This window comes from Trichechus manatus, unplaced genomic scaffold (assembly GCF_000243295.1).
Source record: "Trichechus manatus latirostris isolate Lorelei unplaced genomic scaffold, TriManLat1.0 scaffold00133, whole genome shotgun sequence".
In the NCBI taxonomy this organism is placed as follows: Eukaryota; Metazoa; Chordata; class Mammalia; order Sirenia; family Trichechidae; genus Trichechus; species Trichechus manatus.
In genome coordinates this window covers 7,483,168-7,552,284 of record NW_004444069.1, presented here as the reverse complement: position 1 = coordinate 7,552,284, position 69,117 = coordinate 7,483,168, and the positions used below count along the sequence as shown (strand labels likewise).

General features: G+C 47.8%; 1 protein-coding gene across 1 annotated transcript; it reads left to right on the top strand.

Annotated features, from left to right (window-relative positions):
- Nucleotides 1-24,556: 24,556 nt before the first annotated feature.
- On the top strand, nucleotides 24,557-49,760 carry CUNH1orf127 (chromosome unknown C1orf127 homolog). The gene is given in 13 exon segments (XM_023739416.1): nucleotides 24,557-24,644; nucleotides 27,975-28,099; nucleotides 30,218-30,361; nucleotides 35,494-35,532; nucleotides 36,674-36,811; nucleotides 37,351-37,435; nucleotides 38,622-38,818; nucleotides 39,044-39,167; nucleotides 42,566-42,676; nucleotides 43,218-43,328; nucleotides 43,331-43,961; nucleotides 44,263-44,354; nucleotides 49,588-49,760. Coding segments are annotated over 13 exon segments (2,043 nt in total). The 5' UTR covers nucleotides 24,557-24,571.
- The last annotated feature ends 19,357 nt before the right edge of the window (nucleotides 49,761-69,117 follow it).

Below are 69,117 nucleotides of genomic sequence, written 5' to 3'. Positions count from 1 at the left end.
TTGACCTAGATGTCCCCTGAAAGCATGGTCCCCACACCTCCACCCCTGCTCCTCTGTCCCTTAAAGTGTTTGAGTGTATTCAGGAAGCTTCTTAGCTTTGGTTTAGTCCAGTTGTTCTGACTTCTCCTGTAGTATGTACTGTCCTTCCCTTCACCTAAGATAATTCTTGTCTACTATGTAGTTAGTGACTAACCCTCCCTCTCCCTTCCCACACTCATAACCATCAAAGAATGTTTTCTTCTGTATTTAAACCTTTTCTTTCATTATTTTCTTACGGTATTATTTAGCTAATTCCTCTATCCCCTATTGTTCCTGCATAGTGGATGTTAGGTTTAAAGAAATGAATGGGTTAAACGTCATGGCCAGAAGACTTCACGTGCGTCTCATTGCACCCCTCCAGGAGACGCATAATATCTGGCTGCCTTACTTTCAGCGATGCTAAGTTTGGTCTCTTGGTTAAGATGGTAACAGCCAGATCTCTCCACAGAAAATGTATATTTCCCCTCTTTGCAATTTTCAAGTAATCGCTGGATGATACATTGACCCAGAGCAAACATCCATTTCCCTACCACCTAATGGCTTTAGAATCCATGGATGATCCTGGCCTGGTTCAATTATTTCACTGGGGGTTGCAACGTGGTGATTTTAAAAAATACTATCATTCTCTCCACGTTGTTTAGCGGGCATTCTTTTGTAAAGAACTTTCCTTCATCAACTGGGGATGACTACATCTTCTCCTAAAAAGACAAGGTAAATGCTGAAACCTTTATTTATGAATTTTCAGAATAAAAAACAGTTAAGCGCTTGACTACTAGCCAAAAGTTTGGCAGTTCAAACCCATCCAGAGGCACCTTGGAAGACAGGCCTGGCAATCTAATTCCAAAAGGTCACAGCCTTGACCCCATGGAGAAGTTCTACTCTGCACACGTGGGGTCGCCGTGAGTTGGAATTCCCTCGACGCCAACTGACAACAACAATGCAGAAAAAGAATACACCATACCTGTCGTTGCCTCCAACCTCTGTGATGCAGGTGACCTAAGGATAAGCTAGTCCCCCCAGCCCCACCATGGAGTGGAACATGCACCTGCTCCAGGATTTGGAGAAGCCAAAGGAGCAGCTGTACCACGCAGAACTATATTGGCGCTTGAAGTGAAAGGAAAAATATATATTCCCTCTATACACTTATCAAAATAGCCTCCCTTTCTGAATACAAAATTTTTTGGACAATTACATTTTTTTATTGTGTTAAATATGTATGTAACAAAGGAGCCCTGGTGGTGCAATGTTTAAAGCACTTGGCTGCTAACAGAAAGATTGGCGGTTTGAACCCACCAGCCGCTTCGCAGGAGAAAAGACCTGGTGATCTGCTCCCATAAAGATTATAGCCTAGGAAACGCCATGGGGCAGTTCTACTCTGTCCTATAGGGTAACTAAAGTGTCGGAATCGACTCGACGGCACACAACAACATGTATGTAACAAAACGTGCCGTTTCAACATTCCCCACATGTACAATTCAGTGACATTGTGTTCGTCTTGTTGTGCAACCAGCACCATAATCTGTTTCCAGATTTTTCCATCACCCTTAACAGAAGCCCTGGCGCAAGTGGTTAATGCACTCTGCTGTCAACCAAGCATAATGCTAGCATAATGTTGCCAAGGTTCATCCAGTTTGTAGCACCTCTGAAAAAGCCTCTGAAAAAAGACCTGGTGATTTACTTTCAAAAAATCAGCCATTGAAAACCCTATGGAGCACAGTTCTACTCTGACACACATGGGGTTGCATGAGTTGGAATCAACTCAATGGCAACTGGTTTGGTTTTTTTTTTTATATTAACAGAAGCTCAGTGCCCCCTTAGCAATGAGTGCCCCCTTCCGCCCTCCCTCCTGCTCCTACCTTATTTTGAAACAAGTAGAAAATGTTAATAAATCTCTACAATCATAAAACATGACTACATATAAATCTTCATGTTGCCCAATCTATCCACATGCCGTTGTCAACCCTCATAAATCCACTTGGCTGGGGACATGATGGCCTTGTGACTCTGAGAACCACTGGTCAATTGGATACGGCTGATCCTGTTGCACAATCATGTAGGCTCACAAAGCAAACAAACATCAACGGCCTGCCTTTATTTAAAATTTTGTATTTTGTACATCATGAATTTTTGGCATTCATTTTGGTTTTTTAAATAGTGCACTAAAATATTATTTATCTGGATCACTTTTTGGTAGCCCCTTGCATTTTGTTACCGAGGCAAGTGCCTCACTTGCCTCACCCCAGTCAGTCCTGGCCCTGAGGAGGAGACTCAGTGGGAGCTGGAAGAACTGCAGGCCCAGCTGCTGCCCCAGGCCAGCAAGGTGAGTGTCTTAATTTCCTAGTGCTGCTGTAACAGAAATACCACAAGTGGATGGCTTTAAAGAACAGAAATTTATTTTCTCACTGTTCAGGAGGCTAGAGGTCCCAATTCAGGGCACCAGCTCTAGGGGAAGGCTCTCTCGCTCTCTGTCGACTCTGGGGGAAGATCCTTGTCTCTTCCAGCTTCTGTGGCCGCTGCGTTCCTCCCTCCTTGGCAGTCTTCACGTGGCATCTATCTTCCCCTCTTCGTGCTTCGGTCTGTGTCTAATCTGCTATTTCTATAACTCAGAAGTGATGAGGTTTAAGACACACCCTATATTGTTATGGCCTCATTAGAATAACAAAGACAACACTATTCCTAAAGGGATTACATCCACAGGTATAGGGGTTAGGATTCCAAGACATATTTTGGGGGGACACAATTCAGTTCATAATAGTGAGCCCACGGATAAGTGAAGATACATGTAAGTGTACCTACCCTACACCGTCTTTCTGAGTTTTAAGACAGCTGCTCCTTTATTTCCAACTTCCAAATCTCATACAATTTTCTCTTGTGGCAATCTGTAACCCAGAATCATACAGGGAAGGGAATTTGGGGGAACATAGCTGATATGGTACAAATCTACCACAGGAGATCAGCCAAATTTTGTGGGGGGCCTTTCAACATCAGTATCTGATCTGTAGATATTTTTTCTAAGGCAGTTCAGTATCTTCTGAGAAAGATCTTCTAGTTTCCTGCCTTGTCATTGATTCTAGAAGTGGATAGGGAGTTTCTGTCCATTCAGTGTACAGTCCTTCATTAACTAAAAAAAAAAAACCCTTTCACAGTTTAGGAAGCTAGAAGTCTGAATTCAGGGTACAAGCTCTAGGGGAAGGCCTTCTGTCTCTGTCAGCTCTGGAGGAAGGTCATTGTCATCAATCTTCCCCTGGTCTAGGAATTTCTCAGCACAGGGACCCCGGGGTCCAAAGGATGTGCTCCTCTCCTGGCTCTTCTTTCTTGATGGTAGGAGGTCCCTCCCTTTCTGCTCACTTCTCTCTCTTTTTATGGCTTGTAAGATAAAAGGTGATGCAGACCACACCCAGGGAAACTCCCCTTACATTGGATCAGGGCTGTGACCCGAGTAAGGGTGTTGTATCCCACTCTAATCCTCTTTAACATAACCTAATCTTGCCTCATTAACCACAGGCATAGATTAGGATTTTCAACATATAGGACAATTACAGAGATCACAACCACGCAATACTGGGAATCATGGCCTAGCCAAGTTGACGTATATTTTTGGAGGACACGGTTCAATCCATGACATACGCATAGCATAAAATTTACCATTTTCATCATTTCAAAGTGGAAAATTTAGTTGCTTTTGGTATATTCACAATGTTGTGCAACCATCACCACTGTCTAGTTCCGGAACATTTTCTTCACCCCAAAAGGAAAAGTGCTCGGCTGCTAACCAAAGTTAGCAATTTGAATCTACCAGCAGCTCCGTGGAATAAAAGACCTGGCAATCTGCTCCGGTAAAGATTACAGTTTAGGAAACCCTATGGGGCAGTTCTACTCTGTCATATAGTGTTGCTATGAGTCAGATCAACTCAATGGCACGCACACAACAACAATAGCAGCAAAAGGAAACACCATATCCATTAAGCAGTCACTCCCTATTCTCCTTTCTCCCCAGCCTCTGGCAACCACTAATCTGCTTTCTGTCTCTATGGATTTGCCTACTCTGGACATTTCATATAAATGGAATCGTACAATATGTGCCCTTTTGTGTCTGGCTTCTTTCATTTAGCATGATGTTGCCAAGGTTCGTCCAGGTTGTAGCATGTATCAGTACACCATCCTTTTTTATGGCTGAGTAAGATTCCATTGCATTCCATTCCATTTTCCATATGGCACCTCTCCTCATCTCTGGGCCCGGCTCTCTAACACTGGATCTTTTCTGGTTGAGTTTCTCAAGAGAGTCAGCCTTTATTTGCCTGCTGGTGTCTGGAGGTGGGTACCTGGGGATCTAACTGCCCCTTAAACAGACTTTCAGGCAAGCCCTAAGTTTTTATTTTAATTGTATTTTTGATGAAGGTTTATAGAACAAATAGTTTCTCATTAAACAGTTAGTACACATATTGTTTTATGACAATGGTTAACAACCCCACAATATGTCAACACTGTCCCTTCTCAAGCTTGGGTTCCCTATGACCAGCTTTCCTGTCCCCTCCTGCCTTCTAGTCCTTGTCCTTGGACTGTTGTGCCCCATTAGTCTCGTTTTGTTTTATGGGGCTGTCTGATCTTTGGCTGAACAGTGAACCTCGAGAGTGACTTTATTACTGAGCTAGAAGGGTGTCCAGGGGCCATACTCTTGGGGTTTCTCCAGTCTCTGTCAGGCCAGTAAGTCTGGTCTTCTTTTGTGAGTTAGAATTTTGTTCTACATTTTTCTCCACCTCTGTCTGGGACCCTCTGTTGTGATCCTGGTCAGAGCAGTCAGTGGTGGTAGCCGGGCACCATCTAATTGTACTGGACTCAGTCTGGTGGAGGCCGCGGTAGTTATGGTCCATTTGTCCTTTGGACTAATCTTTTCCTTGTATCTTGTTCTCTTCATTCTCCCTTGCTCCCAAAGGGGTGAGACCAGTGGAGTATCTTAGATGGCTACTCACAGGCTTTTAAGACCCCAGACGCTACTCACCAGGGTAGAATGTAGAACATTTTCTTTATAAACTGTGTTATGCCAATTGATTCAAGACCTAAGTTTTAAGCCCTGAATTAATGCCTCTTTCTTCTGCACCTGGTCCTTTTTATTCCTGAGCCTTTCTGGGGTTCTGCTAAGTAAATTGGCTTGCTTCTCATGGGTATCCCTTCCCAGTGAATTAAATTTGACTTCCTCCTCACTATCCAGTCAGTTACCATTCTTCTCTCAGCTTTCCTTCTTCCTAAATTTGACTCAGGGCCATAGCTGTCTTCTATTTTTCCTGAAGATGGTGTTGGTATCTGTCGTAGTTATCTAGTGCTGCTGTAACACAAATACCACAAGTGAGTGGCTTTAAAGAACAGAAATTTATTTTCTTACAGTTCTGGAGGCTAAAAGTCCAAATCACAGTCATTACAGTGTCAATTGCTTCATTTTCTCACAGTTCAGGAGGCTCGTTGTTGTTGTTAGGTGCCCTCGAGTTGATTCTGACTCATAGCGACCCATGCACAACAGAATGAAACCCTGCCCGGTCCTGTACCATGCTTACAACCATTGTTATGCTTGAGACCCTTGTTGCAGCCACTGTGTCAATCCATCTCGTTGACCGTTTTCCTCTTTTTCCCTGACCCTCTACTTTACCAAGCATAATGTCCTTCTTTAGGGACAGGTTCCTCCTGATAACATGTCCAAAGTAAGTGAAATGAAATCTCACTATCCTTGCTTCTAAAGGGCATTCTGGCTGTACTTCTTCCAAGGCAGACTTGGTCATTCTTCTGGAAGTCCATGGTATATTCAATATTCTTCACCAATATCATAATTCATAATTTTTTCTTCGGTCTGCCTTATTCATTGTCTAGCTTTCGCATGCGCGTGAGGTAATTGAAGATAACATGGCTTGGGTCAGGCGCACCGTAGTTCTCAAAGTGACATCTTTGCTTTTTAATACTTTAAAGAGGTTTTTTTGCAGCAGATTTGCCCAGTGCAATATGTCATTAGACTTCTTGACTGCTGCTTCCGTGGGTGTTGATTGTGGATCCAAGTAAAATAAAATCCTTGACAACTTCAATATTTTTTCCATTTATCATGATGTTGCTTATTTGTCTAGTTGTGAGAATTTTGCTTTTCTTTATGTTAAGGTGTAATCCATATTGAAGGCTGTAGTCTTTGAGTCTTTAGGAGGCTAGGAGTGTAAATTCAGGGTGCTGGCTCTTGGGGAAGTCTTTCTCTCTCTGTTGGCTCTGGAGGAAGGTCCTTGTCTCTTTTGAGCTTCTGCTCCTTGGCAGTCTTTATGTGGCTTGGTATCTCTCTTCTCTCATCTCTACTATGCTCATTTGTTTAATTAATCTCTTTTATATTTCAAAAGAGATGGACTCAAGATACACCCTACACTAATCCTGCCTCAGTAATATAACAAACACGATCCATTCCCAAATGGGATTATAACCATAGGCATAGAGTTAGGATTTATAACACATATTTTGGGGAGAAACAATTCAATCCATAACAGGGGTGTAACGGGGTGCACACTCCACACTGTTCCATACCTGGAGGCTCAGGTATGCTACAGGAGAGGGGCACCAAGGAGCTCCTGTCACCACTTTATAGTGTCCAGGGGTCCCCCTGGCCCTCACAGTTGTCCTCAGGTCCACACAAGGGCACCTGAGAGAAGCAGAGCAAAGACCCAGACACAGGGTGCCACATGAGGGATGGGTAGGAGGCTGTTGTCATGGTCCCTCCTCCTACAGACACTGGCTCGGTTTCCTGGGCTTGGGCGTTGGAGGTGAGATGTCTTTGTCCCCCTTGCAAGGTTCCTGAAGGGTCCATCTGGAAAAATCCCAAATGCCCATTAAAACTAGGGAAGTCACCCTGTGCAGGTGGGCTCTGGACTCTGACTGAGCTGGGCTTGAATCCCCACTGGGTGACACCAGGCAAGTGTCTTAACTTTTTGGAGACTGTCTCCTAATGTGGATCTCACTACATACAGGCCCTTCTGGTGGTCTGGTGAAGCCTATGGAACTTGTGCTGGGTTGGATAGAGTTCCCACAAAATTCATGTCCTTGCTGGAACCTCAGAATGTGACCTTATTTAGAAAAAGGGTCATGACAGGTGTAATTGTAATTGTAACACCACTCAGAAGTGGTTAGGTTTAGGACTCACCTTACTGTGGCGTGACCTCATTAACATAACAAAAGAAAACCCCTGTTTCCAGACAGGGTTGTATTTACAGGTACAAGGGTTAGGACTTCCACATTTATTTTGAGGGACACAATTTAATCCATAACAATAGTGATGAACATAGAAGATATTTGTAGTAGCTGTCATGTTATATGAGAATACCTGTGATTTCTATTGAGGACAGAGTCATAGAGTGGCAATAATGCTGGGGCTCATGGAGTACATTCATAATGGAAGCAAATGCTAAATTTCAGTTAGAAGTTAGTGAAAATAAAGATGTCTTTTCTCCCCCCACATTCAGGTTTAAGAACCCCCTGAATTCTATACATGAACCCTAGGGGGTGGATGAACCCCAGGTAAAAAACCAGTTGCCATTGAGTCCATTTCCACTCATGGCAACTTATGTGTGTTAGAGCAGAACTATACTCCATAGGGTTTTCAATGACTAACTTCTCAGGAGAAGATCACCAGGCCTTTCTTACGAGGTGCCTCTGGGTGGACTCGAACCTTCAGCTTTTCAGTTAGCAGCTGAGCGTGTTAACTGTTTGCACTGCCTAGGGACTCTGGACCCCAAGTAAGAGCCTCTGAATGAGATGCTCCTCGTCAAGTACTTAGAACTGTGCATGACTCAGAGAAAACCTGTGGCCATCGAGCCGATTCCGACTCATAGTGGGCAAGGTAGAACTGCCCCACGGGGTTTCCAAGGCTGTAAATCTTTACAGAAGCAGATTGCCCAAGAGTGGGTGTGTGTTCAAACCGCCAACATTTTAGTTAGCAGCCAAGCGCTTTAACCACTGTGCTACCACGGCTCCTTAAGGCACTCAATGAATGATAGTTCTGAGGAGGAGGAAAACTGGTTCCCCTACTTGGAGGGCAAGGATAGTTAAAGATTTACATTCTGCTCTGGGGGAAGGAACTTCCTCCCGGGAATGGATGAAATCACTCCTTCTAATAGAGCAAGGAAGAAAGTTGTGTTTCTATATCACAACTCACTGACCATTCATTTCCTGCTTCCCAGGCAAAGAAGTGTCTAGTTGCCTTGTGCAACTGACTAATCAGGTAGACCTTCAGCAAGCCTGGGAATAGTCTATTAAATTTTGACTCCCTCATCTACAAAGCGGTTATACCCATTGCCATCAAGTCAATTCCAACTCATAGCAACCCTATAGGACAGAGTAGAACTGCCTCATTGGTTTTCCAAGGAGCGGCTGGTGGATTTGAACTGCCGACCTTTTGGTTAGCAGCTGTAGCTCTTAACCACTGCACCACCAGGGCTCCAAAGTGGCAATAATAGTGCCAAATCTCACAGAGATGGGCGGATTTAAAATGCCTAGGAAGCTTGGCAATTGGAGTTAGTATTCTTGATTAATCTTTGATCTCTAAGTATGAAAGGAAACTAGTGAGTGTGTCAGTGGTTGCTGCGTTGGAAAAACTGGCTTAGTGGATACAAGAGCCCTTAGTTTAAAAAGGATGTCACAATTTCTCATTTGCGAGAGAGGAAGGGTGTGATTAGACCGACCGCCAGGGCTTTGAATCTACTGAGTAAAAGCAGTTTTGAAAATGTGATTTTCCCAAATGCAGAAGTGAAATCTGAGCTCAGCTGAAAAGGCCCCAGTGCAGCTGCCTTCTCTAAGAATACGCAAGGCCAGAGCCCCCACTGTGTTTAGGGGTGCATGTGTATAAGGGTGTATGTACAGATATAGGTGTAAGAGTGTGTATAGAGTCATATGTATTTAAGGATGTGTGTGTGTAAGGGTCTATAGGGGTATATATGTTTAAGGGTGTGTGTGTAAGCATGTCTGTAGGGGTATGTGGGTATGTGTGTAGGGGTGTGTGTGTGTCTGTGTGTATAGGAGGTATGGGTTTTGTTGTTGTCGTTGTTAGCCGTCATCAAGTCCTCCCCTGATTCTTGGCGACCCCACGCACAACGGAACAAAGTGCTTCCCGGCCCTATACCATCTCCATGATCAGTTGAGGATCGGACTGTTGTGATCCATAGGGTTTTCATTGACTGATTCTCAGTAGATCACCAGGCCTTTCTTCCTAGTTCATCTTAGTCTGAAAGCTCTGCTGAAACAGGGTCAGCATGGTAACAACACGCAGGCCTCCACTAACAGATGGGTTGTGGCTGTGCATGAGCTACATTGACCGGGAATTGAACCTGGTTCTCCTGTATGGAAGGTGAGAATTCTGTCGCTGGAAACCTACTTTTCAATTCCTGCTTCCTCGTCTCCTTATAAGGTTTAAACAAGAGCTCAGGGTGGTCCTCACAGGATCTCTTGAGTAAGTCGTGCACCAAGCATGTTTGCACTGGCCTTAGCATTCCGGTGTGAGGCCTTAGAAGAAGGACAGAGCATCCAGGCCCCCTTCCGGCACTCTTTTGAGAGTCCCTGTGAAGGTTTTATCAGCTGTGTGTTCCACTCTTGTTGCTTCTGTTTGGTGTGACGAGGGCCTCCAACCTGTGCCCATATAGACCCTGGTGACAACCAGCCTCCACACACCACCTGGGTCATGAATTCCAACTTCATGTCTTCTCAGGTGGCTCATGATAAATCCAGACAAATGTGGGAATACAGGAAAAGTGGATCAACAGAGGGATGAGTTAAAAAGGGAAACAATCTAAAACAAACGTAGCAATAGATTAATAATGTATGTAGAATCTAGGCAGTGGGTATATGAGTGTTCACTGGTCATGTCTAACTTTTCTACATGTCTGAAAATTTTCATAATAAAATGTTGGGTGTTCCACTGAATTCTACATGTAAAAAATGTTGACATGGCAAATGTTTTGTTACATACATATTTACCACAAAAAAAAAAAAGTGGGATGAGAGAGAAGAGATGCAATCAAAGAAAGGGATGTTGTCCCAAGACCCCAAAATTTTTATGCAGCTAGGATGATTTTATTCTAGCTCAGTTTTTTTTATTAAAGTAAAAAATGATTAACAGAATTAACTGGATTCTAAAAATGGAGTGGAGAGATATATTCCTGATCTTTAAATCCTGCCACAATCTTGCTTGCTTTGAGTGGGCAAAACAAGATGGTGGCCAATTTTGGGCCACAGCTGGAACAGAGGAGAATGGCCTTGTTGATGATTAGGGCAGCTCCTGGCATGCAGTAGATGTTTAATAAGTAGTTAGGGCCAACTGACTAGCAATATTGCATAATTTACTTACTTGTGTGATTATGGTCTGTTTCTCCTACTCGATCCAAACCCCATGCTAGAATGTCACCTTCATGAGGTCAGGGATCGTTCTTGTTCACCTCTGTGTCTGATTTGGCACATAGTGAGTGCTTAATGAACACTTGTTGACTGAATGAATGTCTACTAAATTTCATACTACTAAGCATATTCCCTACTACTCCGAGAGACCCCATCTGCCCTGCAGTTCGTTTATTCATTCCTTAAGCATTTTTGGAGAGCTGCTGTTTCCCAGTATTCTGCTGGCATTTTGAAGTTCCTTGACCTTCAGTGGGAGCCCTGGTGGCGCAGTGGTTGAGTGCTCGGCTGCTAAATGAAGGGTCAGCAGTTCTAAACCACCAGCTGCTCTACGGGAGAAAGATGTGGCAATCTGCTTCCGTAAAGATTACAGGCTTGGAAACCCTATGGGGCAGTTCTACTCTGTCCTGTAGGGTTGCTGTGAGTTGGAGTTGACTCAACGGCAATGGGTTTTTTTTTGGTCTGACTTTCAATGGGGGGAAACTCTGTGGGGGGGAAACAGGCACACATATAGATAAAGCAGAACAGCTAGAACCAAGACATACACTTTTTTAATATTTACTTTTTATTGTACTTTAGATGAAGTTTTACAGAGCAAACTAGTTTCTCATTAAACGATTAGTACATATATTGTTTTGTGACATTGATTACCAAGCCCATGACATGTCAACACTCTCCCCTTTAAGACCTTGGGTTCCCCATTACCAGCTTTCCTGTCCCCTCTTGCCTTCTCATCCTTGACCCTGGGCTCGTGTGCCATTTAGTCTCGTTCTGTTTTATGGGCCTGTCTAATCTTTGGCTGAAGGGTGAACCTCAGGAGTTAAAACCTATTGAGTTAAAAGGGTGTCTGGGGGCCATACTCTTGGGGTTTTTCCAGTCTCTGTCAGACCAGTAAGTCTGGTCTTTTTTTGTGAGTTAGAATTTTGTCCTACATTTCTGTCCAGCTCTGTCCGGGACCCTCTGTTGTGATCCCTGTCAGAACATTTGGTGGTGGTAGCCGAGCACCATCTAGTTGTGCTGAACTCAGTCTGGTGGAGGCTGTGGTAACTGTGGTCCATTAGTCCTTTGGACTGATCTTCCCCTTGTGTCTTTGGTTTCCTTCATTCTCCCTTGCTCCAGATGGGGTGGGATCAGTGATGGCTACTCCCAAACTTTTAAGACCCCAGATGCTACTCACCAAAGTAGGATGTAGCACATTTTTTTTAATAAACTGTGTTAGGTCAGTTGAGCTAGATGGCCCCGGAGACCATGGTCCCCAGCACTCAAACCAGTAATTCAGGCCCTCCGGGAGTTCGGATGTGTCCATGAAGTTTCTATGACCTTGCCTTGTAGAATCAAGACAAATTTCCCACCTGGAAGGGCATTAGTTGCCATCTGGTCCTAAGTCCTCATTTTGAGGACGCGGAAACAAAAGCACAGGGAAGCGAGGTGATTTCCCTAGATGGTTAAGTGGTTAACGGCAGAACTGGGGCCAGGATGAGGCTTCTGACTTCTGGTTTGGCTCCCTCTCCCCTCTTATTTGTAGCCTTGCTTTGTGGCACTTAAGCATTAAATACTTCTTTAAAAATATCTAAAGACAAAATATGAGGCAGTGGTGGCTCAGTGGGAGAATTCTCATCTTCCATGCAGGAGACCTGGGTTCGAGTCCCAACCAATGCACCTCATGCGCAGCTACCACCCATCTGTCAGTGGAAACTTGTGTTGCTCTGATGCCGGACAGGTTTCAGCAGAGCTTCCAGTCCAAGACAGACTAGGAAGAAAGGTCTGGCAAGCTACTCCTGAGAATCAGCCAATGAAAACCCTATGGATCACAACAGTTCGATCCACAACCGCTCATGGGAATGGCGCACGAATGGGGAGTGTTTCGTCCCACTGTGCATGGGCTCACCATGGTGGGGGCTGACTCCATGGCAGCTAACAACAAGAAAGACAGGATACAGGAGTGCAGTGTAAGTCTAGAAAGCTTGCAGAAAGATAGCTGAGCATCTCAGGGAGTGTAGGAACAAGGTTGGTGGGAGAGTGGGGTACAGTTTCTATGAAAAGGCAAGTTTAGGGGCTGGAAGAAGCAGGGTATGTGTGAGGGAAGACAGTTATATCTCTTGAAGGGATGGTGGTAGTAGGTTCTCCGCTGGTCTCCCTGCGTCTTCCCTCACTCCTTGTTGTGGATTGCATTGTCCCCCAAAAAAGACATGTTCAAGTCCTAACCTCCATCACCTGTGAATGTGAATATTTGGAAATAGGTTCTTGCAGATGTAATCAAGTTAAGATGAGGCCATACTGGATTAACTCATGGTTGTCAGGTCGATTCCGACTCAAAGCGACTCTATAGGACAGAGTAGAACTGCCTCATAGGGTTTCCAAGCCTGTAATCTTTACAGAAGCAGATTGTCACATCTTTCTCCCATGGAGCAGCTGGTGGTTTCGAACCGCTGACCTTTCAGTTAGCAGCTGAGCACTTAACCACTGGACCACCAGGGCTCCAATTAGGGCCTACTATAATCCAATGACCGGTATCCTTACAAGAAGAGGGAAATTTGGTCATAGGGAAGGAGGCTATGTGATGATGGAAGCAGAGACTGGAGGGATGCAGCTATAAACCAAGGAATGCCAATGATTTCTGGCAACCACCAGAAGCTGGAAGAGGCAAGGAAGCATTCTTCCTGGGAGCCTTCAGAGGGAGCATGGCCCTGACAACACCTTAATTTTAGACTTCTAGTCTCCAGAACCATTAGACAGTAAAGTTCTGTTGTTTGAAGCCACCTGGTCTCCAGTACTTTGTTACGGCAGCCACAGAAAACTCATACAACTGTTTCAGGCCATTCTAACACAGCAGCCAGAGTGGGCCTTTAAAAATCACAAGTTGCTTATTTCCCTCCCCTATTCATGATTTCTCTTGCCTCCAGTGCTTTGTTCAGGAATTCTCCATCCATTCTCTCAGAAACTCACCAAGCCGTAGCACACTGGTATGGCTGCTCTCAGACTCCTCTGGACTCTGCCTGGACGGGGGTCAGAGTAGGTTTCTGGGAACCCCAGCTAAGAGAGCAGGACTGCTCCTCAAGTTAAAGTAAGCTTCTCAGCTTCTTTCCTTCATTTGGTCCAGAGACAGCCTTCTACAAGCTGAGGTCATGGTCCCAGAGTCCAGCTTGACCTTTTACTTCGCAAAGGTGGGTGACTCAGCAGATCAATCTATTTTCATCCTCCGATCATCGTTCTGATCTACTGTCATCCTCCGATCACCGTTCTGATCTACCGTCATCCTCCGATCGCCGTTCTGATCTACTGTCATCCTCCGATTGCCGTTCCGATCTACTGTCATCCTCCGATCGCCGTTCTGATCTACTGTCATCCTCCGATCGCCGTTCCGATCTACTTGTCATCCTCTGATCGCCGTTCTGATCTACTGTCTTCTGATCATTATTCTGATCTCCAGCTCCCAGGGCTAAACTAATTAATCTCACTAAGGGGAGGGAGTGCTGAGAGGTGTTGACGCCTATCTGTGCTTTCTGGCACCTGGGTGACCCTTGAGCCTACACTGAAGGGAAGGTGGGAGCCGACTTTTATTTATGCTGTTAGAACTGCTTCTGGATCCATTCTTATCAGGGCAGGAGCAAGCTACAGAGTCAAGGATGGGGGGACCCCCAGCGGTGGTCTGGTAAGTGCGCTTTAGCCAGGTCAACTGGAAAGGGTGATGGTGATCATCGTGGTCATCATGGCATTGGGAAAGGGGAGCACAGTGCTGAGAAGCCCCACACCCCTTGGAGCAGAAACCAAATATTCTCCAACAGAATCCTGAAGCCCTCAGTCCAAGAGGGAAGAGGGGCCAAATGCATGAGAGTCGGCCGGGTCTGTGGGTGCTTGGGGAGGTGGAGGTTGGCCGGTGGGAATGGCCCCCCTGCGTGTTTATTCCCACCCTCCTCAGTTTCCACATCATCCCTTATCCCAGAGTTGGAGTCATCCCAGCTTGTGAAAGATTTCCAGGGTGTGGGGAGAAGAAGGAGCATTCCTTGTTTTTCTTGGAGGGGGTCCTTAAAACAACTTAGGGTTCAAGTTGACCAGGTGATGTTTGATTTCAAGGAGCTTTCATATGACAGAGGCCCTGGTCACAAACTATTGAATTGCAAGGAGAAAGATAAGAGCTGCCTCCCTCCCCAGTTGAGATCCACTTTAAAGAGATTCTTTGAAAAGCTCCTGTGAGTGGGAAGTGAGGCCTCCAAAGGGAGCTCGAATGTCAATGTTAACAATAGTTGGCTGTTGGCTGGTTCACTGCAGGGTTTTTGTTTTGGAAAGTGAGGTTTGAAAGTCTGAAGACTGAGTAGAGGCAATGGAGAAGCTGAGTGGGGGAGGAAGGGAGGAGGAGGCTTGGGCACTGTCCCCAGCACAGTCCCCACAGTCCCTGGGATCCACCTGCTTCTTACAATGCCCACCAAAGGACTCAGCTTTGGGGAATAAAGACCCAGGTCTGCCCAAGGCTGGGAGGGCAAGTTCAGGGGGCTGCCACATCTGGGCTACAGAAGTGAGGGGGCAAAACCTGAACCCACATCTTCCTCCTAATCATTTGTCAATTTTCAGCTGCTAACCAAAAGATAGGGAGCCCTGGTGGTGCAGTGGTTAAGTACTTGGAAGCTAACAGAAAGGTGGTGGTTCAAGCCCACCAGCCGCTGCTGGGGAGAAAGATGTGGCAGTCTGCTTCCATTAAGATTACAGGCTTGGAAACCCTATGGGGCAGTTCAACTCTGTCCTACAGGGTCGCTATGAGTCAGAACCAACTCGACAGCAACGGGTTTGGTTTGGTTGGTTTAGGAAGGTCTGGGCCTCTTGCAAGCGTTTTTGGACAGCTTTACTGACTTATAACTGCAGAGATGGGAATTCCCCCCAGGAATGGTGCTAAATGTCAGAGACAGCTGCTTCTCTTTTCTCCTGGTTGATTCCTCTGCTCTAGTTTCAGATTTACTCGCCCTTGGAGAACCTTACTTCAAGCCCAATTGCCCCACGCAAGTCTTTGTTTTGTGAATTAATCAAGTAATAATAGCACTCCCCCGCCACCGGGAACCAGAGGAAGCTGGAAGCAGCTTTGGCTGCCAGAGAGTTGGGAGGGCCTGGGACCAGGCTGCCTCCTAGGTGAGGGCTGCCGCACTTGTTTTTGAATCCAGTGAATGAAGTCAGCTAGTTGAAGGTTTCGTTTGCCTTCGCTGGCCCTCCACTTGACCAAATATGATGTCCTTTTCCAGCAAGTGGTCCCTCCGGTTGATACGTCCAAAGTAAGTGAGTCGAAGTCATGGACAGAGTTGTAAAATAGCACAAAGAAAGGTAAAGACCCATAGAATCAGATGGGTCCGTTTTCCCTTGAAGAAACCTAGTAATTTTGGGGGTCTGTTTCAACATCTTTCATAATTTTTCTCATCACCTTAAGTGTACAGCTCAATTCATTGTTCCAAAGCAAACACACCCCGATAACTACCACTCAGGGTAAGAAACACAACATCACTGGCACTTCAGAAGGCCTTCTTGGGCCTCTTTTCAATCATCCGTTATCCCTTGCCTTCCTCCTCAAAGAATTTCCAAATCTCAGGGCTAGTTTTGTCTATTCTTGAACTTTCTATAACTATAATCAAAGAGTATTTCTTCTTTTATGACTGGCTTCTTTCACTCAGCAAAATGTTTTTGAGATTCGTGTCCGTTGTTGCACAAATCAGTAGTTTTTATTGCAGTACAGTCTTCCGTTGGGTGAATAGACCACCGTGTATCTATTCTACTGTTGTGGGGCATTTGGGCAGTTCCCAGTTTTGGGAACTAACTGATAGTTTTGCTATGAACAATCTTGTACATGACTTTTGGTGTACCTGTGCTTGCATTTCTGCTGGAGTAGAATTACTGGGTCATAGGGTGGAGCAGCTTTGGTGGTACAATGGTTGACTGCTTGGTTACTAACTGAAAGGTTGGTGGTTTGATCCCACCCAGTGGTCTGCTCCCATAAAGATTACAGCCTAGAAAACCCTATGGGCTCCTAGGAATATATCCTAGAGAAATAAAAGCCATCACATGAAGAGAGAGACATATGCACACCCACGTTCATTGCAGCATTATTCACAATAGCAAAAAGATGGAAACAACCTAAGTGCCCATCAACAGATGAATGGATAACAAATTATGGTATATATGCACAATGGAATACTACTCAACGATAAAGAACAATGATGAATCCGTGAAATATCTCACAACATAGATGAATCCAGACAGTGTTACGCTGAGCAAAATAAGCCAATCACAAAAGGACAAATATTGTGTGAGACCACTATTATAAAAACTCCAGAAAAGATTTACACAGAGAAAGAAACAATCTTTGATGGTTAAGAGGGAGGGGAGGGGTAGGGAGGGGAAATCACTAGCTAGACAGTAGACAAGTGCTCACTTGGATGAAGGGAAAGACAATACATAATATAGGGAAAGTCAGCACAACTTGACCAAGGCAAAGGAAGACACTTAGAGGAACAGGAGGAAAAAAAAGAGGCAACCACAGTAAATACTATAGCATATACCACCCTACAACAACAGTAAAAACCAATAATAACTTATAAGCAGATACACAGGCAGATACGTATGCTGAATAGGGTAAGGAGGGCATATAGGAGTATACCCATGTACATATACAGGTTAGACTGTGGATATTTTTACAGACATATTTGCATGTACAGCATGTATATTCATATATATAATAGAGCACAAAGGGGGCACAGTCATAGAAGCTTCCTAGACACATTCAGACACCTGAAGGGACTGAGTTACTGGGGCTGAGGCCTGGGGACCATGGTCTTGGGGACGTCTAGGTCAACTGGCATAACATAGTTTGTAAAGAAAATGTTCTACATCTTACTTTGGTGAGTAGCGTCTGGGGTGTTAAAAGCTTGTGAGTGGCCATCTAAGGTATATTTATTGGTCCCATGCTGTCTGGAGCAAAGGAGAATGAAGAAAACCAAAGACACAAGGAAAATATTAGTCCAAAGGACTAATGAACCACAGCCTCCACCAGCCTGAGCCCAGAAGAACTAGATGGTGAGCGGCTACCACCACTGACCACTCCGATGGGGATCATAATAGAGGGCCCCGGCACAGCAGGAGCAAATTGTAGAACAAAATTCAAATTCACAAAAAAGACCATACTTTTTGGTTTGACAGAAACTAGAGAAACCCCTGAGACTATGCCCTCCTGGACAGCCTTCTAACTGGGAATTAAAGCCACTCCTGAAGTTTACCTTTTAGCCAAAGTGGTGCGGTAGTTAAGAGCTCGGCTGCCAACCAAAAGGTCAGCGGTTCGAATCCAGCCACTCCTTAAACGGGGCAGTTCTGCTCTGTCCTATAGGGTCACTATGAGTTGAAATTGACTCCATAGCAATGGGATAAAACAAACAGCAACAAACGTGAGGAACGTGCTTCTCAGTTCAATCAAGTATACGAAAACAAATGGGCACAGCTGCCCAAAAGCAAAGACGAGAAGGCAGGAAGGGACAGGAAAACTGGATGAATGAACACGGGGAACCCAGGGTGGAAAGAGGGAGAGTGCTGACACGTTGTAGGGATTGCAACCAATGTCACAAAACAATTTGTATATAAATTTTTGAATGAGAACCTAATTTGCTCTGTAAACTGTCACCTAAAATACAATAAAAAAATGTTGTTTTTTTTTTAAAAAAAACAAATCCTATAGTCACTTCTACTTGTTACATGGGGTCCCTATGAGTCGAAATCGACTTCATGGCACCCGACAACAACCAAGGGTGGGCGTATGTTCAGTTTTGGTAGATTCTTCCAGACAATTTCCCATTGTTGTTAAACCACTCGGCGCTCCCTCCAGGAGGCAGGTGCTTTCTCCCTGCTCCATGTCCTGCCATCTCTCCCTATTTCTGTCTGTCCTTCTTTCCAGCTGCTGGCTCCAGGATTGTTATCTAAGTTCCTGCAAGGAAAACCTCCTCCCCAGGTAGTTTAGATTCTTGCCTACAGTGGTTTTTAAACAGCTACCGTCTCAGAAGGCAGAGGGATTCTTTTAAAACATGTGAGGTCCTGGCGCTTTCCTGCTCAGGGTCCTCCAATGTCGCCCATCATTCTTAGGATAAAATACCAGTATGCACCTCAACTCCTGGATTGTTCTGTTCCCTGACTGCCCCTCTCACCTCATGCCCATCACTTGCCCCCTTGTCACTGTGCTGTAGCCACACCAACCTTCCTTCATTCCCTAAACACACTAAACTCATTCCCTACTTCAGGACATTTGCACCTGCCGTTCCCTGTGCTGGGAATGTCGCTCCCCAGACCTTTGCATGGGACTCCTTGGCACACCATCTCAGCTCAGATGTCACCTCTCAGCAATGTCTTGTTGTGAGCCATCGAGTCTATTCCAACTCATAGTGACCCTATAGGACAGAGTAGAACTGCCCCATAGGGTTTCCAAGGCTGTAATCTTTTGTGGAAGCAGACTGCCACATCTTTCTCCCATGGAGCAGCTGGTGGGTTCCAACCACCGACCTTTCAGTTAGAAGTCAAGCTCCTAACCACTGCGCCACCAGAGTTTCTCAACAATGTCTTACCTGACAGGAAATTTGGAATAAGCAAAAAAAGATTACTGGGTGTCTCCAGTGGAAGTTATGCATTGTCTAGAACACACCCACCCTTCTGGCCATCTGATTCTTCTCTTTCTTGCCTTTGAGCTATTTGACAGTTGTGGAGAACTGATGGCAGTGCAAACAATTCTTGTCTCTGGACACGCATGTCAACTGCATCAAGAGAGGTTCAATGGATTTCGCGCCTCCACTGCGGAAGAAGCCAGTTTTGTGGCTATTTGCAAATGAATTTCAACATTCCTGATCTATAAAAGTGTCTGTTCTTTGATTTCTCTTTCGAACTGGTTATAACATCTGCCCGATTCCCTCACTAATCATGAGCTAAAATCTTTAACAACAGGTTTATTTTTTATCTGAAAGTCAGGATGTTAGATGTTTTGAAAATTATCTTTTTTTAAAAATAGACTTTATTTTGTAGAAAAGCTTTAGGTTTAGCGAAAAGCCGCACAGAAAGCACAGAGAGCTCCCACCTACTCTCTCTCCCCCTCCACACAGTTTCTCCTGTTATTCACCTCTTCATTCCTGCGGTACATTTGCTATAATTGAACCAATATTCATGATTATTATTGATGGAAGTCCATAGTTTACATCAGGGTTCATTCTTTTTTTCTATTGTTTTATCGTGGTAAAACAATACGTAACAAAACATTTGCCAATTCAACGTTTTTTACAGTGACATTGATTATGTTCATGGTGTGCAACCGTCGCCACTCTCCATTTCCAAATTATTCCACCACCATTGACAGAAACTCAGTGCCTCCTAAGCTAAGACTCTCTCTTCCTTTTTCCCTCCCACCCCTGCTAACCACTAATAAACTTTGGTCTCTATACATTTGCCTGTTTCCTATAAGTGGGATCATACAATGTTTGTCCTTTTGTGGCTGACTTATCACTCAGCATAAAGTTTTTGAGGTTTTCCATGTTGTAGCACGTATCAGGACTTTATTTCTCTTTAGGGCTGAATAATATTCAATTGTATGTATGTGCCACATCTTGTTTACCCGTTCACCTATTGATGGACACTTAGGTTGTTCCCACCTTTTGGCTATTGTGAAAAGTGCTGCAGTGAACATTGCTGTACAGGTTTCTGTTTGCGTTTCTGCTTTCAATTTTTCTAGATCTATACCTAGGATTGGGATTGCTGGGTCAGATGGTAGCTCTATGTTTAACTTTTTGAGAAATCGCCAAACTGTTTTCCACAGCCTCTGTACCATTTTGGATTCCCACTAGCAATGGGTGAGGGTTTCGGGTTACCCTTTGAGCTGTACATTCCTATGGGTTTTGACCAATGCTCAATGTCACGTGTCATTTCACACTGACCTCCCCACCTGAAGTAGTCTCCAGCCAGGCTCTCAGTTTTTATTCTCTTCAGAACTTGATCATCATGTGACGGTACTTTGCTCATGTCTTTCTTTACTTGATTATGGTTGGTCTTTCCCTGTTTTGGTCTCTGCATGTGGGAGGCACTCAAATACAATAAACCCTGCGAAAGCCGGAACCCGTGTAAGGCGGAAACCTGTCAGAGAAGGAAAACTCAAATATTTTCCACTAATAGAGAGGGATAGAAAAGTGGTAAGACTGTATCTTGTCAAAGGCAGAAAACTTGCAAGACTCAGAAAAACAAGGCAGTCCCATTGTTTTCCGGCTCTCACAGGTTTCACTGGATAATTGATGGAACAAGTAAAGGCAAAGCAGGCAGCAGCGGCATGTCCTACCACACCCTTCTGTCCTCTCCTGCAGGGCTGTCTGTCTTGCCTGTGCTCTACCTGCGGTGTTCCCATGGACCCTGCCCTTCAAGTCAAACAGGGACAGACCCAGCTCAGCACTTGAAGTTTTGACAGGTAAAGAAATTACTTTTTTATAGTTTCCCTTAGGCTCCGGGCGTTTCCCCACTGAGCTGACTGATCACCAACCTGTGCGTGACATTTGGGTAACTTCGGAAGTGAGAAAGCCTTTGCAGAAGTGTGGATTTTAGCTTCTCGTTCTCTAGTGAGGAAACAGGATTCCAGGGAGGCCAAGTGCTGGAGGTCATGTGCTGGATGGTGACAGAATTAGGATGTCCTGATTCACAGGTCAGAGCTTGTTTCAATAATAAAAACCAGAACACAGAGCTCTTGTCATGCGCCAGGCCTATCTTCAGGGCACTGTGTCTATTAACTCATCCTTACCACAGCACAACTTGTAGATGAAGAGAATGAGGCCCAGAGAAGCGAATGGCTTGTCTAAGATCCCACAGCAACAAGGGGTAGTAGTCAAGCGCCAGAGTCTCCACACACAGCCACTATACCAAATAGAAGGCCCTACAGGAATAGCACATATTGTTGAAGGATTATTCCAGGCCTGGCCCCGTGCTAAGGGTTTGACATGAATCATTTCATTTTATCTTCTTGATACCAAATGTTCTTGTGGTTGTTGTTAGATGCCGTTGAGTTGGCCTCTGACTCATGGCGACCCCATGCATAATGGGATGAAATGCTGCTCATTCCCGCGTCATCCCCATGCTCGGTTGTGGTTCAGACCACTGTGATCCATAGGGTTTTCATTGGCTGATTTTTGGAAGTAGATCACCAAGCGTTTCTTTCTAGTCCATCTTAGTCTAGAAGCTCTGCTGAAATCTGTTCAGCATCACAGCAACAAACAAGCCTTCACTGACAGATAGTGGCTATGCGTGAGGTGCATTGGCCAGGAATCAAACCCAAATCTCCCTTATGGATGGTGAGAAGTCTACCACTGAACCACCTGTGCCTCATAATATACAATGAGGGAGGTGTTGTTACTGTGTCCATTTTGTAGAAGAGGAAATGGAGTCTTGGAGACGTTAAATGACTTACCCCAGGTCTCATCCAGGATCTGAACCCCAGAACTTGGTGTTCTTCCTGGCAGCTTAAATATCTCTTTTGAAAGAGGAATTAACCCAATAGATAAGATTTTTTTCAACTTCCCGTTTCTCCAGTTGTCAGATTACTCATGTCTAGAGTAGGTTTGATCTAAGTGCCCTATCAACTCTACCCTGTTCGGGAGGCCTGGGCAGGGCTCTCTTTGGGAAATACATCACATCCAACAAGATTCCACTTAATGTAGCCAGACTATCTCACTTGATACTATTGTTCCATGTGATTACAGAAAACTCCAGTATACCTGGAATGAAAACAAGAATTTTCATATATATTACATATTCACCATTTTATTGATCATAAACATATTTATCATGTGTCTATAGATGCCAGGCACTGGGTAAGGTGTTGAGGTACTGTGTTAAACAAGTTAAACATAATTTACACGTTTTCATGGAGCTTATAATTTATGTGTTGGGGGAGAGAAGAAACAGATAAATCAGCAGGTCATCATCATCACCATCACCACCCCCCCATCATCACCGCTATCACCATGATGCCATCTTATATTATAGCCACCACTGTCATGGCCACCGCCACCACCATCATCACTATCATTTTGTCCTGTCTAGTCATAGCTGTTTATTGGACAAATATTTACAGAGCAGCCACTGTGTGTCAGACTCTGGTCCATTGAAGGGCTTTGGGGATAGAGTGGTGAAGAAGATAGACAAAGTCCCCACCCTCCTGAGCATATCTTCATTCAAGTGGTAGAAACATACAGAAATCTTGTGAACAACCCAAAAGACTCACTGCCGTTGAGTCAATTGTGACTCATAGCAACCCTATAGGACAGAGTAGAACTGCCTCATAGGGTTTCCAAGGAGCAGCTGGGGGATTCAAACTGCCAATCTTTTGGTTAGCAGCCGATCTCTTAACCACTGCGCCACCAGGGCTCCAAGCAGATAACATAATTTCCAACAATGACGTGGGCTATGAAGGAAACAAACACCAGACCAAGGTAGAGAATGGTGGAGTGGTCAGGGAAGGCCTCCTAGAGGAGGTGACATTGAAGCTGAGACCTGCAGCATGAAGAGGGGGGACAGCCACGTGAAGGGCAGGGAACAGTGTTTCAGACAGTAAGACCAGTGTGTGCAGAGGTTCTTAGTGCAGAGAAGACCAGCTTGGCTGGAGTGTGGTGACGGAAGAGGACAGACAAGTGGGCAGGACTGTGGAAGTGTTTGGATTTCACTCTAAGGGCAGTGGGGGGAGGCAATGGGGGGCTCTGAGAAGGGACTTACATAATCTCATTTATATTTTAAGATCCCTCTTGGCTGCTGTGTAGAGAATAGGTTGGGGCCATGGTGGACAGAGGCAGGCGCGGGCAGTCACTGGGACACTCCATACTGCTTCTCACCTCAGGCCTGTGCACAGGCTGTGCCCATTACCTGAAGTTCTCAGCTGAGCTTCAAACTCCACGAATGGGCTGGTTTGCCCCACACTCCACTTTTATGAGTCAGGTGACATGTAAACAAGTTTCTAGCCAGGGCTTATTTATGTCTTTTAAATGACACATGGGTATCACATGTTTGTAGAGTGCAGATTCAACCCAGAGCTCCCATTTTCTCCATTTACTCTCCCAGACAACGGGAGGCTGGTTCACAGTGATGACCCTGGAGCCTGTCGGGGGTTAGAGGTATCTCTTGTAATCACCACCATTACATTAGGTACATATCACCATCATCATTACATTGGGTTCAGTATTGTTTCAGGTCATGTGTATCCCAATGTTTATTCAATTTCTCTGATACTTAAATTTGTTTGACTATATGATGAGCTGGAGAACATTGGTGGGGAGTTTAGGCCCGAGGTCCTGCTGCTCTGGGACCATGGACAAGTCCTTTCACCTCTGGGTGACCACATTTATCATCATGATAAGAGCTTATCCTGAGAAGAGCTGGCATCTTTAGGCATATGCTCTCTGACAGGCACCCTGTATAGACCTTTATACACATTTTACGCATTCAAGTTTCACTCCACCCTATGAACTAAGTCCCACCATCACCATCATCATCACCACCTCCTCCACCATCATCACCACCATTACTACGATCACCACCATCAAAATCACCACCTTCACTATCACCATCATTGTCATCTTCATCACCATTATCATCACCTTCCCCATCACCATCATCACCAGCATCATCATCACCATCGATTCACAGAAACATGGAACAGAAGTGGGATTCTCTTACTATTAAGTCACATGGCTTCCTATCTCCCTCTGTAAAACACCGCGGTTAGATTTTATGATCTCTAGGACTTCACCACTCAAAGTGTGGTCCCTGAACCAGCAGCATCAGCATCACCTGGGAGCTTTTTAGAAAGGATGAATCTCAAGCCCCACCTCTGACCTACTGGATCGGAATCGGTGTTTTAACAAGACGCCCAGGTGATTTATAGGCACATTGGCATTTGAGAAGCCCCACCCTAAGGTTCTTTCTCCTCTGATGTTCTGTGAACTGTGACGTCTGTATGGAGTTAAGGGTCACTCTCTGTGACGACCATGTAACTCCTACATGCTCTTTTCTAACCATTCCACTGAAGCAGGCCTGGGAGAGAAGTCCTTCCTCCCTTCTCAGGAGTATCTTCTTGTCTGCAGAGGTCGAGTGCTTCTCAGACTACATGGCCCTGTGGATCCCGAGGAGCCATGTGGAGGGCTTGAGGCAGTGGCTGGGCAGAACACTGCACTTGCCAGGTAAGGGACGGTCGTTGGCTGGGCAGGGCCTTTGTCTAGGGAGAGACAGCCCCCCCGCCCCCACCTTCTGTGTACATTCCTCACTCCCTTTGTGTTGCCTTTCCTCTGTCTGGAATGTGCTTCCCCATTGTTCAGGGCTGGTTCTTTCCTGTCATTCAAAACTCTGCTCCAATGCCACCTCCCCTGAGACGCCTTCCTAATTCTCTATCTCAAGTACCCCCGCCCGCCCCCAGCCACAATCTCAGCCTATTTTCTTCTCAGCACCCATCACTACTTCAAATGATTTTCTACAATTGTTTGCTTACATGCTTGTCATCTGCATGCCTCCAACAGAAGGCAGCTCCATGAGGGCAAGGCCCACGTGTTTCTTGTTTATTACTGAATTTCCAGAATGGAGAACACCGCCTGGTACTTAGGAGATACCCAACAAGTATTTGTTGAATCAAGCAACAGCCTGGAACTGTAGTAGATGTACCTATTTGCTGCTGATATGCTCTGAAATCTAAATCACCCAAGAAAAGAAGTGGACATGAGGAAAAAGGGGCAATTCTTACACACTTGAAATGGGTAGCCATTTCGTGCTTGGTGGGGGAAATAAACCAGTAAAAACCAATTGGTGTTGAGTCAATTCCGACTCATGGCGACCCCATGTGTGTCAGAGTAGGACTGTGCTCCATAGGGTTTTCAGTGGGTGATTTTTCTGAAGTAGATCAGCAGGCCTTTCTTCTGAGGCACCTGTGTGGACTTGAACCTCCACCCTTCTCCTTAGCAGCTGAGCATGTTAATCATTTGTACCACCCAGGGATGGGGGGCAGGGATAGTAGGGGGATAAAAAAAACCCAAACCCATTGCCGTCGAGTCGATTTTGACTCATAGCAACCCTATAGGGCAGAGTAGAAATGCTCCATAGGGTTTCCAAGGAGTGGCTGGTGGATTCAAACTGCCAGCCTTTTGGTTAGCAGCTGTAGCATGCCACAGCTCTCAACCACTGCACCACCAGGACCCCAGTGGGGGGATAGCACACCTAAAATAGCAAAAACAAGGGAATAGTGTCATAGAAACCTTCCAGCCATGAACTTGCCAACAGAAAAATTAGGAAGAGGGCCACGAGGTGATTACCTGGGACTTTCTGGAAGGAACAAGGGTAGAGCGATACCTAAGTGACTGCTTCCCTCTGCATCCTCCATTGCCAAGGGCTGTAGAACAAGCCCTCAGCGTTCTTTTCCTCTTTTTCACAGGAAGAGAGAAATTGAGGAGAGTGGCTTCTTATCTCTCCCAGAGTCTAGGGAAACCTCTCAGGGGCCCTGTTCACTCTGGAAATTCTTGAAGCACTTTCTGAGAGTGATGCGGCTTATATCTGGCCTGGGAGGGTCAGCCGCTGAATGGCCATGACGCCTCGGGAGCTGTGTTCGTGTATTAAAAGACCACTTTTCGAGGAGAAATGCTGTGGATACATTAAGCTGTCGCTTCTTCTTTGGAGGGCCATTATTAATGGAAAACAATAGATTAATAGTTTTAAAATGCTTGTTCAATAAGTAATTTTTATGGCTCTGGATAGAGCCCATTAAACATTTCTGTGTGTTATTATAAAGAAGTTTTAAGCGTAAAATCATAAAGTCAATAATCAGAGAATTAGTCACAGCGGCCAGCCACAGGCCATTAGTTCTAGGCCCTGTCAGAGAAACCTGTGGCTTTCGCGGGTGAGTTTTCATGTCACTCGGCAGTGCTGGCAGCGCCAGGTGGGGATGGAGAAATGACAGTGCCTGCTGCCTTTCATAAACTTGGGGGGACAGCAAGCAGGTGTGAGCAGCAGGGTGCCAGGCAAATATTTACAAAGTGCAAACGTGAATGCAAAACGAAAACGATCCAGGTCAATTTGCACATCCAGACTGAAATACTTTATTTCCCCAGCGAGAGCCTGCCTCTGCCAGGGGCTCGGCCTTGATCTCTTGCTAAAGATAGAGGTGGAAGCTGCGTGCTTTTAAAAGAAGGCAGCTCACCCAAGAATCCCCCACAGAAAGGCTTCCAAAGCCGCTTTCTGAAATAGCATATTCATCTCTCAGCAAATACTCAATTAAGAGTCAAGTATTTGAAAATGAAACAGTGAGCTTTGAAAAATGGCTTTTAAAAAAAATCCCGACCAAAGCAATACAAGTTAATTACGGAAACTAGCAAAAATCCAAAGAAGATAATAAAAACTACCCGTGATCCCTCTACCCAGAAATTTCACTCTTTATTTTTTTACTCATTCAACAAATGTTTATTGAGAACCCTCTATATGCTAGGCACTTCTCCAGGTAATGATCGAAACAGACAAATACCCCTGACCCCATGGAGCTGACATTTGGGCGAAGGAGGCAAACTATAAGCATAATAAATAAGTAAGTTAGATATTAGGTTAAAAAAACCCACCAGTTGCCTTCGAGTCAACTCTGGCTCATGATGACCTCATGTGTGTCAGGGTAGAACTGTGCACCATACATAGGATTTTCAATGGTTGATTTTTTTGGGAGTGGATCGCCCAGCCTTTCCTCTGAGGTGCCTGTGGGTAGACTCCAACCTCCCACCTTTTAGTCAGCAGCTGAGCATGTTAGCTCTTTGCACCACCCAGGCACCCTGGATGGAAGGCAGTAAGTGCTACAGAAAAAGAAAACAGGAGAACAGGATAAGGGCAATGTTAACAGGGCAGTCAGGGTGGGCTTCATTGAGAAGGTGATACTTGAGCAAAAACTTGAAGGAGGTGAGGAAGTGAGAGAAAAGAGTGCCAGGCAAAGGGCACAGCCAGGGTAAAGGCCCTGGGGTAGGAGCGTGCCTGGCATGCTTGAGACATAGCAGGGAGGCCGGTGGGGCTGGAGAAGGGTGAGGGAGATGAAGAGAAGTGGGCCAGGGGGCCAGGGAGGTGAGGGACAAATCGCGAGGGACCTTCAAGGACTTTGACTTTTACTCTGAGGGAAAAATGGGAAGGTTTGAGCAGAGGAAGGACATGATCTGACCTAGTTTTTAACAGGATCTTGCCAGCTGCCATGTGGACAGTAGACAGTAGCAGTGAAGGAGGAAGCCAGGAAACAGGAGAAGAGGCAGCTGCATAAACCCAGGACAGAGTGGGGAGAAGGGCCAGACTCTGGATGGTATTTTGAAGGTAGAATCAATGTGTTGATGTATAACTTTCCAGGCCTTTCCCTGTTAGTGTTATCTTTAACCACTACAAGCAAGAAGCTTCTGGGCAGAGCAGCCCTTTGGTTTATACCTGGGTATCTGAGATTTCTGACTTCGCCTGGGGAAGTAGCCTAAGGAAGCCCCACCCACATTTCCGTCCCTTTCCCCTTACAGGGACCTGGAGGACCCCCGGACGCCTGGATCCTTTTCTTGCCAAATGTGGCTACTTCCTGCATCCCGACCCCAATGGCGACTTCATTTTTCGAGCTCTGTACTCGGCCTGCTTTGTGCAGAAGGAGGTGGGTTTAGGAAACATTTTTTATAGGGCGACTTGAAGCTGTCTTTTGGAACGTTTCCATTCGGGGAGACAAAGAGAGCTAAGCCTGAGCACAGATGTTAGGTAAGGAGGCATTGTACCATTATTCCTCTGTAGAAAACTACCCCATGCCTGGCACTGAGCTGAGGGAGACAAGTGGGTGAGACGCAGGCTCTGCCCTCACAAAGCTTACAGGCATAGACATCAAAAGCCATGTTAACCCAGCTCAGATGCTTCCTCCTCCAGGCAGTCTTCCTGTTAGCAATCACTCCTCCTCTGTGCAATGCACCTGCTCTTATCACTGCACCTGCCCCCCACCCCCTGCTCATGTAGCTATCTGCCGACTAGATTTGGAGTATTTAACCTATATCTGAAACGTTGGCCTCAGAACCTGCCATACCGTAGGTGCTCAATAAGTGCTTAATAAAGTGAACAAATGGCGCTATGGAGTTCAGCAGAGGCTGAGTTACCACAGAGCTGGTGGAACGGAAGATTCCAGGCCCCCCACTTGCATGGACTCCTTAGGTGTTCACAAGAGCTTTGCCCAAACATCACTTGACAGTTGACAAAAATTAGCTCCTTTGACCTTCAGAACTGTCTCATAGGAAGACTTTCTTATTTCCATTTTACAGATGAGGGGGTTGAGGTTCAGAGGAGGCAACTGACTAAGCCAAAGGCACAGGGCATGTGGCCATTACTGGCTCCGAATTCAAGATTAGGTCAGGCTCCTTCTGCTACCACATGACCTTTGTAAAATTTGCAAAAGTGAGGTATTTGTGTATTCTGTTTCTTAAAGAGCCCCCCCCCCCCACCAAATTGCCTGAGCTCCAGGCCCCACACGACCTTACCCGAGGGAAAGCTCAGTCAAGGGAGGGAGCTTGGGATCTGGAGTCCAAGCGGTAGTCCTATGCTAGTCAGATGGAGACAGGGGGAGCTGATGCTTCCTGGGGTGGGGGAGCAGGTGGGGGAGGAGAGGCTCTGGTGTTAGCAGGCTGATGGCCTGGGGGCCTGGAGGTTCAGCTTCTACCACACTCTTGTTGCTTTAATCCCACTCCCTGGCTCCTAAGAGGGTGTAAATTGCCCCAACATAAACAACCAAACTAGTCGCTGTTGAGTCGATTCTGACTCATGTCAATCCCTTGTGTGTCAGAATAGAGCTGTGTTCCACAGGGTTTTCAATGGCTGATTTTTCAAAAGTAGATTTCCAGGCCTTTCTTCCGAGGCACCTGGGTAGACTCAAACCCCAACCTTTCTGTTACCAGCTTTGCCCTTAACAGTTTGCACCACCCAGGGACAAACAGCTCCATGGACCCTCTTATTTTTCTTTTTCTTCTCACCTCCATTTCCTCTTTGCTTCATTTCTTTACTCCTTCCTTGTCCAAGCCCAGAGTTCCTCCTGAGTGGAGTTTAGGCCAGAAGAGGAGGAAGAATCTACAGGAACTATCCTATTCCTCCGCTTTCTCTTCCTCTCTGCCATCACTCCTCCTCTTTGGCACCCCCTCCCACACACACCCTTTTCAGGTCCCCACCATAATTCTTCCTCTGTGGCTGAATGAGGTCAGCCCCATGTCCTTTGTGGGACTTGCTGGTTTGACATCTCTGAAGCCCCATGTTATATACATCCAAGTTCCGGAAGGAGCCCAACCTGATCATAATTGAATCCAGTCCCAAGAATGGCTGTATGCCATGTGCCTTTGGCTTAGTCACCTCCTCTGAGCCTCAACTGCCTCATCTGTAAAATGGGAATAAGAAAGCCTTCCTATGAAACAGTCTTGAGGGTTGAAGTAGCAAATTTTTGTTAACCGTCAAGGGACGATTGGAGGATTTTCTCGTTCTGTCTGACCAGACTTAAACTTCCTGAAATCTACAAATGTCCCCCAACCTCAAAGGCTTCCGTAGTAGGGGCTGAACTGCCACAGCCCAGAAGCCAGACTCAGATCTGAGTCCCTGCTGGCCTCGGGCCCTCTTCTGTGAGACCTGCCGACTTTGGGACAGTTAGTGTTAATCACTTTTGCTGTGAATAGTCACTGACCTATAATTGCAGCCTATTAACTGTATTTCCCTCTTTCATTTGCACACATGAATCTCATCCTATTTCCAGAAAGCAAATTACAGGTTGGAAATCAGAATATTTCAGAAAAGGGTAAGAAGGTTGGAGCAGCGTGATGGCTATGTAATGAAGTGTCCGATGACTACGCCAAGCCTGGGCCAAGTGTGCGTCCACTGCGGGCCTACATTCGTCCAGGTAAAGGGCTCAGAGGTCTGAGGGGCATCCCAGGCGGGGATTCCCTCCAAGGCCAAGGCCGGAGGTGGGGCCTCTGAGCCCAGGAGGTGGCCCCAGTGGAGAGGTGGTGGCTGGAGATGCAGGGTGGCATTGTTCTGCTGGCTGATGTTTGTGGCACTCACTGGGCGGTGGGTACCACTAAGCTTTCACCCGTGGTATCTCCTTTCTCCCCCATGCCCAGGTTTGTGGGAGAGAAAGGTACAGGGGCAGAAGGGGGGTGTCTGAACAACAAGAGGTGAGATAGGATTGCAGAGTGGGGAGGAAAGGTCCCTGAACTACAGTATTGTTCTCATCCAGGGGACAGTGGGAGGACCCGGGCTATCAGCCAAGCCACAGAATTGTGTTCTGTGTTCTTGCCTTCTCTCTGGATTAAAGAAACTTGCTATTTCGGATGCCCATTCTTGACCCTGGGTAATGTCAAAGAATTATAGACTTTTTGCCATAAAAGGGACCTCCAATCCAATCAGGTGTAATGTCCCCATTTTAAAGGTTAGGAAGTGGAGGTTTCTTCCAAAGTCCAACTGTGAGCGCTTTCACTGCCTTGGGGGCTCCTTGAAGACAGGTTTCTCTTTAGCCCCAGGAGAGCCTCTGTGAGCTAAAAAGGCTTGGTGGGAGGGGGGTTACAGATTCAAATGCCTGCAGAGGCCGAGCCCCCATCAGAAATGAGTGGGCAAGACAGAAGCGGGGATAAAGAATCCTATTCCTGTCTTTATTTATTTAGCGAACACATACGTACCACTCTGTGCCAGGCACTATTGTAATCGCTTCACAAATATCAGCTTACTTCATCTTCACAGCAATCCTAAGCAGTTGGTGTTGGTGTTGGTTGCCTTCGAGTTGATTCTGACTCATGGCAACCCCAAGTGTTAGAGAGTAGAACTGCTCCATAGGGTTTCCTTGGCTGTAATCTTAATGGAAGCAGATCTCCAGGCCTTGGTACTGCTGGGTGGGCTACTATTACCCCCATTTTACAGATAAGCAAACTAAGCCCAGAGAGATGAGGAAGCTTGCCTGAGGTCCCCCAGCTGGTGATGGCAGAGGTGGCTTTGACCTGGCAGAGGGTAGGGCTGTGGCAAGCTGGAACAACCATGTCCCCCAAACTCAAACCCCCCCCAGAGAGGTGCCACCCCACCCGTCCAGTTTCATCTTGTCAAATTTTCCAACTTTTCAAAGAAACTAGAAATCTGTAATTATATGTAAAATCTCCTAATTTCAAAAAGTTGACTTAATTTTTTTCTTTAAATACTGCATGGCTCAAACAAAACATGGTGGGCTGAATTTGGCCTGAGTGATGCCAGTTTGCAACCTTTGCTCAAGAATATGAGGAACATGGGACTAAGGAAGGAAAGAGGAGAGAGAAGGGGAAGGGAGAGAGGAGGAAAGAAGGAAAGAAAGGAAGAGATTGGAGCAAAAAGGCTGCTAATAACAATTACCATTCACTCAACAAGCATTTATTAGTGGTTAGGTGCTATGGCTGCTAACCAAAAGGTCAGCAGTTCAAATCCACCAGGTGCTCCTTGGAAACTCTGTGGGGCAGTTCTACTCTGTCCTGTAGGGTCACTATGAGGCTGAATCGACTCAACGGCTACAGGTTACGTGTCAGGCCAGGCCGGAGCCCTGGTGGTGCAGTGCTTAAGCACGGGGCTGCTAACCAAATGGTCGGTGGTTCAAATCCACCAGCCACTCCTTGGAAACCCTATGGGGCAGTTCTACTCTGTCCTATAGGGAAACTATGAGTCGGAATCGACTCTATGGCAACGCCACTAAAAAAGAACATCATGTTTGGTAAAGTGGATAGTCAGCGAAAACACAGAAACCCTCTATAAGATGGGATGGTACGGTGTCTGCAACAATGGGCTTAAACATATGAATGTTTGTGAGGATGGTGCAGGACCAGGCAATGTATCATTCTGTTACCCATAAGGCCACCATGAGTCAGAGCTGACTCAAGACAACTAACAACAGCCGTGCTGGTTCAGTGGTAGAATTCTCGCTTTCCATGCAGGAGACCCGAGTTCGATTCCCAGCCAATAAACCTCATACACAGCCACTATCCATTTGTCATTGCAGGTTTGTGCGCTGCTATGATGCTGAACAGGTTTCAGTGGAGCTTCCAGACTAACTAGGAAAAAAGGTCTGGCAATCTACTCCCCAAAATCAGCCAATGAAAACCCTATAGCTCATAATGGTCTGATTTGCAACCAATCATGGGGACGACTCAGGACCGGGCAGCATTTCATTAGGTTGTACATGGGGTTGCCATGAGTCGGGGGCAACTTGACAGCAGCTAACAACAACAACATGTCAGGCACTGTGATGGTGCCAAGAGAACAATCTTGGATATGACATGGTCTCTTGCTTCCAGGAAGAGCTTATAGTTTGACTCTTATCAGGTCTGAATTTAAAAACTAGTGTGTGTATACGTGGGGGTAGGGAGCCACAAACCACTGCCATCTTGGACAGCTGGGTAGACCTCTCTGAAACTCATTTGCCTCCCAACCTTAAGGAGCAGGGGCTGAGTAGACAGGGCTTTCTCTGCCCACCCCTCTTCTCAGTGGCACACAGAGGCCATGCCAACCCTGGTGTTGGTCCTCATAAGAATTACTGGGCCCTACCCCAGAATTCCATCAGGACTTGGGTTTGACATTTCAGGGCTGGTTATTTCTCCCTCTGCACTGGGCCTGTTATTCTGGGAGCTGCCACCAGGGGGCCGATGTTGCCGATGTCCGGCGGCTCTGGGCCAAGTTGCTGAGAAAAGCGGGACCCTCTCTGTCCCTATAGGCCCTACCTTTGCAGCTCGGACTCCCGAATCCCCACCATCTTTCACCACCTAAGATGTCTGAGCGTGCAACAGCCCCGCTTGCCGGAACCGGGACGCAGCACGCGGCAGAAGCTGGGTCTTCGCTACCCCACTCTCCTTCACCCCTCCCCCCGTCCCAAAACCTCATCGAATTGACTGATTCATTCCTCGTGGCTTCTGCAGCCGCCGCTTCCATGGCTGGACCTTGAACTTGCATTAAGTTTTAATTAAAGCCGTTTCCCCGGCCTTGCCCTTGGCTAAATGCAGCTGTGGGCACAGGGCACATAGATATTTAATACTCTGCCTCTCCCCGCTGATGGCGCAGGGTGCCCAAGGGTGTACCCGAGCCGTGCCCCGCACGCAGCCATCCGCGCGCTCGTTTAAGTGTGCCCACAGGTCCCGAGCAGTAGGCCGGCAATAACTATTCATTGCCCGGGGTTAAGTGTGCCCAGGGGCACCCGTAAACTCAATGCAGTGATTAGCGATTGCTCCCAGCGCAGGCGACTGGAGGTCCTGCGGAATGTCCGAGGGCCCTAAATATAGCCTCCCCCAGCCTCGCGGGCACGGCATTGAAGGGCACCGGCCGCGATCGAGGCGCTCACCATCCAGCCTGTCCTGCTTTTCTTTTAGCACACCTGTTTCCCTCCTTCTGCAAGCCCAGACGCCGGGGCTCCCCCTCTTTTCCTCCAGGTCGCAGTGCACCCGACTGGGACGTGGGAACAAAGGCACAAGGCTTTGGGGGTTGAAAGGGAACACGCCGAATCATCTCCTTTCCAACACCAAACCACAGCATCGGTCCCCATTCCGCCCTCTTCCCTCCCAAGTGAAGGCGGCACGTCCAAAGACAGGGAAACCGCGGAGACTCACCTAGGGCTCCCTCTGCTGGTAGGAGGGGGGACCGCTCTTCCGGTGAGGGAGCAGCAGAGCCGGGGACCTTAGGAGTCTGAGCCACCTTGGGGGGCCTCCTTTCTGCTGGTAAAGCAGGAGCCCTCTCAGCCCGTGTGGAGGAGTCAGGGAACTTGAGGGTTGTCAAGGTGATCCATTCATCTCTGGCCTCAGTTTCCCCTTCTTGTACGCCAGGCGTAGGCGGATGGTCTCTGAGGGGCGCTTTGCTGGTCTGTGACTCTCTCCTTGTGCCACGACCTCCCTGCCCAGGTCTGAAGCAAAGGCAAAGGGGAGACTGGAGAAAGCAGAAAGAATCGAGAGAAGAGCTCGGCTAGGTGGAGGGCGCCACTGGCTGCAGCCAGAGCTCCAGGGAAGGGTCTCCTCTGTGAAATGGGAAGAAGGGTGCTACCGGCAGGGGTCACTGCGAGGCTCTTCCGTGGGAGAGTGACCAGCTGTTTCAGTGTGCCCCAGACTGTCCCGGTTTTGGAGTCCTCTCCCCAAAAAACCAAAAACCAAAGTTGTTGCCTTCAAGTCAATTCCGACTCACAGCAACCCTATAGGACAGAGTAGAACTGCCCCATAGGGTTTCCAAAGAGTGGTTGGTGATTTCGAACGGCTGACCTTTTGGTAAGCTGCCGAACGCTTAACCACTGCACCACAGGGCTCCCCTGGGTGGTGCAAATGGTTAATGCACTCGGCTGCTAACCAAAAAGTTGGAGGTTCCACCTGGAGGCACCTCAGAAGAAAGACCTGGTGATCTACTTCCAAAAAATCATCCACTGAAACCCTATGGAGCACAGTTCTACTCTGACACATGCGGGGTCGCCATTAATGGGAGATGACCTGATGGCAACTGATTTTAGTATTGAAAGTCCCACATCCAGGGAAACCCTTCAGTACTGGACAAATTGGGACGGTTGGTCACCCCAAGTGTGGTGCCATTTGGTGAGAGTGCTCAGTTCACAGACTCACTCTCTCAACCAATGGTTGTTAGACCGGAAACAGAATGAAAAAGGGCAAGGAAGAAATGAGTGAGCTAGGGAGAAAAGCAAGATGGAAGAGGAATCTGGGGAAGCAACCCCAATGGCAAGTGAGCCCTGAGTGGCAGCCCCACTGCACGCACAGCCTCTCTTGGCTGCACCAGCTGTGCCCGGGACCCCAGCTGCCCCCTCGGCTGGGCCCAGGGCAGCAGCTGAGGCAGCGACATTTCTCTGGGTCTGTTGACACTCAAGTCACAGAACATAAATGATTTTCTTGTCTTAATGAGCAAACAACCCGGCTGGCACCTCTTTCTTGCCAGCCTCCTGCTGGGGTAATTGCCAGCTCTTATGTGCTTAGGCAGAAATGTTTACTCACTCACCTTTCTTACCGCTTGCCAGGGAGATGTTGCCTCCTCTTTGTTCTGCAGGTCTCACGGCCACTGCCCCTGGGAAGCTCCAGTGGACAGGTAGGTGGGGCAGGAGAACTTTCCCGAAGGTGGTATCCCATTCATGTAGGCCTGATGCTCAAAGGTGCTCGGAGGCGGAGAGTTTGCATTCCCCTGCCCTCCTTTAGAGAGAATCAGTGGACAGTGCCAACTCTTCCAGGGTGGTGTCTTCCCAGTAGTAATGTGACGCCTCCTGGGACCTTCCAGGCAGAGATCTGAGGCCTACCAAGAGGAACCCTGAGAAGGGGACCCCCGCTTTGGGTGGGAGGTTGGGCTGGAGGCCTCAGAGTTCCTTCCCACACAGATTCTCTGTTTGGGGACTTTAGTGACGGAGAGCTCACTTCTGTGCAGGGCCACTCATTTCCGTATTGAACAGCTGTTTTCGGAACTTTCCACTCGCTGCCTTTTCTCTGCAGCCTCCCAGGAGGAGCCAGTCCCTTCTCTGTTTCACTTCCTTTGGGATATTTGAAGCCAGTGAGCATGCTCTTCCTCAAGTCTTCTCCCGAATTCCTCCAGCCAGTCCTCCTAGGATGGGAGCTGGGGACACCTCCCTTGCCTTCTCCCACCAGCCAGACACCCACCTTTATTTGAGGCCCTGATGGCCAATGTCCTAGTAACCAAAAAACCCTAACCCACTGTCATCAAGTCAATTCCAACTCATAGCGACCCTATAGGACAAGTAAAGCTGCCCCCATAGGGTTTCCAAGGCTGGCACATCTTTCTCCCATGGAGTGGCTGATGAGCTCGAACTGCTAACCTTTTAATGCTTAACCACTGTGCCACCGGGGCTCCAATGTCCTACTAAAGCATGGCAAGTGGAACTGAGGACAAGATTCCAGGGGTGCCTGACCTGGGCTGAGTATGGGTTGACTGGACGACATTGCTGTTGGGCTAACAGCTCATTCATTGTTCCTGCCGCATTGTGCACCTACTATGTGCCAAGCCCTCCCCCAAGAGGTTTGCTCCCCAAAAGTACAAGAAGTGGAGGTGTCCAGTTTGCCTTCCTCCCCGAGTGGCCTGCCTACCCTGCCTCCCGGTCCTGCCTATCCTCCCGATGGCCTGTCACCTTCCTGAGTGTCCTCTGAAGTGTCCCTACTCCTCACCCCCCAGTGACTGGCTCTCCCTGGCCAGACAGTTTATGAGTGGGTTCCTGTGTCTCTAGCCCCCATGGCTGCTGTCCCTTCAAGGGGAGCTGGTGGCATCCCTGGAAGATGCCAGCCTGATGGGATTGTATGTGGACATCAATGCCACCTCCATCACCATTCAAAGCCCAAGGCCAGACCTTCTTCAGAGGCAGGAGGTGAGTGGTGGGCAGCAGGCCCTGCCAGGGCAGGGGGCTTCCGAGGCAGAGGGCTCATCCACGTGCTGGTGGAAGCAGCGGCGAGGCCCTGAAGAACGCTTTGCTGTACCTCTGGTGCCGATTCAAATGTCCACCTGTGAGGCTGGACAGATTTAGGCAGGCAGCTTTGAAAATTGGGCCCCATTAGTGTAAAGTGCTCCACTCAGCAGATGAGGGGCTTCTGCAATCATGTATTCTGCTCGTACTGATCATGGTGGCAGGAGCGTAATTACCGTCTCCTTAAATAGCCCAAAGTTGCCGTGTAAGAGAAGACAGCTCACATGACATTTGCTCTGAGCTCTCTTCTTGCTAAAAATATCCCAGCAAAATAATATTTCCTGGTTGCAGCGGGAGCAGTGGTCCCTGGCCTGGGCTCCATAACACTTGGGGGTTAATCCAGGGAGTGGTCCGAGGGTGGGAAGTGGAAGGGCTCTGTGGAGGGAGTTTGCTCTGGAAAGAGCAGTGTTAGAAGCCACAAGGGGACACTCCTGCCCCAGCAGGTGCTGAACACCTCCACGGAGCTCCTGCCCCTCTGGCTGGTCAGTGGCTACTCGGCCTATTCTTTAGAAGTCACTTGCCCACCGGGTAAGACGCAGGAGCGCACCTAGTGTCCACCCTTTCCAGCTTCATCACTATCTCGTCTAGTGCTCCTCCCTCCTCTGGGCACCTTATTTTCGTGGATCCCACCTCACCTCTCCTCTTCTTAGCCCCAGCCTTGGCTGGGCATTTCTGAAATTCTTGGGACAAAGAGGAGTTTGGTCTTGCTGGAGAGGGTGGTGGTGTGGTGGAGGGGCGGGATGTGGAATATGGACGAAAGTAGAATCATCAGCTAGGGTGTCTCAGCCTGTGGTCTCCAAGCTCCTAGGAGATCCCAAGATGGGATCCAGGGAGTCTGAGAACGCTGGGAACTATCCACAAAGGTGGGAGAGGGTCTGCGGCCTTCATCAGACTCTCCAGGGCTCTAGGGTCTCACCGTGCCCCGATCTTGATCATGCATATTATAACCATTTTGTTCAGCCTGGTATGACACCATTACTGTGTGCCTTATGTAATATAGAGAGGCTGAGAACCTGGAAGACCACTTCCTATCTCCAGGGAATTTCAATTCTAAAGAACTCTGTGCAAAATTAGGTGGAGCAAAGGCTTTCTCCTGTGTGGGCAGATCAGCGATGACTAAGACTTCACATTCATATAGAATTTTATTATGAAATGAGTTTCACAATCCTGGCTCTGGTGAGTTTAGGGCATTGGGGATGGTCTCGCCAAGCCCCAAGACATCTCTCCTCCTGTTCATGATGTTCGAAATCCCTTTATTTGGAGACAGATGCTTTCATTTAGCAACTGCAGAGCTGGCTTAAAATGCCCCTTGAGAGAGCTGACACAACTAAATTCTTGCTAAAGTGTAAACAACTGATATGAGTTGTATTTCTTAAAAGCAGCTTTGGTAATGGAAGGGGCACCAGGCTAGGTCACTGAGGCGGAAGACAGTCTTGGCAGAGACATTTCAGCAGTTTCTCGGGCAGCACCCTTCCTGGCATTGTTTTCCTTATTGACCTTTGCAAATGGCAGGATCACCTGGAGTTTGGGGATGACTTTTTTTTTCTCTTCTTCACGAGTGCAGCCAAGTTCCAGCACAGACAGTTGTGCCAGGACACCGAGGAATCTCATGTCACTGACTTGTGCTGGCCACAGGCCTGGCCCCTGTCTAAGGTCCTGTCTACATACTCAAGGAGTGTGTATTTTTTGTGCCGTGTGTCCTTCCCCATTCCAGTGTCATCCCGGTCCGAGTTGGAGGTCTTAGTTCATATCCCCAAGCAGAGACTGGGTCTGGTCAAAAGAGGTGGCTACTTCAAGGAAAGCCTGAGCCTACAGTTCCTCCGAGTCCACCAATCCAGCACCTTCACAGTTACCGAGAGTCGAGATTTTGTGGTGGTCAGCATCCTGGCAGCTGAGGTGCTCCGGGTCCAGGTCAGTGTCCTGGTGACATCTGCAGTCCTGTCCCTTCCTGAGGCTCCTTCTCTTTTGGGTCACTGATACCATGTGGGGTCAGAAACAGGGAGAGCAGATCTGTGGGACTGGCTGAACACGGACCTTGGCTTGGTAAGCCTCTGAGGCTAGGCCCTCTTGCCAAGCTAGTTCCTTGGGCACAGAATGCACCCTGTCACATGGAACTAATTCCTCGTTGCCCCACAGCAATGCCAGGAGGGCCAAGGAGCCCCAGGAACACAAGCTTTCTATAGGGTAGACCTGAGCCTGGAATTCAAAGAGATGGCCACCCCAGTCCTCTGGACAGTGGAGAACTTCTTTCGATGTGTAGGTAAGTGAAGCACCATGAGGGTGTGCCTGCTTGTAATAGGCACACGCTGCATGAACCCCTTTTCCTTGGCCCTATGATTTTTTCTCCTGTGATAAGGCATCCCTTCCTGGGCCCGACATGTCCCACACCTAACCAAGTAAACAATGGTGTTAGTCACACTGGGGGGAACTGGGGGGGCATGGGAGCGAAGTGAGGGCATAGTCACTGATTCTGGAGTTAGACTGTTGGGCAGGGGAAAATGACTTTCGAGCCAGCTGCAGGACCTCAGTGACTCACTTAACTTTGTTGAGCCTCAGTTTTTTCATCTACTAAATGGGTGTAATATATAGTACCTGCTTCATAGAGCTGTTGTGAAGATTGGATGAGAATGGAAGTGAGGAGCTTAGAAGAGTGTCTGGCACAAGATGAGTGATTTCCATTTTAATCCACCCAGAGATTTCTGTGTGGTCCCCAGTTCTTCAGGTCACTTAATAGACAGCTCGAGTACTTGACAAAGAGTAGTACATGATGCAATTTATTTCTCAACCCAAGAGAAAACATCGAAACATGGTGTGTGTCCTCTGTGCCAAGATGCTGAATTCTCATCTTGAAAGGGGCTTTGGGGGCTATGTCCTCGGTGAAAGCACAGCTACCAGACAACCTGGTATTCACACATGCAAAACCACCAGGAGCAAAACCCATTGAAATACAGCATAAGGAAATACACATAATTCACAAACGATGTCGATCACTTTCATCTTATAATCCCTAACTGTCCTCAATAGAAGACAGACGTGAAGGAGATTTAACTCAGATGTTAATAGTGCAAGAATGCCCCGTTACCAGGATATGATGTTTCGGTTTTAAAGATTAAAAGGGGGACTGCCTACCACATCTAGCCACAAATTTAGAATTAAAAACAAAGGAAAAGGCAGCATGGGGGAGGGTGGTGAGTTCAAACATTCTGTTAAAAATGGAAATGTTTCTTGAAAGTTTTTATACATTTTGGCTGTTTTTATTTTAAATCTCCTGCAGCTATGACACTGATTTCCAAAAGGGAGGGCTAGAAGTTTATCCGACAAAGATTCACTAAGTGTTTAGTGCGTGAGGCCCTGGCGGGAGCAGAGGGCACTAAATTCAGTCCTTACTCTCAAGCAACGTCCAGTCTGGAAGGTGAGATAAGAAATGTCCAGAGAATTAAGATGGAAGGCAGGCAGGCCTAGGAGAGATGCCAAACAGCTGATGATCTTTGTCCTGGGCTTTGAAGAGAGAGTAGGTTCTTGATAGGGAGATAGTGAATAAAATACAGAAATAGCTCAGCAACTGCAATAAAAAACATTTTAGGAAGATTTTTTTTGCCTCTCTGGAAAGATTTACATGGGGAAAGAATGTTCTCTTCCTCGTTTTATTAATTTAATATCAGCAGCCACAATAAATCTCTCCTCTCCCTGGTTCCCAGCACACCTTCCCTGCACCTCCCCTGCAGCTTCTAGAACTTTCCATTCTGACTATAGTTATTGGTGCAGTGTCTTGTTTCTCCCTCTGGTCTGTGAACTCCCGGAGCTGTGTCTTGTTCAGCTTTTGATTCTTCCCTGTCCTTATCATGCCGCCGTGCCCATGGCAAGCCCTTCATAAGTGCTTGTTCGACTGAATATACTCACTGGGAATTTTTGAAAAATGTTTTAGGCAAAGAACATTTCTCTGGGTAAATATATGACTAGAAAGTTGAAATAGTAATATGCTGGGATTGTCTTAGCTCACTATGGTTACAGATTTTTTTATAGGGTCCTGCTACCACCGCACCCCCCCCCCCCAAAAAAAAAAGTGGTTAGAGCCTTTAGGACAAATTCTACTTATTTAAGATCATACATGTTAGGAACAGTGGAGGAAATGGAGTGCCCAGCCTGGAGAAACTAAGGGGTGGTTTAGCTATGAAGTCCTTCGGTGGTGCAAACAGTTGACACGCTTGGCTGCTAATCGAAAGATTGGCGATTTGAGTCCACTCAGAGGCACCTTGGAAGAAAGGCCTGGCGATCTACTTCTGAAAAATCAGCCACTAAAAACCCTGTGGACTGCAATTCTACTCTGATACACACAGGGGTGCCATGAGTCAGCATTGAGTCCACAGCAACTGCTACTGGGTTATCTATAGCTGTTTTCACATTTTAAAGCAGGGGCCACAGATGGAAATGCCTCTAGGGGTCAGGCAGGGAACGTAAGAGAATGAGGTAGCCTGAGGATAGCAAACCCCCATAGCTCAAGTGTAGGCTGATAAACAGTAGCGATGCTCTCAGTGTCAGGTGATGATAGGGAGTGGTGAGGACTCCCGTGAACTGGAAGTCTCCAGACCCCTGTAAAGACAGCAGCAACTTCCTTCCAAACCAGCTGCCTTTGAGTCATCTCTGACTCATGGTGACTCCATGTGTGTCAGAGTAGAACTGTGTTCCATAGGGTTTTCAAGGGCAGGTTTTGGGGAAGTAGATTGCCAGGCCTTTCTTCCAAGGTGCCTCTGGGTGAACTCGAACCGCTAACCTTTGGGTTAGTAGCCAAGCGCATTAACCGTTTTTACCACCCAAGGATTCCAGCCCTTCCTTAGCTGGAGCCAATGCCTGCCTGGCAGGGAGGCAGGCAGTGTGGCCAAAGCTGACTTTCCACAAGAAGCTGGAAACCTGGCTCGCTATATAGAAAAGCTCCCAATTTAAAATATTTGTAAATTAATTTTAAAAATAGCTAAAACACTGCAGGGCAAACCAAACATATCTAGGGGTTGCATTTGACCTGTGCGCCAGAATCTGTAAGCTCAAATCCAGGGGTTCCCAATTGGGGGTGGTTTGTCCCCCAGGGGACATTTGGCAATATCTGGAGACATTTTTGGGTATCACGATTGGTGGAATGGTACTGGCCTTTGGTGGATAGAGGCCAGGGATGCTGCTATACATTCTACAAAGCATGGGGCACCTCTTCCACACATAACAAAGAATGATCTGACTCAGAATGTCAATAGCACCAAGGTTGACTCTAACTTGAAGGGGTGCAGGTGATGAGCACTGCCCGAGTCTGCGTGGTCCCCAGGGCTGGGCCGATGTACTTGGCCTCACAATAAAGAATGACTCAAAGATGAAACTGGCTGGTGGCATTTGATCGGGGCGAGGAGACCGGTCAGATACTCTTTGCAGAAAACCTGAAGTTCTGTGATTCAAAAATATACTTTCATGCCCACCTATCCTCAAAAAGGACTCTGAGTCAAAGGTCTGTGAAATCCAGCCCATGAAGACAGTTCCTAACCCAATGCTTGAATGTGGCCTCTGAAGTCTGCGTGCCTGTCTGTATAAAAGGGGATACACATGGCTACTACAGAAGAGGGTGGGAGGATTGTGCTTCGTTAGGAGGAGGGCTGATCTCAGCTTCCTTTCCGGCAGGTTCAGGGACGGAGTTGCCTGCCTCAGCTGCCACGCCAAGGACTGCTCCCTCCCCCGAGTCCCCAGGACCAGAGACTCCTCCAGCAGGTATGCCATCTGCTGCCTCTTCTCTCTTCCAAACTGCAGGGTCAGCTGCCTGAGGGGGCCTTGGGGAAGAGCTTTCTCAGGCCTTGTGTACTGGCCTTCTGATGGACTGCCCGGTGCAAGTCCATCTCTGTATCCTCTGACTACATTTCCTCCAAGTGACCAGCCCCACGAGGCAGAGGTGGGCAAGCCCCGTCTCTTTCAACTCCGTTTCCTCCAAAGAGAGCCCACCCTGACCCCTGGTCGTGACACCTCCTCAAATTAAGAAGGTTCCCCATAGAAAGTTGGAGATGCCAAGAGCTCCCGCCTGAGGGCACCCCTTGCCCCGATGTCCTGCCTGCTCTGCAGCCTCCCAGTGCCTTGAGAGTGGTTAGAGGAGGAGGGTCAGAGGCTGTGCGCAGAGGGAGGAAGCCCAGACATCCCCCAGGGGCCCTGAGGCGGGACCCCCAGGGCCAGGCTGGAGAACCAGCTCCCATGGGTCCTTCTCTGGTCCGCAATCCTCAGGGTGTGCGAAGCCCACATGCTCTTGTTCTCAATGCTTTCTCTCTCTCCACTGCTCTCTCACTGAAGAAGGGGCTTGGACTACACCTGCAGATGGCCAGACCTGTGGGAAGAAGCTGGGCGTCCACTGTCTCCGATTTCCCCAGGACGACACAGGCTCATCAGGGCCCCCAGCCCTCCTGGGGGAAGCAGGGCTCCCCGGAAACTCCTTGCCTTCAACTATGCCCTCCTCAGAATCCACAAGAGCTGTCCAGGCTAGCTCTGTTTCCCCAAGTCCAGTCTCCCCAGCCCCCCCGGCCCTGGCCATGCATTTGTCCTCAGAAGTCACCCTTCCTCAACCACCGCTCTGGAGGTTTGAACACTCTCAAGTGTCCCCAGTCTCAGGACCATCTGTCACCCTCGCTGAGAGTCTTAGAACTGTAAGGCCTGAGTGGGGCTCCACCCAGCCACCAGGAAGTCCCCTTGTGCTGGGATGGTGGTCAAGGGAGGATATGGCTGCAACAGAGCCCATCCCACGGGAGCCTGACCAGGCCAGTGAGGAGTTCCAGCCATTGATGAGGCCCTCAATGACCAGCCCTACTAAAGAGGCATCGGGTTCCTGTCATTCCCCCAGGGGGCCCCAGGAAACATCCTCCATAGGGGAGGCCACTGGGCTACCCCAGAAGGGGTCTGACTTGCCCCAGGAGGGAGCTGGAGGGCACCTGGACCTGTGGTCCCCAGAACCCCATCAGGACACAGAGGTGCCAGGACTCACCACCCTGCTGGGAAGGGTTACCCCTTTCACCATCCCAACAGTGAGCACACCCAGGGTGTAGGGGCAACAGCTAGACCCCAGTGCCTCTCCAGGGGCCTCAGGACCTGAGCCCCCTGGAAGGCACCAGGTGGACCCAGCAGAACCCGTTCCCTCCCTTCTTCTTGCTGAGTGGCTTCCAGTGGAACACAGCTGCCTGACAGCTCGTCTGCGGAACCCTCTGGCGTCCACCTCGATGTGACACTCTGTCCCTAGCCAGGTGGTAGAGGGGGAGAAAGGGGAGGCTACACACACATCCAGTCCTTCATCTCTGCAAGCAGGGAGTCAGTCCATAGACCCCCACAGAGATGTCCTCCCCTAGCCTGGTGGAGCTTGGACACTCTTCCCCTGCTGGCCAGGGAGCCTCACCCCAACAGGAGCCGATGGAGCCCATGTTGGCAGCCAGCCCTGAAAGTCAGGGCCCCCCACACACACCTCATAGCATCATGGGAGGGGCTTTCTGAGGGCTCCCCCTTGTCAGGCCTCCGTGGAGGCTCCGAGGATGAGTCCTGGGAGCCCCCAGGGGATGCCAAGTGCAAAGACGTGGGGGTAGTGTTTGGGCCTCCCGGAGGGAGCAGGATATGAAAGCAGGACCATGAAAGTGCTCTCCCCAACCTGCCCAGCTGTGTCTCCTTGCTTTCCTGCTCCCTGGCTGCGGTCAGACATCAACGTGATGGGTGCCAGCTCTGCAGCCGGGCTGCTGGGACTCAAGTCCCTTCCCTCTTCAGCTGTGTGACGTTGGGCACATCACTCACCTCTCTGTGCCTCAGTTTCCTAATCAGTCAAATAAGCATGAACAACAGTTCCTCCCCAATGGGATTTATGAGGGTTAAGTGAAGCAATGGCCATAAAGCCTTCAGCAAAGGGCCTGACCAGCATGTGCTCAGAACCTGTTGCCATCCTTATGTTGCTATTGCTGCTGGCCGCTCCCAGCCCAGGCAGAAGGGACAGTTGCTCACCCAGAAGAGTAGGAAGGCCTGTCACCGTAGTTCAGACATCTCTGGGGGTGGTGGTGATAAGATCCTGTGGTGGGTGGACCCCAGACCTCAGGGGACTGTGATCCCAGGTCTCTAAAGGACCCTATAGGGAAGGGGGAGGATTGGGATATTATTACTTCATTTTTGTTACTAACCACACCCTTCCTCCAGCTTCCACGGCAGCAGCTGGCACCCTGCTCACTTTGGCCAACCTAGTAATCCCCAGTGACCCCCAGTGCTCGCCAGCTTTCTGCCCACTAGCCCGGCCTGGCGCGACTAGCCATGGCTGGGGCACAGTGGCCTGAGCCAGAGCATGGCCCTCAGTGCTTCTCTGGGAGACCCCCCTGCCAGGGCGAACCCATCACTGAAGTGGGATTTGAAACGCAGCCAAGGCAAGGAGGCCTCCGGCAACGCCCGGAACGCGCACAAAATAAATAAATAATCAGGGTTGTCTTGGCTGATAAACGGTCTCTACCTCAAAGACGACTTCTCCCCCCACCCCCACCCACTGCCCCCTCCTTCCTCTTCTCTGGGCAGATCCATCCCAGGCAAAAGCTTAATAGCCCCATTTAAGGCTTTTCCTTTTCACCACGGAATTGAGCTGCTCCTGCCATTACGAGGTTTTCAGCTTCTCTCTGAAATCAAATTACTGACTCCATTTAATTTTTTAAAAGCTCGGATGGTTTCCCTTCTTGAATCGAAGCTGTGACTCCAAGGCCAGCCCCGCCCCCGCCCACCCTGCCAGGCGTTCCCCTGCGGGCAGCGCTGCCCAGGATGGCAGCCCCCCGCCAGGGCAAGCCTGACACCTAGAGGGGAAGCCGGCAGCAGGAGGCCCGGCCCTGGCTGGTGCCCCAACCACGTGGGGAGAGCAGAAGACCTCAGCCTCCCCCAGGCCTCAGTCAGGAGCACATGACTTCGGGGGTACAGCTTTAGAGGCTGGTTTTCCCAGTGGTTAGTGCCCAGCATGGATGTAATGGGCTCATTGTCTGGGGGTTCCCCAGACTCCCAACTGCCTTCCCATAGTGCAAGCCCTGGACCTCATCACTCAACAAATGTGTATGGAACACCTCTTCTATGCCAGGCACTGGTCCAGCTCTGTGGGGGCAGCGCTGAGTCGGACAGAGAAAGTCCCTCATCCAGGAGCAAAAGTTCTAGTGTGTCCATGCGTGTGTATGTGTGCATATGTGCAATGTGCGTGCATGTGTGCAAGTGCATGCCCATGTGTGCATGTGTGCGAGTGTGCGTATGTGTATGTGCGTGAAGAGCGGTGGAGATTGACGATAATTCCAGATAACGCTGAATGCTCTGGAGAGACCAAAACAAGCAACTTGGGTGGGGAGCGGCTTCTGGGCTGCTTTGGGTGGGACCGTCTGGGGAGGCTCCTCTGAGAAGATAATGCTGACGCAAAATGGAGGCAGGACCTGGTGGAAGGGCATCCAGGCAGAAGGGAGGGCAAGTACAAGGCCCTGAGGTGGGTTGCGGAGACAAAAAGTAGGTCGGTGATGCTGGATGGAGGGAGCAGGAGGAAGTAGAGGGTGGAGAGGTGAGCCTGAGGGCTTGCACGCCACAGGCAGGAGTCTGGATTTTATTCCAGCCTCAATGGTCCTCAGGCAGAGGAGCAGCCTGTGATCGATGCTTTAATAGGCTGACTGGGGAGTGGATTTCAGAGGGCCAAGAGCAGCAGCAAGGGGACAGGGGACAGGGGACCTGGATGAGAGAGTGGGAATGATGGAGGGTCGACCCAGCACACTGCAAGGAAAGGTGATTCAAAGAGTTTGTCTGGTGAGCGGCTTGTGCCAGCCCTGCATCCAGACGACACAGTAGCGGTGGCTGCCAGGTGAGGCTTGAGACATAATACATCTTCTATCCCACAACACTGCGAAAGGCTTCCTGCTGGGGATGAGTCTCTCTGTCTCTCTTTGCCTCTCTGTCTCTGTCTGTGTCTCTCTGGTTGTCTCTGTCTCTTGTTTTGTTTTTTTTTTCTGTCTCTCTCTGTCTTTTTTTTTTCAGTCTCTCTGCTTCTGTCTCTGTCTGTCTGTCTGTCTCTATCTCCCCCACCCCTTCCCCTTCTCCTTCTCTGCAGAACGCCCCATCTTTGGGAGATGGTAAACCAAGGGCAAGAGAGAGGAGAGAGAGAATCCTATAAACTGACCCTTTACCAAGTCCTTCCCGTGTTTAACCAACCTGCGCCCTTGGAGACAAGACAAAGGGAATCAAGTTAATGAAATCACCAGGCTTCACCTGGCATAAATGGCTCTTCACCCCCAGTCGAGCAGCGATTTGCAAGGCGGAGAGGGTCTGGGCATTAACTGTTCTGGGCACTCTTCCCAGCTCAGCGCACCACGCAGCTGGAACAAACCACTTCACTTCTCTTCCTTCACCGGCTCCAAACCCGGCTGGTCATGTTTAATTAGAAAGTGCTCGGGTTTAATTAGAAAGTGCTCCTGTTCTCCCCCAAGACATGACAACTCCAGATCTTGACGAGGGTTTCGGGTCACCTGTGTGGCCCCTGTGCCCCTCCGGGCCCCTGCGTGCACGTGTGTGAGTGTTTGCCTTGCCTCGGGGGTGTCTAGGTTTCCCACTGAGACCTCCGAGGCCTTACAGTCATTTGTTTATGGCTGATGCATCTGCCATCAGTCTGCACATCCTGGCACGGGGTGACTCTTTCCCTTGGGGCCAGCGCCCTGCTGGGCGGAGTCTCAGACAACCAGGGCCATTGGGGGGTTAGGTGTCGGGTGGCTGCCCACCCTCAGAGCCTTGGATTCCCATCTTCTTTCCTCTGCTTTGACCCTGTGCATTTATTGTGCTTCTCTGCTGTTACACGGAGCCACCAGATCCAGTCTAGTTTCCCTTTTGGTTTTTCCTCCTTGACCACAAAACCTATTTTCATGCCCTGCCACAGGCACACTCATTGGTTCTTCCTTGTTGAGGGTCCCAAATTCCCAGATTCTGGATGTTTCCCACGGAAGGCTTCTTCCATCGCAGCACGCTCGTTCAGCCTTCGAGGCAAGTCGCTGTTAAGTATTTGAACATTACTTAAACCGGAATGGTAATCATCAACTTAGTAATCCTCCAAATGACAGCAAAACCAGAGAGGAGGCAGTGTGGTGGCAAGACCTTTCTTCTGGGTGTCGGGAGACCAGCTCTACCCACCCACGCCCTGTGACCTTGACAATCGGCTCACTTCTCTGAGCCTCAGTTTCAGCATTGGGCTGTTTGCAAACAGGAGTGGGTAGCCTGGCTATATCCAACCTGGTGACAATGTGGGGTCATCCCTTGAACATGAAGGTGGTGAGTTAAGGGTCACAAACACAGCTCTGCGAGAACCCTCACTTCTGCAGCTCCATCCTCCCAGGTCAGCCCAGTCCCACACCACCTATCAACGATTGGGCTGATCGAAGGTCTAGTGTCTCGGGGTGGGGCCTGCCCGTGACATCAGGCCATGCCAGGTGGGATGATATGAACAGATGCTCCTCCTTGCTCTACATGAAGTCCTAGCTCCTCTCCCCACCTAGGCTTGGCCTCCCAGATCTCAAAGCCCTCAGAGCAGCAGTTCTCAAAGTGAGGCCCTCAGAGCAGCAGTTCTCAAAGTGAGGCCCCCAGATCAGCAGCATCAACATCACCTGGGAACTTCTTAGAAAAGCCAGGGATGGTGCTCAGCAGTCTGTGTTTTAACAAGCCCTCCAGGTGATTTGGATGCACAGTAAAGCTGAGAACCACTGCCTGGGAGAATCTGTGCCTGGGCCCCTCCCCAAGGCCACGGATTCCTCTGCTTCCATTATAGAAGCAGATTCTGTCAGGTTCGAATCCTTGCTGAGAATTTGCATTTCTAACAGTTTCCCAGGCTATGCTAATGCTGCTGGTTAGGGACCAATTCTGAGAACCATTAGCAGAGGCACTCCTTCACCTTTGTAATAGATTGTCTAATTAGCTCCATACCCAATATTTTAGAACAGTGATTCTCAAAATTCATTATACATGAGAATCACCTGGGGATCTTGTTAAAATGTAGATTCTGATCCAGTATATCTGAGATGGAAACGAAAATTCTCAGCAAGGGTTGGAACCGAAAGGAATCGGTTTGAAGTCCCAATCCCTGACGTTTATAAAGCTTACCCAGACTTTTGACCTCCCTTGCTCACTGCATCTAGCACCATTGCTTTGAGGAAGGCATTGCTCTTCCCGTTTTACAGATGAGGAAACTGACGCTCAGTGTCTTGCTCAAGGTCATACAATTAGTAGGTGGCAGCAGGAACCCTGGCCTTCTCATTCCAAAGCAAAGGTTCTGTCTCCGACACCTTGAGTATCCGGGGCCCCTTCAACCAAAGGAACAAACGCATGTCCATAAACGAGGAAGGAAGCCCCACCCCCACCCCCACAGCGCTTCCAGCGCTCTCTCTCCCTCGATTTCCAGTTGCAGCCCCAGGAGAAATCATCCAGGAAACATAAATTTTGTTTGGCGGCTAAGAGCTCTGAAAGCAGTTCCACGTCAGGGAGATGGGACTTTATTTCTCAATGAAATAGGCTTTTTATGGTTGGAATAAAAGTGCCAGGGGAGCCTAATGCCAGGAAGTAGCGAGCACACTTGATAAACTTCTTTGGCCAGGGTGGGGCTGCCCGGGGGTGGCGGGCAGAGCCGTCCACGTTTCCAGGTGCGTGTTTCTCCGCAGGTTACAGCCTTGTAGGAGACCGGGGTCCTCCGCCGAGACCACGCAGCTGGAGAAGATCTGACCTCTGGACCCATGCGAGCTTCTTCGCGGGGCCGCTCATCCTAGGAGAGGGGCTGCAGTGCAGAGAGCGGGCAGCAGGGGGCAGCATATCCCACCATTCCAGCCCTGCCTAGTGGGCGCTGCCGGAGGGTGGGGGGTTGCGGGAGGGGGTCTCTGAGGGTCAACTCTCAAAGGAGGTCAGCAGTGACCCTCTCCTGCAGACTTTCCTCGTCCCTTCAACACTTTCCACCCCAGCCCTTTCAGAGCAAGACAGTTTGTCACCCTGATTCTGTCCGTAGCCATGGCCCCAGATTCAAATCATAATGGAGGTGGGAGTAGTTGGGGAGTGGGGCTTCTCCATCCCATTGTCCACCCTGTGGTCAGTTTCTTCACGCTTCTTCGCCCTTTGCCTTTGACCTGATTAAACCCTTGATTTCCTTCTGAGGGGCTTCTTGAGGGGTCTGGTGTGTGTTTGGGGGGGGTGGGGGGTGGCTTTTGTGGGGTTGGGGCACAGCCTTCATGGCCACCGGGGTAGGAGAAAACCCTGAAGGACAAAGAGAGAAAGCGCAGAAACCTCTTCATTTGAGAAGGTGTGTGATTGGCAGGTTTACGGCCTCGGGAAGGTGCGTGGTATTCCGCACAATCAAGTCATTTTTAAAAATAATCTCCCTGCTTAAGTCGTACACGCTGCTAATTGCATTTTAATAAGTCTCTTAAAATCTTGCCATATTTTTTAATATCCTAATATTAGGTAAGTGATTGCGGGGGACACTGGAGGGCATGGGGAGTTTATATAACTGGAGGGAGGGCTGTAATGAAGCTTTATGGGGGGGGTGGCAGCCACCACGCTGCCTGTGATGTGTGTGTATGTGTATGTATGTGTCTGTGTCTGTATGACATGTGTGTGATGTGGGGAGGTGTGAGTATGCGTCCATGTGGGAGTGTGTATAATGTGTATGTGTTTGTGTGTGTGTCCACAGACCTGGCTTCCTCTGTCTGCAGCCCTGGATGGCCAGCCTCAAGATGGAGAAGCCCACACCCATCCCTTCTTCAGCTGCAGTATCAGAAAGCGCTTAACTCCTCTGCTATCTCCAGGTCTGGCAAATTCTCTAGTCATGGGGTGGAGACAGGCTTCTCCCCTTTTGATTCCCTGGCCCCAAACTAGAACATCTGAGCTGGAAGGGACCTTTGACTTAGCTCATCCTATCGTTTGTTCTAAGGATGAAGTTCCTAAGCCCAGAAAGGCCATGTGACTTGCTCAAGGTCATGGAATGGGAGGTGGACTAAGGGGCAGAGGAAGACCACCGTTGTTCTCCTTCTCCTGGTCCGGGGGCCTGGGTGGTCCCGCTCACAGTGTCCTTGTGTATACATTGCTTGTTTTAACCTCACACTGGTCAGTGACACGGTGAGGTGTGCGTGTGGGAGGGGGGGAATTGCCATTTACTGAACCCTTACTACATGCTAGAGGCCTTGGGTGGTACAAACGGTTAACGCTGCTAGCTGAAAGGTCCACCCAGAGGCACCTCGGAAAAAAGCCCTGATGATCTGAAAAGTCACAGCCATTGAAAACCCTGTGGAGCTCAGCTCTACTCTGACACATATGGGGTTGCCATGAGTTGAAGCTGACTTGGCTACAACTGGTACTAGTACTGGTACTACATACCAGGCAATTTGCTGAGCACTTTCCCCCAAATAATCTTAGGGGGTAAGCACATTAGGGTCCTCAGTTGGTCCCACAGCTAGTGAGTGGCAACGCTGGGATCTGAACCCGGTAGGCGGACTCCTGTGCTTGGACTCTTAACTGTGATTGGACAAGAGGCTGAGCTGAGGCCACAGCACTTCTGGCATCTTCAGGCTGAGGATGGTGAGGACCGCGCTGGAGCAGCAGGGAGACTGGCACAGGGCTGGGAAGCAGGAAGTTGGGTCCTCGTCTCTCTCTTGCTCTCCACCCTTCCATTACTACAGGGCAGGGTCCCAAGGCAAAGGGCAACATTGCGCCTTTTCTTTCGGGCCTCCACTGGCCCTGGGCTTTCTCCTTCCTCCTCCTCCTCCTCTCTACACGCCACCCGCCCGGGTGGGAGGCACATGTTGAGGGAACTTCTGAACAGGAAGTCAGGGTTCAGGTCGTCCCCAATCTCTTCATGTGGTTTCTTTAATCCCTGGGGCTGGGTTTCAGAAGCGTTTTACAGTTTCAGTTTTACAAAGCTACGCTCCCTTTAATGTTGGTGTTTTTCAGGAGGTGGGGGAGAGTGACTTCAGTCAAAACACGTGTGTTTTACACCAGCCAGCTGCAGCTCGTGCGGGCCAGGGAGGGGGGCAGCAATGTGGCCTCCAGGCTCAGTGGGGCCCCTGGGTGGACGAGAGGGTTGGTGGAGCTGGAGCCCATGTGCCTGCTCTCCCTCGTTTCTCCCGACTCTGCCTCTGCCTCCCTTCCCACTTCCTTCTCTCCTGGCCTGGCTCCAGTGGGCTGGGGCACCCTGCTTACAGCCCCCTTCCCACCTGGTACCCCCTCTAGGAGGTGCGGTCATCACATCCCCTCATGCTTCCCAGACCACTGACATGCTGATATTCCCTTCATGCCTTGGGTCATCTCCTACATCCACCTGGATTTTTATTTACTTACTGGTTGTTACCATTGAGTTGGTCAACGGTGACCTTCTGTACAACAAAACGAAACATTGCTCAGTCCTGCGCCATCCTCACGATTGTTCGTATGCTTGAGCCCATTGTTGCAGCCACTGTGTCAATCTATCTTATGGAGGGTCTCCTTCTTTTTCACTGACCGTCTACTTTACCAAATATGATGTCCGTTTCTAGCGATTGATCTTTCCTGATGACGTATCCAAAATAAGCAAGACAAAGTCTCGCCATCCTCGCTTCTAAGGAACATTCTGGCTGTACTTTCTCCAAAACTAATTTGTTTGTTCTTTTGGCAGTCCACAGTATATTCGATATTCTTTGCCAACACTACAATTCAAATTTACTCACTATTTTCCCTTAAATCAATACACTTTTTTTCCCCACTTACATAACCAGTTGCCATTGAGTCGATTCCAACTCATGGCGACCCAGGTGCGTCAGAGTAGAACTGTGCTCCATAGGGTTTTCAAGCCTATGACCTTTCAGAAGCAGGTCACCAGACCTTTCTTCCTAGGCACCTCTGGGTGGGTTTGAACCAACAACCTCTCAGTTAGTAGCCACACTTAACTGTTTGTACCACCCACGGATTCCTTGCCTTACATAGACACTACCTAAGCAAAACTATCCACGAAATTGTGAGTTCGATATGCTAGTTATATCTATCTGGTTGAATCCACAATAAAACAAATCTATAACTATTAAAAATTTTAAAAAGGCTGTGGACCATCTACAATCATCTCATGAGCCCTGCACACTTCAGGAAATCCTGCGTTATATGAGCCCCTTCCCTCGGAGAGAAGCTGTAAGGCCTCGAGGTGAGGGGACCTCACAGGGCTGGTAAGATTCTGCCTCATTGCTCTGCCTCCAAGGCCATCAGTCGTCCTGCTGCATCGTGGCCTTTAGGACCGGCTTCTTGGCCTTGGACTTTCAGGCTTTGGGACCATCCTGGGGTCCCTCTGAGCTCACCCAGGAGAGGGGCTAAGTTCCTTGGCAGTGCAGAACAGAAACTTTGGAATCAGACCTGGGTCTGAATTCTGGCCACACCACTTCCTAAGTGTGTGACTGTGGGAAAGGTGCCCACCACCTGGAGCCTCTGTCTTCCCGTTTGTGAAATGGGCAGACCACACTGACCTGGAATAGTAACTCCAGGATGAGATACAGAGTCTGGAAAGGGCTGTAGCACAGGGTCCTGCAAACCTACTGGTCACTCATGAGGCTCAGGACTCGACTCCAGGCCTGGCTGTGCCGTCTCTCCTTCCTTCTCCTGGGAGGCAGCACGGTGTCAACAAAGAGGGGACTGAGGTAAGAGGCATGCCCTGGGGCAGGGGGGAGGCGCCTCACAGACACCCTCCCCATGTCACTGAGCAGTGTGAGGTTAGAACAAGCAGAGTGTGTGCAAGGATGCTGTGACCAGGACTGTAGCCCCTGGGCCAGGAGAAGGAGGATGCAGTTGATTGGAGACCTCTGAAGGCTGTGGACAGGGGCTAGGGCGGTCCATGTTGCCTGGGTTGCTAAGGGGTCAGGGCTTACAGAGGCACACCCCTGGTGAAGCCGGTGCCCTAATCCCTGCTGGCCCTCTAAGCTTGACCGCTACTTGCCCTACAGTTATTTGAGAAAGGGTTTGCGGGTTCTGCAGGCCTGGGCCATGGGGAGGGCCTGCTAGGGCTCCCAGGTGTAACTTTGCCTCCGTTATAATCAGTGTGCCCCAGAGCACGATGACTGTGGTCTGGGCCTATTGCTGGGCTGCCGATCTTAGTCCAGAGAGGTCAGTGGTCAAGGTTAGTGGTCCTGTCTCTCCTAGGCCAGGGGCTGACCTAGGAGAGCGAGGAAGCAGACCTCAGGCTAGAGCAGAGAGGGACTGGCCCTGGAGGTGGGCACCAGGCCAGCATTTGATTCTCTTTCCTCAATGCCTGGTAGTGGTTAAGAGGAACTGAAGGAGGTGGTAGCAATAATAACAGTAATGATGATGATGATGACAGTGCTGGATGACATGTACTGAGCATTTCTATGTGTCAGACACAGTGCTAAGCATCACTTCATCCAGTCTACTCCATGAGGTGCATGTGAGCGGGGCTCCCAGAACCATGCTCGGCACACAGTAGGCCTTCAATAAATATTTGTTGAATTCAAGAGGCTTAGGAATTTCTGGGTGGTACGAAGAGTTAATGTGCTTGGCTGCTAACCCAAAGATTGGAGATTCGAGTCTACCCAAAGGGACCTCAGAAGAAAGGCCTGGTGATCTACTTCCAAAAAATCAGCCATTAAAACCCTATGAAACATATTCTCCTCTGACACACATGAGGTCACCATGAGTCGGGGTCAACCAGACCGCAAGTGGTTTTAGAGAGGTTAAGTGATTCATCCGACTCTCAGCCACTGTGCTGTACTGTGCCTCTTCTAAGGGCAAAAAAACCCCCAAAAAACAACCAAACCCATTGCCATCCAATCGATTCTGACTCATAGCAACCCTGTAGGACAGAGTAGAACTGCCCCATAGGGTTTCTCCAAGGAGCAGTTGATGAATTCGAACTGCTGACCTTTTGATTAGCAAGTGAAAGAGGAGGCGTGGGCAGAAGAGAGATTCGGGGCAGAAGGTTTTCCCAGCCCTACATATCACACATGTCCCCTCTTCTTTTTTTTGTTTTTTAAATGTTTTCCCATACAAAAAATTATACATCCATTGTTATGTGACCCTAATTGCTCTCCCCGTACTGTGACAGCACACTCCCCCTTTCCACCCTTGATTCCCCATGTCCATTCAACCAGCTCCTAACCCTCTCTGCCTTCCCATCTCACCTCCAGACAGAAGCTGCCTGTTTAGCCTCTTGTATCTACTTGAGCTAAGAGGCACACTCCTCACGAGTATCACTTTATGTTCCACGGTCCAGTCCAAACCCTGTCTGAAGAGTTGGCCTCAGAAATTGTTTTAGTTCTGGACTGATATGGAATCCAGGGGCCATGCATGCTTCTGGGGTACCTCCAGTCTCAGACCATTATGTCTGGTCTTCTTACTAGAATTTGAGTTCTGCACCCCACCTTTCTCCTGCTCCATCCAGGACTCTCTGTTATGTTCCTTGTCAGGGTGGTCATTGGTGGTAGCCGGGCACCATCTAGTTCTTTTGGTCTCAGGCTGATGAAGTCTCCACTTTATGTGGCCCTTTCTGTCTCTTGGGCTACTACTTTCCTTGTGCCTTTGGTGTTCTTCATTCTCCTTTACTCCAGGTGGTTGAGACCAGTTGATGCATCTTAGATGGCTGCTTGCAAGTTTTTAAGACCCCAGATGCCACTCACCAAAGTAGGATGTAGAACATTTTCTTAATAAGCTTTGTTATGCTTATGAAAGCATGGTCCCCAGAGCCCTACCCCTGCTACTCTATCCCTCAAAGTGTTTGATTGTATACAGGAAACTTCTTAGCTTTGGTTTAGTCCAGTTGTGCTGACTTCCCCTGTAGTGAGTGCTGTCCTTCCCTTCACATAAGATAATTCTTATCTACCATCTAGTTAGTAAATAACCCTCCCCCTCCCTCCCCACCCTCATAACCATCAAAGAATGTTTTCTTCTGTGTTTAAACCTTTTCTTGACTTTTCATAATAGTGGTCTTATACAATATTTGTCCTTCTGTGACTGACTAAATTCACTCAGCATAATGACCTCCAGCTTCCTCCTTGTTATGACTCACGGCTTCATCGTTGTTCTTTATCGTTGCATAGTATTCCATTGTGTGGATATACCATGATTTGTTTATCCATTCATCAGTTGATGGGCACCTAGGTTGTTTCCATCTTTTTGCTGTTGAGAACAGCGCTGCAATGAACATAGGTGTGCATCTATCTATTCCTGTGACGGCTCTTATTTCTCTAGGATATATTCCAAGAAGCGGGATAGCTGGATCGCATGGTACATCTATTTCTAGCTTTTTAAGGAAGCGCCAAATTGATTTCCAAAGTGGTTATACCATTTTACATTTCCACCAACAGTGAATAAGTGTTCGAGTCTCTCCACAACCTCTCCAGCATTTATTATTTTGTGTTTTTTGAATTAATGCTAGCCTTGTTGGCTGCCCCCTCTTCTTGAAGGGGGCTGCCACTCACCGGTTTGGGTGGGTCTGTTGGAGGGCAGATCCCCCAGGACTGAGGGTGCCTCCTCTGTCTACTCCCCCCTGCCCCGAGAGAAACACCCTTGGCCTGGGGCCTCCTCGGCTCTCCCTGGGGCGGCACACTGGGCGAAGGGCTGGGCCCTGGCTGGCTGCAGCTGCGCGGGGGCCCAGGGAGGAGCGGAATCAAAGGCAGCCGATGTGGGCCCCGCTTTCATCTCCCGGCTTCAAAGAGGAGCAAACCACTCTGTCCCCGCGCCAGGCGGCAGTCAGCTCCCTCCGCGCGCGCGCGGCCCCAGCCTGTTCTTCCCTCTGCCCGCCTCCTCCTTCCCGGAAAGCCAGCCGAGCCTTGGTCCCAGGGGCACCCCAGGGGGGCCCTGATTTCTGGCTTGTGCAGGAGACACTTGGCAGGGCCTTCGAGGAAGAGGAGGCTCTCCCAGGCGGTAGGAGCAAGGGGCTGGGGATCTCTCCTTGTACAAGACCGGTGCGGTACAGGCGGGAGCTGGGGGCATCATACACCCAGCGCGCCAATGGCAGATCAACCTAGAGCCGCAGGGGGCAGAGGGGGTGCACGTAGCCACCGAGCACCTGGTCTGTGGCGAGTCCGAGTGGAAGTGTACCGTCAGAGTAAAACGCACACTGGCTTTCCCAGACTTAGTATGAACAAATGAATGTAAAATATCTCATGGATAATTTTTACATTGATTACACACCGAAAGGATCATCTGTGGGGTTAAACAAGATGTTATTAAAATTAAATTCACCTGTTTTTACTTTTTCACATGTGGCTACTAGGAAATGTAAAATTGCATATGTGGCTGGCTTTAATTCTGTTGGACTGCTCTGCTCTAGACAATATTCCCATTTTGCAGATGAGGGGCCAGAGGCTCAGAGGGGTTTTGGCACATTGCTCCCAGGTGGTGCTGAGTAAAAATCTCTGGAATGACTAACTGAAGGAAGCAAGAGAGGGAGGGAAGGAAGGAGGAAGGAAGAAAAGGAGGGAGGAAGGAAGAAAAGGAGGGAGGAAGGGAGAGAGGGAGGGAGGAAGGAAGGAAGGCAGGAAGGCAGGCAGGCAGGCCTAGAGCTGGCTGCTGGGGAGACACAGATGAACACTGTCCCTGTTCTTGCTCTCAAGAAACTCCCAGTTCAGAGTCCATTCCAGTGAGGGAGAAAAGTGGTGAGTGACTCAGAGACCCCAGCTCTCTGGGAGACCCTGGGCCATTGACTAGTGGGGCTTAAGAAGCTCCTGGGTCCAGATCCTGGCTTTGCTACTTATCAGTTTTTACTTAACCTTAGATCAGTAACTTAACCTCTTTATGTCTCAGTTTTCTCATCTGTAAAATGAGGATAATAATGATAATAGCATCTACTTCATGGGGTTGCTGTGAGGATTAACACACGTTAACACAACATTACAGACGCAGATGGGGCCTGGCTCATGTTAAGCGCAACGTGTTAGCGATTAGTTATGAAGTGGGGTAAATGCTATAGAGCATGTATCACCTGGTCATGGCCTGCAGGCCTGGGAGGGCTGAAGGGGGACAGTCCTGCACTGGAGAGAAAGCCTCACTCCCGGCTAAGTCCCTACAGCCTGGAGGTGGGTGCAAATCACTTCTTTCCCCTCAGATCGCTTCTCTGGATCCACCTGGGCAGGTGCCTGAAGTACCTCCTCTCTGGCGTCAGTCTCCCTCCATCTCCTCCTGTCCCATCATCCCCTTTGATCTCTGACACCCACCATCCTATCCCAGCTCTGTCCCTGAGCCCCTGGAAGTGGCTTTAGGACTGTCTTCTTTGGAGCTGGAAACACTGGTGGCGCATTAGTTAAGAGCTACGGCTGCTAACCAAAAGATCGGCTGTTCGAATCTACCAGGAGCCCCTTGGAAACTCTACGGGGCAGTTCTACCCTGTCCTGTAAGGGTCGCTATGAGTCAGAATCAACTCTACAACAATGAGTTTGGTTTGGTTTTTTTTTTGGTTTCTTTGGAGACACACTCCCCCCCAGGCAAACACATATTCTCTTGTTCAGGCCACCTCACAGGGTAGACAGAGCCTCCTCTGCTTCCTCTTATCAAGAGCCTCCCAGGGTGGTTGAGTGGGAAAAGGAAGAGCCCACACCATGCCTGACACTCTGCAGGCCCCCCAAGGCGGGCGAAGGGCACCAGACAGAGGTGGACAGTCGGGGTTCCTAGAGGTCTGGCCGGATCTTGAAGAATGTGGATAGACCCTTGGAAACCCTGGGGAGCCAGGCAGGGAGCCAGCCAGAGCAAAGGCCTGGGGCACATTTGGGAGATAGTGGATGACCCCTCATGTTTCTGGTGGGGCTCAAGGGGAGACCCACAAGGCTGTTGGGGACCCCATTGTGGGTAACCTTGAAGGCCTCATCGAGGACTGGCAGGTAGACGGGGACAATGGGGATTGACTAAGCATCATCATGCTTTGGCAGGACTTACTGAAGGTCCAGGGAGGTGGCGGGGCCGTTTCCACAGCTGGGGGGTGGGGGGGCCAGGGGCTCCCAGAGACGGTAGCAGGAAGTGGGACGATTGGAACCAAACAGGGCCGATGTGAACCAGATGTGATTAAGGTTGGGGGCTCCTGCAGGAGAGAGATGTTTTCCTTTCTCCATTGAAGCTAGAGCTGGGGGAGGAGAAGGGTGAGGCAGGTACCTCCGCCCCCCACCTCTAGGCTAGTGTGGCAATGGGGCAGCCACAGAAATGTAATGAGAGCCACACCCAGGAGGTGATTTGCATAACTGCTCCCAGGTTGCCCCAGCAAATCTTATGGAGGGAGCTGGGCAGGAATCACGGTGGTGGGGGGGCAGCCCCCAGCCCAGCCCCACCCTCCCTCAGTCTGCAGACCCAGGGATGCCTGGAGCCTTCAGGCCAAGGGATTCAGGCTCTGGTCTCCAGAGGGGGCTCCTTCCTAGTCTCCTGCTGCCCATGGGGGCCCCATTCCTGTTCAGCGTCATTATTCACACTCCACTTGCCTGCTCCAGCCACATCTTCCTCCCTGATCCTCAGATTGTCTCCAGCACTTTCTCTGGGCACCCAGAGCTCCCCTGTGTTTATTGCAGTGGGTTGTAACTGCCTTTTAGTATAAGCTAGTGGGACCTCCCCACTGCACTCAGCACTGGGCTGAACAGGGCAGTGCTTTGGCCACTCCCTCCAGCCCCTCCAGCCTTCCCCAGACCCTTCCTCATCCCTCATGCCCACCCTCTCACCGGACACTCTATTCCTGGGAAGAGTTTGAACTTTATATATATATTCAATTCGTTTTTAAAATCATGTACATCATTCAAGAATAAAGGCTCATTGCAAAAATTATAACCCATACAGAAGCATAGAGAGAAAATTATGGAAGGCCCGTTTTACCTGAGCCAGCCCCCAATCCACTCTCCCCTACCCCCTGGCAGCCCCTGTTAGGCATGGTGTAGGGCCTTCCAAATCTTTTTTTTTTCATACAACAAACATTTATTATCTCACACCATTTCTAGAGTTAGGAATCCAGGAGTAGATCCTGCATGAGGTGTTACAGTCATGATGGTGGCCAGGGCTACTGTCATCTGAAGGTCTGACTAGGGCTGGAGGGTCTGCTTCCAAGCTGGTTCTCTCACATGTTCATCACTGGCTGTTGGCTGGAGGCCTCAGTTCTTCACCTCGTAGACCTCCCCATAGGCTTCTTAGGGTCCTCATGACATAGTGGCTGGCTTCCCCCAGAGCAAGTGATTCAGAGAAAGAGTAAGAAGAAAGCCACAATGTCTTCTTTTCTCCCCCCTTCTAAATCTTTTAAAAAGGCATTCACACGTATACATACACATACATAGGTTTGTTTGATCGCAAACTGAAAATGAACCACACATCTGGCTGTAGGACTTGATTTTGTCTCCTCTCCCCAAATGTCCAGGAGATCTCTCCATATCATGACTCAGAGACTGACCTCCTTTTTTTGAAGGACTGCATAGTATTCCATATGTAAGTTGCTTCTAGTTATTCCGGTGAGAAGCAGCACCACAACAAACATTGTTGTTCATGCCTCTTGGAGCTCCTTGGTGAGTATTTCTGTAGGCTACCGTCCTAGAAATGGAATTGCTAGGTCAAATGTTACGTGCATTTCAAATATCGACAGATGGTATGTATTGATCGTTTCATATCACCACTTCTTACATAGCCTTTGTGCTCAAGAACCTACAGGGCAAAGTCCAGACGCTGCTGTCTGGGGTTCAAGGCCCTCCACAGCCCCACCCTCCTTCTCCCTCCAGTTCTGCACCCCCATATCCATGTTTTTCAAACTTCAGGTTGTGACCCATTGATGGGTCAAGAAATCAATTTAATGACTGCCGACCAGCATTAAAAAAAAAAATGAAATAAGATAAATTAGTATAGAAAACATCAGAGTGCATTGCATGTAGTAAGGGTATGTACTGCTTTGTGAAACTTAAAAAAATTTTATTTTTAAATTTTGGTGAAAGTATACACAGCCAAAGAGACACCATTTCAACAATCTCTACATTACAATTCAGTGACATTGGTTACATTCTTCACCTTGTGCTAGCATTCTCTCTGTCCCTTTCCAAATTATTCCACTGTCATTATCTTAAACTCACTGCATCCTAAGCTTCCCATCCAACCTTTTGAGTTGCCCTTGTCAGTCTGATCTTACATAGATAATCCTTTAAAAGAGCACAATGGTGAAAGTAGATGTACTTTACTAATTAAGATAACCTGTTTTTTGGTTCAAAGAAGACTTTAGGGGATAGTTTTGGTTTAAAGTTTAAAGTTCAAAGATTATCTCAAGGCAATAGTTTCAGGGACTCATCCAGCCTCAATGGTTCCAGAAGATCTGGATTCCATTGAGAATGTGAAATCTGTTCTGCATCTCCCCGCCTTTGATCAGAATTCTTCTATAGAATCTTTGATCAAAATGTTCAGTAATGGGAGCAGGACACCATCCAGTTCTGGTATCATGGCAAAGGAGGCAGTTGTTGCTTTGTAAAACTTTTATTTATTTCTTTTTATGTGTATATGTGTCACAATGCAAAATATACTTCTTATCCTGAGGTCATGGTCAGCGTCCAGAAATACTGCCTACATTTCTTTACCAGACAAATCCCCTAACATGCCCAGCACATTCTTACCCCCAAGCCTTCGCCCACGCGGGCCTTCCTATTGAGGTGCCTTCTTCCTTCTGCTTCCTTTGCCTGAGTCTTTCCCATCTTTCAAAGCACAGCTCAGATACTCCCTCTATAGGAAGACTCCCCTTTCCTCTTTAGTCCACAGGGATCTCTCCCTCTGTGGCTCCTATAGCACTTTACGGCTCAACCTCTCCTATGGCAGCTTAGTGCACGCTGCCCTGCAGGGCAGGTGACCAGACCTTCTGACTAGACAGTAAGCTCCTTGAGGATGGACCCATCCTACGTTTGTCCCCATGCTGGTGTCATCATCATCATCATCATCATCATCATCATCATCATCATCATCATCATCATCATCTGTCCCCATGCTGGTGTCTCAGAAGTGCCAGGTCCAGGCTCACTGATAATAATGAGGATAATGCTTTTGCTGCTGTTTGTGGTGATGTGCTGGTGACTATAACTGGTTGTCATATTAGGGGACAGTTTTCATGCTCATGTGGCTGTCCAGCACCTTGTGAACCCACTTCCTAGATTTAAGGCACCTCCCACATTATGAGTCCTGCCCTCCAAGGTATAATCAGAAATTCACTTTTCCAGCCTCCCTTGCAGCTAGAGTGTAAGCATGTGACTAGCCTCCACCAATCAGATACAGCCACAGGTATTTGATTTGGAAGAGAGGTCAGGCTTTGTGCTGATAAGCGTGGTGGACCTTGGTGGAGAGGTGGTGGTGGGGTTCCAGAAGGGGCATCTTTGCCAATTTTGGTGGTTTGAGCTGCCATGCCTGTGCTCAGTGACAGTAGCAGATGACTCCCCAGCTATGTCACCTGGGTGCTATTCTGTACTGCCTCTGGAGTTAACTAATTACCTAATATTCTTTTTTTTTTTTTTTAGGTTTGCCGAAGTATAGTTTACATACAATAAATTCACCCTTTCTATATGTACAATTTTACAAATTTTAACAAACTTATGTAGTAGCATAGCAACCACCACAATTAAGATACAGAACATTTCTATCACCCACAAAAGTTCCCTCATGCCACTTTGTAGCCAATCCCAGGGGTGTGCTAGAGTGGCTAACTCCAGTTCATGAGAGCCAGTTGTTAAATGTTCAAGTACTTGCAAGCTGGTTGTTCAACACAGTCATCATTAAGTATCAAATTATATAAACTTACAATTAAATAAACTATATTAAATACATACATACTCGAAGCTCATCACTTCCTGTTTTACTACATCATACTATTTATGCTCTTGAGAATATCTATGTCTATTGTATCTGTATGTTGGAAATACTATACAATGGTGTGTTACTGTACATCTCTTCCCAACTCTGAGTTCAATGAGCTCATGTTGGTAGTTTGATATTGGCCATGGTGGGAGTATTTATACCAGGAAAATTGGCAAATGCTACAAATCAGATTGTTTTTTAAGAATTTATTTTATTTGTTGTTGTTGTTGAGAATATACACAGTAAAACATAACCAATTCGACGATTTCTACATGTACAATTTAGTGACATTGATTACATTCTTTGAGGTATGCAACCATTCTCACCCTCTTTTTCTGAGTTGTTCCTCCTCCATTAACATAAACTCACTGCCCTCTAAGTTTCCTGTCTAACTTTTTGAGTTGCTGTTGTCACTTTGATCCCTTGTAGATCGTTCTTAAAAGAGCTCAATGCTCAAGGCAGACATGTTTTACTAGTTAAGCTAAACTATTGTTTGGTTGTAAGAAGACTTCAGGGATATTTTTGGTTTAAGTTTTGAAGATTACCTCAGGGCAATAGTTTCCATGGCTCCAGAAAGTCTGGAGTCCATGAGAATTTGAAATTCTGTTCTGCATTTTCCCCCTTTGGATCAGGATTCTTCTATAGAATCTTTGATCAAAATGTTCAGTAATGGTAGCTGGGCACCATCTAGTTTTTCTGGTCTCATGGCAAAGGAGGCAGTTGTTCATGGAGGCAATTAGCCTCACATTCCATTTACTCCTCCTATTCCAGACTCTCCTTCTTCCTTTGATTATGATTTTTTGTTGATTGTTTAGACATATTAAAGTGATGGATAAAATGCTAATAATGCAGATTAAACTTAAAAGAGTGTTGGGTCTGTAGCCATTACATTGTGAATAGTACAAAAAATTGGGGAAATATTCTTCCAGTATTTAAAAAATACTATCTGATTCAGCAAAGAAGTCACTCATGTTATTGATGAATGAATGAAGTTCTGATGTATGTCTTAGTTGTTTTATTTTTGACTTAACTTTTGTCAAATGATGCTTCCCAAATGTCAGCAACACAACCTGTTGATAAGACAAAGCTGAGTTTATTGCTTACCATCGTCAGGGAGAACCCCTCTACAGAGCTCTGTCAGTGTCACAAGGTAGAAAGGCAAGGGAGGGGGAAGGATTTTATTGAGAACTGGAAATTTGGTTAAAGGAAGATCTTTCAATACAGGCCAGCACCCATCTGTCAGTTAGTTGTACTGTGGTGGCTTGGGTGTTGCTATGATCATGGAAGCCATGCCATTGGTATTACAAATACCAGTAGGATCATCCATGGTAGACAGTTTTCAGCAGAGCTTCCAGACTAAGACAGACTAGGAAGAAATGCCTGGCAATCTACTTCCAAAATTTAGCCAGTGAAAACCTTATGGCTCACAATAGAACACTGTTTGTTCACTTGCTTTGGACATGTCATCAGGAGGGATCACTAGAGGAGGACATCATGGTTGGTGAAGTAGAGGGCCATTGAGGATGTGGGTGACCCACAGTGAGATGGATTGGCATAGCAGCTGCAACTATGGACTCAAACATGATAGCGATCGTAAAGATGATGCAGGACTGGGCAATGTTATGTTCTGTTGTACTTAAGGTCTCCCTGAGTTAGAGCTGACTCGACTGCAGCTAACGACAACATTCAATACAAGGGCTTGATTAAGACTGGGTTAAGGTCACAATAAAACAGTCCAGGATTGTGAAGACAGCAAGGTGAGGATTTTCTAGGCAAGGGATTAAAAGAATCTTAGAATGCAAACTCTCTGTTGATACTTTCCATTGAAGAGTTGATGTGTCTTTTGGGCAGTTGCTAGAATGAACTATCAAGCCATTGCCTGAGTAAGAGCATCTGGGAACAGCAATTAGACAATGGAATAGTAAAGCCTTGTTCATGTGAACTGTAAATTGTGTATTGGAAGATAGTTGCAGTCTTCAGAGTCCAAGCTGTGTGTGAGCATAGGTGTTTTCAGTTCTCACTCTTTAAGGTTAAGGAAAATACCGACCAACATTCATGCTAGAACTACACTTGCTTGTCAATTGCAAGCACAGGTTGGCTACAGATACATAAGTTTGGAAAAATTAACTAAAGCATTTCCTGAGAATCAATTGGCTACATGAAATTTGCAATTTTATTACTTATAAATTGTGTGACATATCATTTATATCAATTAAATTTATATACAGCCCCCCAGCCCCGTGAGCCAGTTATTAAACATTACTAACATACCACAAGTGAATCCCCTCCTTCGCCCCTAGTCCCTGGCAGCCATGCATCTGATTTCTGTACCTATAATTTTGCCTTTTCTAAACTGTCACATAATCAGGATTATACACTATGTAGCCTTTTGAGTCTGGCTTCTTTCACTTAACAACCAGTTGCCATTGAGTCATTCCGACTCATGGTGACCTCATGTGTGTCAGAATAGAACTGTGCTCCATGGGGTGGCCAATGGCTGATTTTTTTAGAAGTAGACTGCCAGGCCTTTCTTCCGAGGCACCTCTGGGCAGACTCAAACCGCCAACCTGTTAGTTAGCAGCTGAGTGTGTTAACTGTTTGTGCCACCCAGGGACTCCTTCTTTCACTTAGGATAGTACTTTTGAGAGTCATCTATGTTGTTGCCTACATCAATAGGTTGTTCCTTGTTATTGCTGAGTAGTACTCCATTGAATGGACGTACCATTGCTTGTTTGTTCATTCACCTGTTAATGGACATTTGAGGTGTCTCCAATTTTTGATGAGAATTAATAAAGCTGCTTATAAAAATTCACATACAGTTTTTTTTAATGGCATATATCTTAATTTGTCTTTGGTAAATAGGTAGGAGTAGTATTGGTAGGTCACGTGTTAAATATATGTTTAACTTTATAAGAAACTGCCAAACAGTTTTCCACTGTGGCTATATCATTTTGCCTTCCCACCAGCAATAGATGGGAGTTCTAGTTGTTTTGCATTCTCACCAATCCTTGGTATTGTTGTTTTTTAAATTCTAACCATTCTACTAGGTATACGGTGGTATCTCTTTGTAGTTTTAATTTGAATATTCCTAATGACTGATGATGTTGAACATCTCTTCATGTCCTTATTTGCCATCCATATATCTTCACTGGTGAAGTGTCTATTCAAATCCTTTGCCCATATTTTTATTAGGTTTTTTTTCCTTACTATCGAATTTTGAGAGTTCTTTATGTATTCTGGTTACTAGTCCTTTATCAGATATGCATTTTGCAAATATTTTCTTCTAGTCAGCGGCTTGTCTTTTCATTTTCTTAACAGTGTTTTCCAAGAAGAGAAGTTTTTAATTTTGATGAAATGTCATGTATTAATTTTTTCTTTCATAACCTGTGCTTCCGTCCTAAGAAATCTTTGCCTAACCCAAAGTCATAAAGGATTTTCCCTGTAGGTTTTTTCCCCCTAGGAGTTTTCTAGTTTTAGATTTTACATTTAGGTGTATGCCCAATAAGGGGGCAGTGGTGGCTCAGTGGAGAATTCTCACCTTGAATGCGGGAGACCCAGGTTCAATTCCCGTCCAATGCACCTCAAGTGTCACCACCATACGTCTGTCATTGGAGGCTTGCATGTTGCTGTGATACTGAACAGGTTTCAACAGATCTTCCAGACTAAGACAGACTAGGAAGAAAGGCCCAGAGATCCGCCTCCACAAATCAGCCAATAAAAACCCTATGGATCACAACAGTCCGATCTCATTGTGCAGGGGTCTCTATGAGTGAGGAGCTGAGAACAACAACAATATGCCTAATACTCTTTTATAAGTTACTTTTCCATTTAAATCATAGTGGGTTCCATTGTCTGCAACTGAGAACAGTGACTGATGTGGAAATGATGGAGTTGTTGGTTATGGTGATGGCATTGGTATCGATGTCGAGGCTGGCAAGAACAATGATATTAGTAGTCGTGGTTTGATGATGGCCCATGCTGGTGGTGAGAACGGAAGCGAAGGAGGTGATGGTGATCAGTTGCTAGCTGAAATCCTGCTCATTTTGGCACAAAATCCATGCCAGCCCTGTCCACTCTGGAGAGTTATTGTTTGTCACCAACTTGTCCCTTCTTCTTAAAGATGGCCGTGCACACTGCAAACCTCAGCTTGCCAACTTCTCATAAAATGAGAGAGATAGAAAGTGGAAAGTAGGGGTGAGCCACAAGGCCATTTCCTGGAATGTTCCTAGGGATATACTTGTAAGAGTACTCAGAGGTGCACATAGAAGGGTGTGCATTGCATCATTGTCTATTACAGGAAAAAGAAAACAACCTAGATGTCTGTCAGTAGAAGAATGACTAAATAAACAGTGAGATATTATGCATATAGTGGAATACTACGCAGCCTTCAAATAGAAAGAGACAGATCTTTACGGACCTCCGTAGGAAGATACCCATGTTGTAACACTAAGTGTAAAAAACAAATTGCAACAGTACCTGCGATACCATTTTTTTTTATAAAGCAAACACAAATATATGTTTGTACATGCAAAGAAAGTGTCTGGAACCATACACAAAAAACCATTAGCAGTGGTTACCTCTAAGAGTAGGACTCGGGTGGGTAGAGGCTCTTAACATGCTTCTGATCTGTTTGAATTCTTTGCCTTGAGCAGTTATTACTTTAATCGAAAAATAAAACGCGGGCACACAATCATACATACGCGATGAGGTGGGGCGAGATTATTCTTTTTATTTTAGAAATCAGGGACTGGAAGTATGGGGTGGTGGGGGGGTGATGTCCTGACTTGCCCAAGTGGGTGGCCTAGGGAGCCAGAGGAGGAACTGGCTAGACAGGAGTCCTTCTGTCTCGTTTTCCAGTCTCTGCTCCACCCCTGCCTTCCTGGGAAGCCAGGAGTCCTGTCTTCCTGCCTGGCCCAGGGCAAAGCTGACCAATTAGCACTGCTCAGCCACAGAGATGCTGACAGCAGCCACAGCCCAGGCTAGCCCCTCATCAACCTTGCCTTCAGTCTCCCTCTGTGGTTGTGGTGGGGGTCCTGGAGCCCTGGGGAATGGGGCCCCACAAGCCCAGAAAATAGGCCCTACTGGCTGGGATGAGGTGAGGTTGATGTAAGTTTAGAGGGTTCAGCTGAGCAGAGGCTGAGGGTGAAGAAGATAGAGAAGTGTTTCTTTTTTTATAAACATTAAAAAATTGTATTGTGGCAGAATATAGACAACATAAAATTTGTCATTTTAACCATTTTTAAGTGTACAATTCAGTGGCATTAGTTATGTTCACTATGTGGTGCAACCATCCTATTTCCAAGCCTTTTTATACCCCAAACAGAAACTCTGAACCCATTAAGCAATAACTCACCATTCCCAAGGTAAACTCTAATTTATTTTCTCTATGCATTTGCCTATTCTGGATATTTCATGTAAGTGGAGTCATACAATATTTGTCCTTTTGTGTCTTGCTTATTTCACTTAGCAAAATGGAGGAGTATTTCCTGACAGATGGCCCAAGTCCACCTGCCTCAGCATCCCCTGGGAAATATATTAAGAATGCTGACTCCTGGGTTCCACCCTAGACCTACTGAATCCAAACCTCCAAAGAAAGATATTGAGGCCTGGGGTATTATAGGATTTGTCTATAGCAAGCACTATGTGAGACACAGTTCAAAGCTATAGTTCTCAACCCTGGTTGCCCATTAGAATCACCTGGGGCACTTTTAAAAATACTAGTCCCCAGGTGCCACCCCAGAGATTCTGATTTAATTGGTTATAGGTTGTGGCCTGGGCACTGGTATTTTTTGAAAGCACCCCAGGTGATTCAAATATGCAACCAAGTTTGAGAACCACTGGTTTAGAACCTTGCTCCTTAAAGTGGGTTCCTGGGAAAGTCCAACACCCACTCATGATAAAAACTCTCAACAAAATAGGAATAAAAGGGAAATTCCCTAATATAATTAAGGGTATCGATACAAAGCCAACAGCCAACACCATCCTAAATGGAGAGACTTCGAAGGCATCCCCCTTGAGAATGAGAACCAGACAAGGATGTCCTTTATCACCACTCTTATTCAACATTGTGCTGGAGGTCCTAGCCAGAGCAATTAGGCTAGAAAAAGAAATAAAGGGCATCCAAATTTGTAGGGAAGAACTCAAAGTATCTCTATTTGCAGATGATATGATCTTATACGCAGTAACCCCAAAACAATCCACAGGAAAACTACTAGAACTAATAGAAGATTTCAGCAAAGTTTCAGGATACAAGATAAACATACAAAAATCAGTTGGATTCCTTTACACCAGCAAAGAGAACCTCGAAGAGGAAATCACCAAATCAATACCATTTACAATAGCCCCCAAGAAGATAAAATACTTAGGAATAAATCTGACCAGAGACGTAAAAGATCTATACA